Consider the following 72,089-nt stretch of genomic DNA (forward strand, 5'->3'; position numbering starts at 1 on the left):
GGAACAAGAGGACCAAATTTCCAAGTGTAAAACAAATAAGTCATGGGGATGTAATGTACAGCATGGGAAATATACTCAATAAGACTGTGATAGTGTGGTACAGTGTCAGATGGTTGTTGGACTTATAGTGATCACTTTTTTAGGTATATAAATGTTGAATAACTATACTGTACACCCGAAAGTAATATAACATTGTATGTTAGCTACATTTTAATAAAAATATTTTTTAAAAAGTTAGTGTGTGTGTGGGTGTACACCATACACCAAATATACCCTTCCATATATCCTGAAAGCCTTAAGCTTTAATCACATATGGTCAGAATTTTTATTATGTTTACATGTACTGTGAACATAAGTACCTTACAGATTTCAACCACTGCTTTGAAGATACCGTTCACATTTTCCTTTGTTTATTTGCGTACTATTCAGTCATCATCCTTCATTTTACTTAGCATCTCAAAGCACTGACTGAGATTTCATATAATATTTCCACAGTTGAATAATTCCAGGCAAATTTGCAGGTCATTTATATAAAAATAATGCTTTGTACCACAATATATTATTAATTTGCTGAAAAGTGGTCCCACTCCTGGACTCAAGTGCCCGGAATTGGATGAACCACAGTGGGTGGTTCATAACAAATTCTTGTGATTTCTCTGTTGGCCCATATTTATTGTTTTAAATAGATACTTCCAGTAGTGTGCTTAATTATCACCTCATTAGATTATTTAATCTAGAAACTAAAACCTTCTACCCAACCAAATATTAAGGCACGGTAAGAATATCCTCGGGCATACAAATTCTCAGAATTATTAATACACAGAAACCTGTATTGGAAAGATTTTGGATAAAGTGGGTAATCAAAAGGAGAGAAAAACCCAGGGGATGTTTTCATTCATTTACAAAATAACCTTGGTAATATTTGGTAAACACTGTAAAAGAGGAACGATAATCATAGTAACCCATAACTAGATGTCTAGGTAATATCAGCACAGTGAGGGTTGGGGGAGACATAGTGATGACCTTCTACTGAAGATCAAAATTCTCTTATGGGCAAGAAATAACAGACACCTTCTCAAAGCTGTGAATAATGTGTAAAATGATGACCAATGAACCTATTTTCCCCTGCAGACACCTCAATTTGTGTGTAGCCAGCACTGTGGTCCAGGATTCAGGAAAATTCCAGAGGAAGGAAAGTCTATCTGTTGTCTTGCAGTGTTTTTTGCTCAGAGAGAGAAATTTCCAATCAGACAGGTAGAAAATACACAACTACCCTATGATAACTCTACACCATAAATATTTCCAAATAAAAAGGAAACCAGGGGAATTGGCAACAGGGTCATAGTGCACCTTTGTTCTTGCTTCATGCATTCATGCATTCTTTCAGTAGATACATTTTATAATCACTACTGCCACCCCTACTCTCACTACTGTCAGAGTTTACTGAAATGTAAACTCTGGTCTGGCTGTGCTTATCCTATTAGGCTCCACAGTGGCACAAATTGCACCTTTCCTTACCATCTAGGACTGAGTGAGACAATCTCTTTCTGTGATATCACAGCAGACCATGCTAAAGTCTGCCATGAAATATAACACATGCAATTATCAAGGCAACTTGTGAGTATCTTGAAAGCTTGAGACCTATACTTTTCATACCCAGCTGATAAGCACAGAGCAAGTGCATATTGTTATAAAAATGTTTTATTACTTTATGTATCAGGTTCTGAACACTGTTCAAGATATCAAATGTGCATAATTAATTCCCAGACCCTTCCCTTTGGAATATTATAATACAGTAGGGGAGAGTAATGTGTTTAAAAAAAAAAGAAGAAGAAAAATGAAGACACAACATTCTAATAAAAGCCACAACCTAGAACCTCTAAAAAGTAGCTGTTACATGAGATATAATTCAAGGAATTATATATCAAAACAAAATGTGTTATTGTAAAATATAAACTGTAGAAGGATTAAATAATTCTTTTATTTTCTAAAATATAAAAAACATAATAATTTGAATTTTCCCATAGATACTATGCAATTCCAATTATCTTAACAGTAGGACTCATAGGGTTTCAATCACTTGACAGAGTAAATAGGTATTTGCAGCTATAAATAAGCTAATAAAAAAGTCACTTGCCCTTCTCATAAACTTATTGAAGGATGTGCATAGTAGTTTGTATAGTAGACAGAAACAGAACACAAGACTAATGATCCACAATACAACATACACATTTATGTGTGCCAAGCATGTATCTGGAAGAACAGAGATGAAAGTCAAGAGCAGTTGTTGATGATTCTACTGTGTTTCCCTGAAAATAAGACCTACCCAGACAATCAGCTCTAATGCATCTTTTGGAGCAAAAATTAATATAAGACCCGGTATATTATATTATATTATACCCGGTCTTATAGTAAAATAAGATCTTATATTAATTTTTGCTCCAAAAGATGCATTAGAGCTGATTGTCCAGCTAGGTCTCATTTTCAGGGAAACATGGTATGAAGAGGGAATGGGTATCTAGGGAAAAGAAACATGAATGAGAATTATTCTGATTATTTTAGAATTTTGTACTACTGCATGATTATTACGAAAAATAAGACCTTTAAGGGCGGAGTAGGCAAATTCCCAACTTATTTATTAATAAAATGTAATTGAAACACAGCATGCCCATTAATTACATATTGTCTATGACTGCCTTTGTACTTTAACAGCAGAGGTGAGTAGGTGCAGCAGAGAGCATATGGTCCGCAAAGCTGAAAATATTTACTATCTGTCACTCTACAAAAAGTAAAACCATGCTTTAAAGTGTAAATGAGTGGAAATTTTTAAAATATTCACCCTATGCTTCCATGATTAAAAATATCAATTTCTCCAAAAATGTAGAGCAGCAATACAAATCCATTCAGAATCCGAATTATTTCAGAGTGATCAGACCATTTTCAACATTTATATGGGGGAAAATGTACAAAAATAGTCACAAAAAGTAAAAAGTAGAATGAGGAAAGACTTGATCAACCAGGAATCAAGTTATACACTGTCATGCGGGGAGTCATGCGGGGTCTCTAGTCCTACTCCCCACATAAGAATGCAGGATATGGAGAGGCCAAAAAGGAACACCATTGGAGCCACAGACAGGGGAGTCATACCACTACAGTCTCGTTAGCGGCTGGGTTGGAGACTCAGGAAGCAGGAGCCACACGATCCGCAACACGCCGTCCACTTGTCTCTGCCAACCAACCTCACTTGCTAGCTGCAATCCGCTGTGCTAACTGCAATGCACTCTTGCTAGCTCAGCCACCATCTTCTCGCTGGCCTACATTTGCTGCTAGGGTAGCCACAGCAGTTATATTACTGGCCACTGGCTCACTGGTTACAGCTGACGGCTAACTAGCCATAGCTGATGGCCATCCAATCACAGTTGATGGCCATTTCTACCTGAGCCAGCACATTTCCACGTGTGGCTAAGAGCCTGGAAACTGCACTCCTGGCTCTGTCCCCATACTCCACCCCTACAGAGTCTCGCCTCACAATCTACAAGACAAGCATCTTCCGCGAGGGGCCCTGTGCGAGGAGCCTGGAGGTGAATGCAATATCCTGGATACAGCCAGGGTTTCTCAGGGCACCACCAGGCCTTCTGGGCATAGCCAGACTTCCTGGGCTTCTCAGGGTACCACTCGTCTCCTCGGGCACAGCCAGGGCTCTCAGGGCACTGCCACTCTCTCTGGGCACAGCCAGACTTCCTGCACTTAGCCAGGGCTCTCAGGGCACTGCCACTCTCTCTGGGCCTCTCAGGGTACTATGCTAGAACAACAGCGACTCACAGTCAAGGTGCTAGAAAAACAGCGACTCACAGTCAAAGTGCTTACATATTCTCGATGGCGGCCTGTCAAGACAAAGGAAGCAAACATCCACCGGTTCCACTACATAGTGGTACGTTCCCAAGCAAACAGTCAAGCGGTCCATTAAATTAGGGATAGAAGGCAATTCCCCATAATCCATAGTCATTCTCCAGGGCTGTGTGTTAGCCTCACAATGTGTGCCCTCTCCACAGGACGAGGGCTCCAAGTCCTCCCCAATATGGGGGTGAGGGCCTCAACAAGAACTTCCCAGCCCACAGGGCCGCAACGAAGTTCGCTTTCTCTGGCCTGTGCTGGTTGGGGAACCATCCACGTCTTCCCACCCCTCCACAGGTGCCCATCTCTCCGGGAGCTGCTCCTCCTGGTCATCCTGAGACTGAGCTTTCATACATATAAACTGCTCCATTACTTTTCGGAGAGTTTTGGTGGGCACCACACCCTGCTTGCTGTGCCATGTGTTGTGCAGGGTGTCATGTGGGGTCTCTAGTCCTGCTCCCCACATGAAAACGCAGAATATGGTGAGGCCAAAGAGGAACACCCATGGAGCCATAGATAGGGGAGTCAAACAACTATAGTCTCACTGGCGGCTGGGTTGGAGACACAGGAAGCAGGAGCCACACAATCTGCAACACACCGTCCACTTGTCTCTGCCAACCAACCTCACTTGCTAGCTGCAATCCACCATGCTAATTGCAATCTGCTCCTCCTAGCTCAGCCACCATCTTCTTGCTAGACCCCATTTGCTGCTAGTGTAGCCACAGCAGTTATATTAGTGGCCAATGGGTCACTGGTTACAGCTGACGGCTAACTAGCCACAGCTGATGGCCATCCAATCACAGTTGATGGCCATTTACTACCTGAGCCAGCACCTTTCCACGTGAGGCCGAGAGCCTGGAAACTGCACTCCTGGCTCTGTCCCCACATACACAAAAAAGAAACCAGTAGAAATTAGAGTAGTGATTAAAAAAAAAAAGATTTCCGGGCCGGCCTGGTGGCTCAGGCGGTTAGAGCTCCATGCTCCTAACTCCGAAAGCTGCCAGTTCGATTCCCACATGGGCCAGTGGGCTCTCAACCACAAGGTTGCCAGTTCAATTCCTCGAGTCCCGCAAGGGATGGTGGGCTCTGCCCCCTGCAACTAAGATTGAACACGGCACCTTGAGCTGAGCTGCCTCCCGGATGGCTCAGTTGTTGGTTGGAGCGCGGGCTCTCAACCACAAGGTTGCCAGTTCAATTCCTCAACTCCCGCAAGGGATGGTGGGCTGTGCCCCCTGCAACTAGCAACGGCAACTGGACCTGGAGCTGAGCTGCACCCTCCCCAACTAAGACTGAAAGAACAACTTGAAACTGAACAGAACCCTCCACAACTAAGATTGAAAGGACAACAACTTGACTTGGAGAAAAGTCCTGGAAGTGCACACTGTTCCCCAATAAAGTCCTGTTCCCCTTCCCCGATAAAATCTTTTTTTTAAAAAAAAGATTTCCCAGAAGGTCTAGGTGAAGTTTCTTCCTCAATGTGTGAATAAAAAAAATCTTTAACTTGGCCCCAAGGAAGTATTAGAAACTATAGAAATACAATACTTAGTATGAGGAGGACACTAGGGACACTAGAAAAAAAAAGTTGGGAAGAATCCATGCTCTTGGTGACGTCACTGAACCATAGGATGAACCAAACTAGACCCACCATATTCTGAAGATCCAGTTTGACTGCATTTTTGTCGTAACCTGTAGCTGAAAGCCTTCTTCCTGAGATAAGAATATAGAAACTTAATTAGGTGTGCCTTGCCTGAGTATTACATCAGTGACAGTCTGTATGCACAACGACAGCAAAGGTGACCATTTATTAAACAGGACAGAAATGAATAACCTGTGAAACTAAAATGCTGCATCTCTGCTCTTTCCCCAGACGCAGAGCAGTGTATCCAGTGCCCAGCTCGAGTATAGGGGCCGATAACCAGGCTCTCAACTACGTCCTGCTCATCTCTCTCCTCCTGTGCTTTCTCTGCTTCTTACTCTTCTTTGTCCGTCCCAACACCACCACCTGCATCCTCCGACAGATCACATTTGGGGCTGTGTTCACTGTTGCTGTTTCCACTGTTCTGGCCAAAACCATGCCTGTGATTCTGGCCTTCAAAGCCATGGAGCCAGGAAGAACAAGGCACCTGCTGGTGTCAGGGGCTTCTAACTGTGTCATTCCCATGGGATCCAAGTGATCATCTGTGGAGTCTGGCTAGGAACTTCTCCCCCTTTCATTGACATAGACACACATTCCGAGCCCAGAAACCTCATCATCGTGAGCAACAAGGGCTCGGTCACTGCCTTCTATTGTGTCCTGGGATACCTGGGCTCCTTGGCCCTGGGGAGCTCTTCCTTGGCTTTCCTGGCCCGGAACCTGCCGGACACCTTCAATGAAGCTAAGTTCCTGACGTCCAGCATGCTGGTGTTCTGCAGTGTCTGGGTCACCGTCTTCCCCGTCAATCAGAGCACCAAGGGCAAGGTCATGGTGGCAGTGGAGATCTTCTCCATCTTGACCTTTAGTGCTGGATTACTAGGCTGCTACCTTATTCTATGACTCAATAAGAACTGTTTGAAAGGTCTGAGGAATAGAACAGGTCCCAGGGAGAACAGATATTCTGAGATTTATCTCATAAGTCTCTATCACACTTTTAGGCTTTTACACAATTAACCACCTTGGTTGTTTATCAGATATTACAAAACAACTCAAATTGTTTGAGCTCTTTATTTATCAAGGGGTTTCCTCTCTCTTTTCATGTTCCTATGTACAACTACCTTCAATCATCAAGATTCACAAATAGGACTTCTAACTCTGATTAATGACTATCCTCAAAGTTTTTGCTATTGAATCTAGCCATTCCTTCCAGCATTAAACACATTCTCTATTTCTTTAGCCACCCTCTAACCTGGAAAACTCATTTTATAAGCTTAGAAATTTTCAGATCACTCTCCATTTTGCCTTCACTGTTTTCTTTCATCACCTGACAGTTACTACAAAGATTCATATTTGGGTAAAATATCTCAGTTATATATGCTGTCTTTTATGTTGTCTTCTGACTCCTTTCAAGTTTTTAAACTTTAGTTTTAATATATACTTGGAATTGTTTCCTGAAGGCAGAGTTAGTTGATTTTTTAAATCCAGTGTAAATCATTTATTAAATCATCATTTCCAACTTACTTAAAATGCTAACTTTATCACATGGTAAGCTTCCATAAATACAAAGAATTGTTCCTGGACCCTCTGTACTCCTCCCTCAATTTTTTGTTTTTGTTGGTTTTCTTCTCTCCAATAACAAACTTTAGAGAATATTTTGATAATTACTCTATATTCCATTATGGTTCTTTATTTTTCTTAAAAGTTCTTATTTCTCCTCATTAGACTTATATTCCATATAAATTTCTGAATCAATATTTCTATTTCTAAAAAATATATCACAGTTTTAATTTACTACTTTGAATAGTTTAATGAAAGTGTCCTCCCAACAATTTTATTCCCTTTCATAATGCATTATCATTTTTGTTTTATTTTCTCTATTGTATTTTTTTTTCAGTCATTGATTTCTATTCTTAATTTTAATATTTCCTTCTCTGCTTGCTTTGATTCTTTTGTTCTTCTTTTTCTAATTTGTTGAGGTGGAGATTTGATTATTGATTTGCAACCTTTCCTGTTTTCCAATGTATGCATTCAGTGTTATAAATTTCTCTTGGCACTGATATAGCTGAATCTCACAAATTGTGATATATTTAATTTCATTGTCATTCAGTTCTATGTATTTTTAAATTTCCTTTGAGAGGAAACAATGGATTATGTACATATATGTTGTTTAATTTCAAATTGATTGGACATTTTCCTGTTATCTTTGTAATTGACTAGATATTGATTCCATTGTCAGAAAACATAATCTGTATGATTTCAATTCCTTTAAATGTGTTGAGGTTTGTTTCATAAACCCAAATATGATCTATCTTTGTGGATGTTTCATAGGTGCTTGCTAAGAATGCATAGTCTGCTGTTGTTTGGTTTATTGTCCTATAAATGCCAGTCGAGTGGTTACAAATGTCAATTGGATACTGTTGCTTGATGGTATTATTCATTTCCTCTATACCTTTGCTGACTTTTTGTCTAGTAATACTCTCACAATTACTGAAGGGGGTGTTGAAGTCCTCAGTTACAATTTTGGATTTCTTTATTTGGTTATATCAGTTTTTGATTAATGTATATTGATGTTCTATTGTAATTACTATGTCTTCTTGATGAATTGATCCTTTTATCATTGTGCAATGACCCACTTCATTACTAGTAAATTTCTTTGACCTCACATCTACTTTAGTTGATATTAACATAGACACTTGTTTTTTTGTTTGTTTGGTGTAACTTTTTCCATCCTTTACTTTCAACTTACCTATGTCAATGTATTTGAAGTAAGTGTCTTATAGATAGCATATACTTAGGTCATGGTCTTTTATTTATTTTGACAAATTCACTTTTAATTGGTGGTGTATTTAATTTGTATGTATTTTAGCATTACTGAAGTGTAATTGATATACAAAAACTATGCTTTACATGTATCTTTATGGGTTTGGACATAGGCATACAACTGTGATAATCATCATCACAACCAAGGTGCTAAATAAATCCAACACTATCAAAAATTATCTTGCATCCTTTCCCGTGTGTGCATGTATTTTTGTAAATACACAGGTGATTTAAGTGTCAATAACAATTGGTTATTTATTTTTGGTTTATAACTCCTCTTTTATAACTACATGATTTAAAAAGATAAATGCCTAAACCAATAATTATAAAATTATGTTAATGAGCACACAATCTATAAAGATGTAATTTGTGACAAAGCAATATAAAATGTGTGGGGGGATGCAGCTATATTAGCAAAATTTTTGTATACTATTAAAAAAAAGTTGATATTACATCAAAATAGATTGTTATAAATTAAAATGTTAATTGTAATCCCCAGGACTACTAAACAAATAACTAAAAAACAAAAAGTAACAGACAAAAATAAACTGATATATACAGATAACAGAATGGTGGTAACCAGAGAGAAAAGAGGGTGGGAGGAGGGTGAAATGAGTAAAGGGGATCAGATCATGGTAACAGAAGGAAACTAGACTTCAGGTGGGGAGCATGCAATAGCGTACACAGATGTCAAAATATAATCTTGTATACCTGAAAAGTATGTTATTATAAATGTTATCCCAGTAAATTCTTTAAAAAGAAATGAGAAGGGAATCAAAATGGTCCACTAGAAAATATCTAACACAAAAATTAAATAATAATGGAGAAATTGAGGAATAAAAATTATATAGGATATGTAGAAAGCAAATAACAAAATGGCATAAGTAGGTCCTTCTTTATCAATAACTACCTTTTTTTTTAATAACTACCTTAAGTGTAAATGGATTAATCTGTCCAATTAAAAGACAGATTTTGGCAGAATGAATTTAAAAATCTAAGTATATGTTATATTTCAAAGACTCACTTTACATCTGAAGACACTAATAGGTTGAATGTCAACAGATTCAAAAAGATATTCTATGCAAACAGAAGCCAAAAGACAGAGAGTGTAGCTATATTAATTTCAGGCAAAATAGACTTTAATACAAAACTGTTACAAGACACAAAGAAAGACTTTACTTAATAATAAAAAGGACAATTTATCAAGAAAATATAACAAGTATAGATATATATATACCTAACAACAGAGCTCTAAAATATATAAATTCAAAATACAATTGAGAGGGGAAAGAGGTCTACAATAATGGTTGCATACTTCAACACCCCACTTTCAATAATGGGTAGAGCAACTAGTTATAAGATCAACAAGTCAACAGAGGACTTAATCCTATAAGCTAATTAGACCTAACAGACATATAAAACACTCCAGCCAACAACAGAATAGACCATTTGTGAGGCCACAAAAAACATCTGAATAAATTTAAAAACAATAAAATCATACAATGTATCTTCTCTGACAATAGAATCAAATTAAAAATGAGTAACAAGAGTGACATCAGAAACATGGTGGCATGAGGGGTCCCCTTGATCTCTCCTCTTGAAGTTACAACAAGTTCAACAGCTATAATTCAACAAAGGATTCCTTGCACAACATACAAACACATCTGAGAGATCTGTACTCCAAAACATCTGAAAGCAGGCTCACAGGAATGAACAGGGGAGGAAGGAAGAGAGAAGAGCACAGACAGGTGCCACAGATGCAGCTCGAACCTCACTGCCACGACACAATGCAGAGCTCACGGATAGGGGAGGATTTAGGCTGCAGGAGCACTCTCTGTGGCCAAGAGCATTCCTGCCTGAGTGATCAGCATATAATACAGCTGAAGCGATATGGGCAGAGACTCTGGGGCAGAGACTGAATACAGAAGTGCCACAGATGTGGTCTAGCAACCCTACCAGGCAAAACAAAGCCATGAAGCCTGGACGCCTTCCCCCACACTGCCAGAGCTCACCTTGCCTCCCTGCACCCTGCCAGAGCTAGCAGAGGGCCCCAGAAAAAAACTGTAGCAATGAATGTGAGGTTAAAAAAAGAATATCTACAGCCCTGAGAACTGTAGAGATAGTTCCTGAGCAGCAGACACACACTGTGGCTAATCCCAGTGACAAGGGTGGAGATACAGAGGCAAGGCATCTGTGCTCTGGCAGTAGCCATTACTGGGAGAACAAAACCACAAACACACCAGCAGCCTCTCCCAGCACAGCCCATCCCCACCTTTCATGGCTGATCCCAGAGAGGGCACCTGGAATAGCTCAGGCAGCGCAGCACTTGCAAAAGGCTGCAGGGGCAACACTGGGGTATCAGGAGCTAATAACTCCATCACCCACCATATTCTGCTCCGGGGGTGGTGCCCTGAGAGTAAGGCAACCTGGTCACAGAGAAGATGCCTACCCCCTTCACAAAGCATCTTCCACTGTGGGAAGCAGCAACAGGACAAGAGAAAATAAAATGCTACAGTGCCACCTACTGGAATACAAAAGAAAGACCTCTTCCTATTAACCTGATGCAGAATTCATTCCAATAAATGTTCCCATTAAATGCCTTGAACAACCAAGATAACAAGGCAGCTCAGAAAGAAAATTTAAAAATATCTCCAGAAAACAAATTTAAAGTCATGGAAATATGTGACTTAAATGACAGAGAATTCAAGATTGCCATTCTGAAAAAACTCAATGAGATGCAAGAAAACTGAAATAGGCAATTTAATGAACTCAGAAATAAAATCAATGAACAAAATGAATACTTTACCAAAGAGATTACGTTTTAAAAAAAGAACCAAATAGAAATTCTGTAGCTGAAGAACTCAATAAAAAAAGATGAAGAATGAAATAGCGAGCTTAGGAAATATAGCTGACCAAAGGGAGGAAAATATTAGTGATATCAAAGATAGAAATCTGAAAATGACACTGATGGAAGAAGAGAAAGACTTGAGAGTTAAAAGAAGTGAAAAACCGGGACCCGCCTCATGGTTCAGGCAGTTAGAGCTCCGTGCTCCTAACTCCAAAGGCTGCCGGTTCGATTCCCACATGGGCCAGTGGACTATCAACCACAAGGTTGCCAGTTCAATTTCCTCGAGTTCCGCAAGGGATGGTGGGCAGCACCCCCTGCAACTAAGATTGAACATGGCACCTTGAGCTGAGCTGGCACTGAGCTCCCACATGGCTCAGTTGGTTGGAGCGCATCCTCTCAACCACAAGGTTGCCGGTTGGACTCCTACAAGGGATGGTGGGCTGCGCCCCCTGCAACTAGCAACACAACTAGACCTGGAGCTGAGCTGCGCCCTCCACAAGTAAGACTGAAAGGACAACAACTTGAAGCTGAACGGTACCCTCCACAACTACGATAGAAGGACAACAACTTGACTTGGAGAAAAGTCCTGGAAGCACACACTGTTCCCCAATAAAGTCCTGTCAAAAAATAATAATAATAAATAATAATAATAATAATAGTAATGTGTAGAAAAGGGTATACCTTGAAATTCTTTAAAAAAAATTAAAAAACAAACTCTTCAAGAACTATCTGATTTCATCAGAAACAGCAATATAAAAATAATGGGCAGGGGTGGCCGGCTGGGCGGCAGTGGTTGGAGTGCGGTGCTCATAACACTAAGGTTGCTTCCCATGGGCCAGTGAGAAACAATGGCTTGAGCTTGGAGCTGAGCCACTAGTGGGCAGCCAGCCAGTTGACTCAGTGGTTAGAGCACAGTGCTCATAACACCAAGGTCACTGGTTCAATTCCCACATGGGCCAGTGAGCTGTGCCCTCCACAACTAAATTGAAGACAATGACTTGACATGGAGCTGATGGGTCCTGGAAAAACACACTTTTCCCCAATATTCCCCAATAAAAAAATAAGAAAAAAAAATAATGGGCATACCAGAAGGAGAAGGGAGAAATGGAGAGCCTATTCAAACAAATATTCAGTAAAACTTCCCAAACCTATGGAAAGAACTGGATCCTCAAATCCAAGAAGCAAACAGAACACCTAATTATCTCAATTCAAAAAGGCGTTCTCCAAGGTACATTATATGGAAACTGTCAAAAATTAATGACAAAGAAAGAATTCTTAAGGCAGCCAGAAAAAAGATGATGGCAACCTGTAAAGAAAAGCCTATTAGATTATCATCAGATTTTTCAGCAGAAACTCTATAAGGTAAAAGGGAGTGGAATGAAATATTCAAACTATTAGTAGAGAGAAATTACCAGTCAAGAAAAATATATCCAGCAAAGTTATTCTTTAGATACAAAGGAGTAATAAAAACCTTTCCAGATATACAGAAGCTGCGGGAAATTTCCACCACAGGCGTGCATTACAGGAAATACTGAAGGGGGTTATTCTACCTGAAACAAAAAGACAAAAGGGGTACAAAACAATGAGCAAAATGACAGACAGACGACAGAAACAAGACATTGCAACCTTTATTCAGAATAGAGCACTATACACTTAAATATAACATGAAGGTTAAAGGAGGTAAAAAACACTTTTAAAAGAGAATAATATTGCTATTGCAACTCAGAAATGAACTCCCAGCATAATTTGTGAAAACAAAATAATAAAGGGGGAGGGAGTAAAGGTCTGAATGTGCAAAAAAGAATGGAGATAAAATGCATACAGAAGAAAAAGGACTGCTATAATACAAGAAACATTCTTTTACATAAACTTGATGGTAACCACACAAGACAAACCAGAAATGTGGCACATAACATTTTAAAAAAGGAAAAAAAATCATAGAATACTACCAAACTAAAATAACAGAAAGGAACACAAAGGCAAAGAAATAATGGAGACACTGAAATACCAGAAAACAAAAGATAAAATGGCTATAGGAAATTCTCATATATCAATAATCACCCTAAATGTGAATGGACTGAACTCATCCATAAAGACACATAGCAGCAGATTGGATCAAAAAACAAAACCCAACCATTTGCTGCCTTCAAGAGACACATTTCAGCTGCAAGGACAAATATAGACTCAAAGTGAAAGGATGGAAAATGATACACCAAGCAAATGGCATACAGAGAAAAGTGGGTTTAGCCTTACTTATATTTGATGAAATAGATTTCAAGATAAAAAAGGTAACAAGAGACAAAGATGGACATTTCACAATGATAAAGAGAACAATACATCAAGAAAACAACACTTTTCAATATATATACTCCAAATTAAGGAGTACAAAATATGTAAAGCAACTACTAACAGAACTAAAAGGAGAAACTGACAAAAACACAATTATAATAGGGGACCTAAATACATTGACAGGTATGGATTGATCATCCAAACAGAAAATCAATAAGAAACTATCAGCCTTAATGACACAGTAGACCAAATGGACATAATCGACTTTTTAGAATCTTTCACCCCAGAACACAAGATTGTACATTCTTCTCTAGTGCACATGGAACAGTCTCAAGGAGAGACCATGTGTTGGAACACAAAACTAGCCTCAACAAATTTAAGAAGACTGAAATCATACCAAGTGTATTCTCCAACCACAATACTTTGAAATTGACCAACTGCAAAAAGAAAGTGGGAAAGTCCACAAACATGTGGATATTAAACAACATGCTATTAAAGCATGACTGGGTCAAAGAAGAAATGAAAGATCAAAAGATACATAGAAACAAACGAGAATGAAAATACAACATATCAGAAATTTTAGGATGCAGCCAAAGTGGTAATAAGAGAGAAGTTTATATCATTATAGGCTTATCTCAAGAAACAAAAAACAATCCCAAATAAATAACCTAATATTACATCTTAAAGAACTAGGAAAAGAACAAAAAAAAACCCAAAGTCAGTAAAAGAAAGGAAAAACAACAATTAGAGCATAATTAAATGAATAGAGAACAAAAAAGACAACTAAAAATTAATGCAACAAAGAGATAGTTCTTTGCAAAAAATAATAAAATTGAAAACGCCCTGGCTATATTCACTAAGGAAAAAAGAGAAAAGACACTAATAAACAAAATCAGTAATGAAAGAGAAGTTATGACAGATTTCACAGAAGTACAAAGTATCATACAAGAATACTATGAAAGACTGTATGCCAGCAAACTCAATAGCCTAAAAGAAATGGACAAGTTCTTAGAAATTTATAACCTTCCTAGACTGAATCACAAAGAACTAGAAAATCTAAATAGACAGATCAACAGTAAGGAAATTGAAACCATCATCAAAAACCTCCCGAAAAGCAAAAGTCCAGGACCAGATGGCTTCACTAGTTCTTTAAATTCTACCAAACATTCAAAGAGGATCTAACACCTATCCTCTTCAAATACTTCCAAAAAAATTGAAAAAGAGACAATACTTCCTAACTCATTTTATAAGACCAACATTACTCTGATACCAAAATCGAGTAAGAAAAACACAAAAATAGAAAACTACATACTAATACCTTGATGAATACAGATGCAAAAATCCTAAACAAAATACTAGCAAATCACATACAATACATTAAAAACATTACATATCATGACCAACGGACTTCATTCCAGGCACACAAGGATGATTCAATATACAGAAATCAATCAATGTGATACACATGTAAACAAAATAAAGAATAAAATTAATATGACTATATCAATATATGCAAAAAAAGCATTTGATCAGATACAACATCCATTTATCATTAAAACACTTAATAAAATAGGTATAAAAGGAAAGTATCTCAATATAATAAAGGCCATATAGGATAAACCCTCAGCTAATATACTTAATGGTGAAAAACTAAAAGCTTTTTCTCTAAGATCAAGAATAAGACAAGGATACCCCATCTCACCACATTTGTTCAACACGGTATTGGAAGTCCTCCCCAGAGCAATCAGGCAACAGAAAGAAATAAAAGGCATCCAAATTGGGAATGAAGAAGTTAAATCGTCACTCTTTGCAGATGACATGATGCTATATATAGAAAACCCTAAAGACTCCACCAAAACAATATTAGAAACAATAAACAAATACAGAATAGTTAGAGGATACAATATCAATTTACAAAAAAAAAAAAAAATCCATTGTATGTCTATATACTAACAATGAAATTTCAGAAAAAGAAATTTTTAAAAATTCCTTTTGCAATTGCAACAAAAAGAATAAAATGCATAGTAATAAACTTAACAAAGGATGTGAAGGGCCTATACACTGAAAACTACAAGACATTATTAAAAGAAATCGAAGAAGACACAAAGAAATGGAAAGATATTCCATGTTCATGGATTGGGAGGATCAACATAGTTAAAATGGCCATATTACCCAAAGCGATATACAGATTTAATGCAATTCCCATCAAAATCCCAATGGCATTTTAAAAGAAATAGAAAAAAAAATTATCAGATTCATATGCAATGACAAAATACCTCAAATAGCCAAAGTAATCCTGAGAAAGTAGAACAAGCCTGGAGGTATCACACTCCCTGACTTCAAATTATACTAAAAAGGAACAATAATCAAAACAGCATGGTATTTCCAGAAAAGCAGACACACAAACGAATGGGCTAGAATTGAGAACCCAGAAATAAATCCATATATATATGGGCAAATAATTTTCAAAAAAGGAGCCAAAAACCTACAATGGAGAAAAGAAAACCTCTTCAATAAGTGATGCTGGGAAAATTTGAAAAGCCACATGCAAAAGAATAAAACTACACTGCTATCTCTCACCACACAATAAAATTAATTCAAAATGGATCAAAGACTTAACTATAAGGCCTGAAACAATAAATTGCATAGTAGAAAACATAGGTAATAAACATATGGACATTGGTCTTAGAGAGGGTTTTATGAATCTGACATCAAAGACAGAGGATGTAAAAGCAAAAATAAATGAATGGGGCTATATCAAACTAAAAATTCTGCATAGCAAAGAAACCCACAAAACAAGGAGGCAACCAACTGAATGGGGAAGATATTTGCAAACAACATCTCCAATAAGGAGTTAATGTATAAAGAACTCATACAACTCAGCAACAACAGGGAAAAAAAACCCAAACAATCCAATTGAAAAATGGGCAGAGGACCTGAACAGACACTTCTCCCAAGAAGACATACAAACAGCCAACAAATATATAAAAAGATGTTCAACTTCACTAGTTATTAAGGAAATGCAAATCAAAACCACAATGAGACACCACCTCACACCTATTAGAATGGCTATTATCAACAAGGCAATTCATGTCAAGTGCTGCAGAGATTGTGAAGGAAAAGGAAACCTCATACACTGCTGGTGGGAATAATAATTGGTGCAGCCACCATGGAAAATGGTATGGAGTTTCCTCAAAAAATTAAGAATTACCTACAACCCAGCAATCCCTCTTCTGGGTTATCTACCCCCCAAATCTGAAAACATTTATCTATCAAGATATATGTACCCCTATGTTCATTGCAGCATTATTCACAGTGGCCAAGACAGAAAAATAACCAAAGTGTCCTTTGATAGATGGTTGAATAAAGAAGATGTGGTACATATACACAATGGGATATTACTCAGTCATAAGAAAAGATGAAATACTGCCATTTGGGACAACAAATGGATCTTTAGATTATCACGCTAAGTGAAATAAGTCAGACACAAACAGTTGAGAACCATATGATTTCATTCACAACTGAAAGCAACAAATAAACAAGACAAACAAACAAAAACTCATAGACACAGACAATAGTTTAGTGGTTATTAGAGAGTAAGTGGGGGAGAGGGGAGGATGAAGAGGGCAGAAGGGGTCAAATATATGGTGACGGAAGGAGACTTGACTTGGTGGTAAACACAATGCAATATATAGATGATGTATTATAGAGTTGTACACTTGAAACCTATATAATTTTATTAATTAATGTCACTCCAATAAATTTAATTTAAAGAACAAGTAACAGAAGGATACAGATTAAACAAAATTATTAAGATGACAATACTAACCAAAGCGATCTACAAATTCAATGCAATCACTACTAAAACTCCAAAGCTTTTTATGTTGTTGCAGAAATTGACAAGCTGATCCTAAAATTCATGTGAAATTGCCAGGGACCCAAAATAGACAAAACAGTTTTGAAAAAGAATAAGACTCACGCTTTCTGATATCAAAGTTTACTTCAAAGCAATAGTAATGGAGATGCTCTGGCACTCGCAAAAGGACAAACAGGTAGATCATTGTAATAGAACTGAGTATTTGCATGTAGAGGCTCCTACGAGCATGGCATGTAGTAATATGAAAAAGATCCAGAGGGTGTATCAATAGAACAATAACACATAAAGTGTAAAATATGCAGCATATTACCTATTCTGTAACTGTTATGGTCACCTGCCCAGGCAGGTGGACCCCCAGTGAGATGTGGTTCAGATGATACACGGATGACCACACACACAAACGCACATACACACACACACACGCCCCAAAATGAAAAGGGTTTATGTTACTTCCATAATGGAAGTGTCTGGGGAGGGCAGTGTAGACCCCTCAAGTAGGTGGGAAATGCCTTGGGAGAGCAAGGAAAGGAGCCTGGCCTGGGTTTTTTATTGAGATTAGGGGGTGGGCTAGGGTGAGGGTTCAGTACAGGGGCAAGGCCTTCTGTGCATTGAATCACTTGCCAGAACCAAAGGAAAGGGCACCCCGGCTTTCTTATCAGCATGTACAGACGTGGGGCACAGGGGGATGAAGGAGGGATGAAGCTGTCAGCAAATATCAAAAAAGGAGTCAGAGACTCTGGTCTTTGGTCTGTTGTGTGAGATGCTTAGAATCCAGGCTCCAATCCTCAAAAGAAAAAAGCCAAGGAACTTAAAATCAACAACTCTTCATTCAGAGAATTTAGGGCACAGGATAACATGATGTCTCCAAAATTAAAGAGACCAGAAAGTTGCCATTTAGAAATGTGCCCAGAATATTTGTTCTTAACAAGGCATGTCCTCAAAACAATTTATTTCACAACAGCGTAACTCAGTGCAATTTTTCCAGAGACTAACCCAACGAGAGGGAAATAACCAACTTAAGTCTCTTCTAGACTTTTCTACTCTAAAAGGTGAGACCACTGTGAAGATGGTATTTTTCCCCCTATATGGTGTCTGTTCCAACACCACTTCCCCACTTATTTGTTACCAAATAGGTGCCCTATTAATTCATTTCAATTCTAACATTAACTATCCAGAGTTCACATCAGATTCTACAGGATAAGAGCTCAGTGCCACACACTGCCCCTATTTCAGAGGCCAGCCACAAATGGGGTGCTTGTGCTACCAATATTTCTACTGAACTCTATAAATTCATAGATTCTCTTGACTCCTTAAGATTTGGTAACTTATTGAAACAATTCTGGGAACTCAGCAAAGTGCTGAACAAGTAGTGCCCTTTATCCACCGTTTTGCTTTCCATGGTTTCAATTACCTGTGGTCCATCAGTCCAAAGTATTAAATGGAAAATTCCAGGAACAAGCAACTCATAAATTTTAAATTGTGCATTGCTCTGAGAAGTATAATAAAATCTTGTTTGTCCTCCATCCAGCCTGGGATGTGAACCATCCCTTTGTCCAGCGTATCCATGCTGTACGAGGTCGGACAATTAAGTTTGCAAAAATCTTGCAACAATGTTGCTAACCTTTTTTTATATCAGAGGGATTATTCATTATGCATTTGTACCAACTGGACAAACATTTAACCAAGTTTACTATTTAGAAGTGCTGAAAAGGCTGTGTGAAAAAGTTAGACAACATGAACTTTTCACCAACAATTCATGACTCTTGCATCACGACAATGCACCAGCTCACACGGCACTGTCTGTGAGGGTTTTTAGCCAGTAAACAAATAGCTGTATTGGAACACCCTCCCTACTCACTTGATCTGGCCCCCAGATTTACCCAAAGATAAAGGTAATACTGAAAGGAAAACATTTTGATGACATTCAGCCCATCAAGGGTAATACGATGACAGCTCTGATAGCCATTCCAGAAAGCGTTCCAAAATTGCTTTGAAGAGTGGACTAGGCGCTGGCATCGGTGCATAGCTTCCCATGGGGAGTACTTCAAAGGTGACCATAGTGATATTCAGCAATGAGGTATGTAGCACTTTTTCTAGGATGAGTTCGTGAACTTGTCAGACCTGGTATATGCTACCCTCCCATTAGTCACTTAGTCATCTATCAAATTGACTATTGAGGTATAGCAGTGCTTCTGCTCAAGTAACTTATTTTACTTAATAATGGCCCCAAAGCACAAGAGTAGTGATTCTTGCAATTCAGATATGCCAAAAAAAAGCTGTAAAGCATTTAAGTGAAAAGGTGAAATTTTTTGACTTAAGAAAAAACCATATAGGGATTGGTATTATCCACGGTTTCATGCATCCACTTGGGGTTTGGGAATATATCCCCCATAGATAAGGCGGGACTACAGTAGTATTACTGCTTTACTATAAAGGATACAACTCAGGATCAGACAAAAGGCAGAGATGCGTAAGGGCAATGTGGGGTGGAGGTACGGCTGAGGGGAGTAGAGGTGGACGGGGGGGCTGCTGAGCTTACACACCCTCCAAGGACACATCACTCTCCCAGCATCTGGTTGCGTTCAACGCAGAAACCCTGTGAACCCTGTCTTTAAGGGCTTGGTGGAGGTTTCCTTACATGGGCACAATTTATGAAAGCATTGGACATTAGTGATGAAGTAACTCTCCAGCCCTTCTCCTCTCTCCAGAGGCTGGGAGCTGGTGCTGAAAGTTCTAAGCTTGTAATCAAGTCTTGGTGTTTCTGGTGTCCAAACCCATGCTGAAGCTATCTAGGAACTGGCCAGGTTTTGCTATTTTTTGTGAAGAGTTCATCAACTATTGCTTAAAGTTTATGCCTGCACTGTCTTCCCCATGGGTTCAGCCAATTCTTTCAGTTGGAGTGTGCTCTTGCTATATTCACTGTTCTTTTATTAACAAATCAGAAGCCTCTCATTGGGCCACCCAGCTAAGCCTGTAGTTAGCTGGTCACTATGAATGTGGAAAATCACTGGTGGTTATTGCATCCAGTCAGGATGTTCCATTCCACCAGAGCTACAATCGTGAAGAACAGAACTAAATGACAGAAGATGTTAAAGGATCTGCTTCATTGAAGGCAACAAGTAACAATTTGAGAAGGGCCTGTATCAGACCTGGAGGAACTTCTAATGACCTGGACTGAAGATCAGACGCAGAAGCCTGATCCCCCCTCAGCACCGTGACAATCGTGGCCAGGGCACCAAGTTTGTTTGCAATGTTGAAAGAAATGTAGGCTGGACTAGACTACAATGTTGAATTTACTGTTAGCTCTGGGTGGTTTAAATGGTTCAAGAATTATCCATTATATAATGTGAAGGTGAATGCTGAGTCTGTGAGTGCTGATGTGAAGGAAGCTGAAGAATTTTTGGAAACTGGATAAGCTAATTGTGGAATAAAATTACTTGCCAGAGCAAATATTCAGTATGGATGAAACCTCCTCCCTATTCTGGAAATGGATGCCTGAAAGGACTTCCATTCCTAAGGAGGCCATGTCAATGCCAGGTTTCAAGGTTTTTAAAGACAGGATATCGGTCTAACCTGGGGCAATGTTGCAGGCTACCAATTGAAACCCTTTGGAAGCTGGCAGTGAGAAGCCCAGGGCCTTCAAGCATATCAGTAGGCACACAGTGCCCGTGAACCCCAGGAATAAGAAGTCATGGATGACCCAGCTTCCTTCCCAAGATGCCCTCCTGAATTACTATGGCAGTAAAATGGAGAAGTTCTGTTTGGAGGATAACATACCTTTCAAGCATTATTGTTGACAATGCTCCTGGACACATTCCTTTTAATGGTGATCTTCTTCCCATTAGCAAAGTAGTGTTTCTCCCACCAAACACCACCTCCATGATCCATGCAATTGATTGAGAAGTTATAGCAGCTTGGACGGACTACTACCTGAGGACCTCTGCCCAGGTCATTGCTGCAACCGAGGAAGACACTGAGAAGACACTGATGCAATTCTGGGAGGATTACCGCACCTATGACTGCATCAAGAGCCTTGCTTGGGCTTGGAGTGATATCACCAAGGAGTGTATGGATGGCATCTGGAAGAAGACACTCAGGTTCGTGCACGACTTCAAAGGATTTGCCAATAATGAGGCAGCAAAAATGCACAAGGCTGTGGCTGAGATGGCAAACAACTTTAACGTGAGTGTAGATGAGGGGCTCCGAGAGGGGGTTCCTGAGGAACTGACTATGAGGGGTTGTTGTACTTAGAACAGGAACAGAGGCAAGAGAAAGGAAAACTACAGAAGACAAAGAACTCCCAGGAAAAATCAGTGAAGAGTTTAGCAGAAGCTTTTGCAGACCTCAACATGCTCCTTAAAGTCTGAAAACATGGACCCAAACAATGATTTTCATTAACAGAAATGTTGATGCTGCATTATCTGCTTACAAACAAATCTGATAAAAACAAAACAAAACAATACACCATGGGCATATTTCTGAACAGTGACACCTTCTCAAAAGCCTCAGGCAGGTCCTTCAGGTGTTCCAGAGGAAAGCAGTGTTATCAGAGGAGACGACAGCTCCATGCGTGTTAGTGCCACTGAAGACCTTCCAGGGAGATAGGATGTGGAGGCGGGGACAGTGATATTGGTGATTCTGACCCTGTGAAGGCCTGGGCTAAGATGTGTTTACTTTTTAACAAAATAGAAAAAAGCTTATAAAGATATAAAGAAAATATTTCTGTAGAACTATGCAATGTGTTTGTGTTTTAAGCTAAGTGTTATTACAAGAGTAAAAAGTTAAGAACATTAAAGTTTACGAAGTAAAAAGGTCAATTTTTATTTTTGAATTTTCAAAAATAACTTACTGAAAAAATATTTTTAAATTTAGTGGAGCCTAAGTGTCCAGCGTTTGTAGCCAAGAGTAGTGTACAGTATGTTCTCGGGCTTCACTCATTCACCAACTCACCCAGAGCACCTTCCAGTCCCGCAAGCTCCATTCACGGTAAGTGCCCAATAAGGTGTATCACGTACACAGATATTTACCAGTTATTATTGCCTACAGTATTCAGTACAGTAACATGTTTGTAGCCTAGGAGCAATAGGCTACACCATGTAGGTTCGGGGGTAGTAAGCTATACACAGGTGTGTAGTAGGCCATATCATCTAGGTTTGTGTAACCACACTGTTTGCACAAGGATGAAATCACCTACAATGTATTTCTCAGAACATATACCCATCATTAAGTGGTGCATGTGTGTAATACTTGTTAGCATTTGACTTAAAAAGCTAATAAAATATTTCTATGAAACAACAGAGGCATTCCTTTAACCAAAAAAATGCACATACTTTTAATCACACATCATCAAACATAAATGAAAACATTGAAGAAATGCATGCAGCTACAAGTAACAGGAAACACCCCCAGTTTTCCTGACATGAGGGTGATTTTTCTCGCATGGAAGGCCCAGGTCAAGGCAGCCAGTGTACAAATGCAGCAGAGAAACAAACTCCCATGCCATTCTTTCTGACGGCAGCATTGTAGAGGTGTTGGTGAATCAAGAAAACATACTCACCAGCACTGTTAACAGCATAGGTGTTTCCTGTAAAAATTAGACCTCATATCGATACAATCTAGAGAAGAGGGGAATCAGACAATACTCCCAAGCACAAAAGTCTGATTTAGCTTCCTGGTGGACACAAGACGGCTGACAGAAAAATCCACACTGATGGGTCTTTTATGTGGCAGTTCTGAAGACATCAGAGGAAATCTACACTTCTCAAAAATGGGTATTAAGCAGTTGCTGGTGGTTTTAAGGGCAGTTTTGACTGTAAGTGCAAAGACTCAGGACAATGGGCTAGAAGCTGATGTTTCAAAGCTCCTGTGTATCTGCTTCCCCACCCCCCATTGTGGCTCCTAAATCTGACTAATGTCTTCTTTGTTTTTGCCTTCCAAATCTCATGCAAGTGAGGCTATTAATGAATTCTAACATGGACCACAAAAGGCATGGATTCTGGAAAATCTAGTTCCTAACATTACCCACAGGGGACTATCTCCAGCTCTAGATTTTGTTACCCTGTCGCAGCTCCCTCTTCTTAAATCAATGTCTGTTCAGGAAATAACAGTCAGCAAAGAAAAAGCAAAGGCCCAAATATAAAAATAGTTAATTTACATGAAAATATGGTTTTTCATTAATTTGTCATACAAAGTATTACAATTGTTTACACATATGGAAAACGGAAAGAGGCACTTATACCTGTCATCTAAAAAAGGAGCTTTGTCAGTAAGAAAAGTAGTACATATATAATGAACTATGGCTGTCCAAGAACTGTCACAAGGCCAGTAGGAAAATACCACTCTGTTAAATTTCAATGGTTCCTTAACACAAAACAAATAAAACATTATAAAACAATTGCATTTTAGAAATGCCCTTCAAACAAGCTACAAAATAGAAAAAATATTAACTGTTTTAAGGAAAAAGCACTAACCTATCAATCTTAGGTACTATTGTTGAATTTAGGTACTTACAGAATTTTCTCACCTCAATATTCATTTCTGAAAGTAATCAGTAGAAATCCACATTCCAATTATGTACTTTAAAATAAAAACTTGATAAAAGCAATACATTTACAACTTTACTAACAACCACTTCATGCTGAAAGTTGTCTGGAACATTACAAATGGGTTAATTTCTATCAAGTTTTCTCATGTTCTTTATATTTCTCTTTGGTGGGAGTTCACACGTAAGGCTGTGAGCCAACTGAACTCTTTCCCACACAGTTTACATTCATGTTTTACCCAGTGAGTCCTTTCATGTCTTTGGCAGGAACTGGGATATTTAAAGTCTTTCCACGTTCTTTACATTATATGATGTCTCTCCAGTGTGCACTCTTGCATCTTCAAGTGGTTGTGTGACAAATAAAGGCTTTACCACAATGTTTGCATTCATAGAATTTCCTCCAGTGTTGAGTTTTGTGTATTTAAAAACCTAGATGAGAAATGAAAGCTCTACGACATTGCTTACATTCATAGGGTTTCTCTCCTGCAATTTCTTTCATGTCTTCAAAAACTAGTATCTGAAGTTTCTCCAAATCTTACATTCATAGGGCTTCCCTCATGTATGAATTCTTGTTTCTAAGCAATTGTAAGCTCTATAGGCTTTACCACCCTGCTTATATTCATAGGGTTTCTCTCATGACTTCTTTCATGTTTTTGGAGGGAAAAGTAAAACCTGAAGGCTTTACCACATTGTTTACATTCACAGTCTCTCTCCAGTGTGCAGTCTCATGTCTTTTTAACCTGTTTATGGAAGAAGGCTTTCCCACATTCCTGGCATTTATAGGGTTTTTCTCCAGTATGAGTTCTTTTATGATTGTGGAGGGAACCATAACATCTGAAGACTTTACCACATTGTTGACATTCATAGGGTTTCTCTCCAGTGTGTCGTCTCATGTGTACTTTTAAGGTTTGCTTATAGGAGAGGGCTTTCCCACAGTCTTTACATTCATAGGGTTTCTCTCCCGTGTGAGTCCTTTCATGTATCCGAAATGAACTGGGAGAAATAAACACTTTCCCACATTCCTTACATTTATACGGACCATCTCCAGTGTGACTGATCACGTATACTTGAAGACATGACAGATAACTAAAGGCTTTCCCACATTCTTTACATTCATAAAATTTCTCCCCAGTGTGAGTTCTTTCATGTTTTTGACGAGAACTGGGGCAACTGAACGCTTTACCACATTGCTTACGTTCATACTGTGTCTCTCCTGTGTGAGTTCTTTCATGTGTTTGAAAAGTATACTTATATCTATAGGCTTTACCACATTGTTTACATTCATAGGGTTTCTCTCCAGTGTGCAGTCTCATGTGTACTTTTAAGGTTTGCTTGCAGGAGAGGGCTTTCCCACATTCCTGGCATTCATAGGGTTTCTCTCCGATATGAGTTAATTTATTATTTCGGAGGGAATCATAACATCTATAGGCTTTGCCACATTGTTGACATTCATAGGGTTTCTCTCCGGTGTGTAGTCTCATGTGTATTTTTTAAGGCATAGTGACGAGAAAAGGCTCTCCCACATTCCTTGCATTCATAGGGTTTCTCTCCAGTGTGAGTTCTTTCATGTCTTTGAATAGAACTGGGAGAAATGAATGCTTTCTTACATTCCTTACATTTATAAGGTCCTTCTCCAGTGTGATTGATCATGTGTATGCGAAAGCTTGAGCGATCACCAAAGACTTTCCCACATTCCTTACATGCATAATGCTTCTCCCTAGTGTGAGTTCTTTCATGTTTTTTATGAGAACCAGGATGACGATAGGCTTTACCACATTGCTTACATTCATACCATTTCTCTCCTGTGTGAGTTCTTCCATGTGTTTCTAAGGAACTGCAATCTGTGTAGGCTTTTCCACATTCCTTACATTTAGTTTTTCTCTCCATTGTGATTTCTTTCATCAAAAAATTGGAGATAACTGAAAGCTTTATCACATTTCTTACATTTATATGGCTTCTCTTTGTATTTGTGATACTCGTATGGTTTGTGCCCAGGGATGTATCTATTAAGGAATGAATGATGCATGAAGATGCTTCCACATGCACTAGATTCGTGTACTTTTATTCCAGTGGTTTCTTTCAGATTCATATTGGAAATAAGGCTGAAGTGTTCTCCATACTGATTACCCTCTTTACTTTCATAGAGTCTCTCTACCCTATGACTTCTGTAAAAAAATGAGAAGTACAGTATTAATGATTTCATTAACAATTTCATATTAATTGTAGAGTATTTAAACTACCTTTTTATAATTTATATCAAAACTGTACATTTTCTGCTTTGAATTGTTTAAAGTTGAATATAAGGAATGCTTTGCAAGAGGACTTCATCCTTGCTATCATCAAAACAGTAATATTCATATGTAAAATTTATTGATACTATTTTGAAATGAGTGATTTTGAAAATACTATTTTGACATTAATCATCTAATGTCACACATAAGAAAGTATTTTTGGTAAAAATTTTCTAAGTATAACTAAATTTGAAACAAAGGTTATGGTTTTGTTTCCTTCTCTTAAAATTTAATAACAAAAGGATTCTTACATGAGCCACTACTTTTTATTATGAGTGTGACTTACTTTAGTTTTCTCCCTTTGTTTTTGTACTGATCATCAATGTCATGATCATCCGATTTTCCCCCTAAAATAAAGATTAAAAACAAAACAAAACAAAAAAACATTAGAGAGAAATGGATTAGATTCTAGGCAGAATTTTAGCCATTGTCATACCTAGTTTACTTACCAATGTTCTACCTTTCCACTATCTAATTCTTAGAAAAATGTTGATGAGCAAGAAACACTTGTCTTCTAATTGACGAAGTGTAGGTAACTTGTCATCCTTACCTACTGAGGCCAGGTTCCTAAAGGTTTCTCGCATCAGATCTCTGTAGAGTGTCTTCTGTGAAAAATCCAGTAAGACCCATTCCTCCAGGGTGAAGGTCACGGCCACATCCTCAAAGGCCACTGAGTCCTAAAACACCCAACATATGTGTACAGTAGGATGTGTAAGACTGACAATAGGGGATATCGATACTTTATTTTTATGAAGATCACGTATAATTCTGATGTGTCCAAACATTTATTCTGTAACTGATCATCCGAAATTTACTCCCTATTCCACACTTACTTCCTCATACATTAACAGCATCATGAACACATGGAAATTGCTTACACACTTTTACGGTGATCACATTAAATCTCCCAATGGCAGGGTCCACAGCATGTTGGAAAATGACTGAAATGTTATACAAATGAAACAACTATTTTAATAGCATCAATATTTTGTAAGAAAAACTCTCATCTACTTATTACCCACCATTGTCAGCCCTCGATGAGGCAGAGGGTCAAATCTACATGTACTAATCAGTAAAAACAGAGTGAAGAACTAAATGCTTTTTCCTCCATTCTGATCACCACACATAAGAGTTCAGGAAGGCTGTGGAAATCCAACTTTTAATAAGATCCAGCTGGCTATATTGTCCCTGAAGTACTCCAGGCCTTTGGAAGTAGTCAGATGCAGTAGGCAGAATTCTTGTAGGAAGTATAGCTTTTAACTTGTATAATATGTATCATGGACTGCTTTTCCTTTCTCTACTTTGATGGGCTAGAAAGTTAACTAAAACACACAGTTCAGACACTAGGAAGAAGGAGTGAAAACAGACCACAAAATCCCTATGCTCATATGCCTCAGGGCTGCTTAGAGCCAATTTTGGGCACACATAGTGACACATTTGCCAGAAGAGCTCTTTATGGCACAAAAACACTGTGCCCTGTGACATGGTGACCTTGAGGAACAGTTTAAAGTTTCTGATTGCAATTGCGTTCACTGAAAATCACAATGGTGAATTTGCCTATGAGTATAACATATGAAGGACTCAGCAGTGCTTTCCTCCAAAAGAACATAAAATCTCCATATTCATATTTGTAGGAGAAATTGTTTCCCCACCAGCCACCTGAGTCTGCATTCCCAATTTCTCAAATTCCCAAGCTCCTCTGTGGAATAATGGAGCATGATATCGTGACCTCTCAGCATATCAATCCCTTAACTGATGACACCGCACACGACTAATAGTGTATGAAGGGTCTATTACTCCCATAATTGAGGAAAGCAAGGCAGGCCTCTCCAGCAGTCATGAAATGGCTCAAGAAAGTATGGAAAGATGTGGGGACTTTTTGTAAAATTGAGATTAGGGGTGGGTTAGAGTGAGGGCTCACACACGAGAGCAGGATCTTACGAGGACTGAATCTTTCACCACCACCAAAGGAAGGGGCACCAAGGCACTCTCATTACTTTGTATAGATGTGGATGATAGAGGAATGAGGAGGGATGGAACGGTAAAGCTATTATCTATCAATCATCAATAACTGGGGCAGAGAATTCAGTTTCTGGTCTGGTATTTAAGAAACTTGGAAGCCATCATTCCCAACCTCATCAGGGAAAAAAAAGAGAGAGCAAGAAAACCTGAAAGAAACAACTCTTCTTAGACCCATAAGAACACTGAGGTCATAGGCAAATGACTCTCTTCAAAACTAGAAAACAAGAGTGATGTCATAGGAATGGTGGCAGCGAGGTGGACTTCTTGAGTTCTCCTCCGGAGCTTACCACAAATTGAACATCTATAACCCATCAAAGGACTCTCTGCTCCTCACACAGAACAGCTAAGAGACTAGTATGAGGGTTACTTGAAGGTGGACAAATTGGGAGAGCAGGGAAAGAGGGAAGGGAGAGGAGTGGAGACGGAGACACAGGGGGTCCCAGGACAGAACAGAGACCACAAAAGCCAGGAGGTGGGCTCTTTCCCTGCAACCCACAGCTGATCTCTCCCACCGAGAGAGCAGCATATCCAGCATTTGAGGCAGTAACCTCAGCTAAGACCTCCAGCTGGGCCCTGGGTCAGACAAAGGACGTAAACGCCATACCTGGGCCCCTCCCCCCACTCTCCCAATCCTACTCCTGCCCTTCCATGAGCAGTAATGTCAGATTACAGAGGAGCCATAGTGCTCAGGATCTGGGAAGACCCAGCAGCTCTGACCCAGGGAAGAGGCTCGTAAGAGTGTGATACTACTTGGCTGGGAGAGTGAAGACTCCTCCATCCCCAGCCCCCACCTTTCTGGTCTGCCTAGGGCAGGGCAATTACAACTGCTGAGACACTCCCAGGGATCAGCAGTAGGTGGCAGACGCAGCTCTGGGCTTTCAGCAGCTCAGATATCTCCCGCCCGCCACACACACACACACACACACACACACACACACGGAAGAAGTTCCCTAAGACTCAGGAGAACTGGGCACCAGGCTGATTGTGTCACTCTCAGTGCACATATATGCAGGCAAGTGCAGAAACTGCACTGACTTTGTACAAACTACCATACAGACCTCTTAGACCCACTCATCCAAATCTGCAGTCCCAAGGTCACTCTGGGCACCAGGTGACCGGCTCTGCCTGCACAATACGCAGAAGACTCTTTGGTACAGCAGAGGACAACCTGGAGATTACTTGGTAGGCTTAAGCCAAGACTAGCGCTGCTTTTTTTGTTTTATTTTGTTTTTATATCTTTGATATTTTTGCCTGTGTTGAGTGTGGGTTATCGGTTGTTTTTACATGTGAATGTATTTGGTTTCTTCTTTGTTGTTGTTGTTGTGCTTGGTGATTTGCTTTGTTGTGAAGTTGCCCTACACCACGGCCCAGCTCAAGAGGCATAAGATTCAACACACCCAGAGACCAACTCCAGACCAAACCAGAGTACTACCGCGTTTGACCTACAAGTGACACACCCAGAGGGAATTCGCTACAGGCACAAGAGCCCATAGAGGCCAAGTCTCATTTAAGCGGTCAACCCTCACACAGCAGAACATCCTGCTGTGGGCAGAGCCAAGTCTCACAACTAGTCAGCCTAGGAGTCAATCCCACTTACTCACAAGCTAAAAGCAATTAAAAATCAACTTTAACAGGACAATATACACAACACAAGAGTCACCTTTGGAGCACATGCAGAGGAGAAAAGGAAGTGGTGCAAGTCAAATATAAAGGACACATACCACATAAGATAACCCAGCAAAAACTAAGAACCCAAAGGGATCTACCTAATACATCAAAGCAAACACAGAGACTCAGACAGAATGGGGAAACAAAGAAACATGTCCCAAATAAAAGAACAGAAGAAACTTCCAGAATTGGAACCAAATGAAATAGAGGTAACCAACCTATCAGAGACAGAGTTCAGAACACTGATGATAAGAATGTTTAAAGAGCTTAGTGACGACATAAAGAAGGATAGAGAAATCATAGTGAACAACCAGTTAGAACTAAAGAATACAATAACTGAAATAAAGAACACACTTGAAGGAATTACCAGCAGGTTACATGAAGCAGAGGATAGAATCAGCGACTTAGAAGACAAGTTAGCAGAGATCACACAGAGAAAATGGTTTAAGAGACCTCTGGGATAACATCAAGCGCAACAGCATGTGCATCATAGGAATACCAGAAGGTGAAGAGAGGAGGCAAGGGATTGAGAACATATTTGAAGTAATAATTTCTGAAAACTTCCCTAACCTGGTGAAGGAAACCGACATACAAGCCCAGGAAGTGCAGAGAGTTCCAACCAGAATAAACCCAAACAGGTCCACACCAAGACATATTCTAATTAAAATGGCAAAGGTTAAAGACAAAGAGAGAATCCTAAAAGCAGCAAGAGAAAGACAGCAGGTTACATACAAGGGAACTCCCATAAGACTATCAAATGACTTTTCTACAGAAACATTGCAGGCCAGGAGGGAGTGGGAGGAGATACTCAAAGTGATGCAAAACAAAGGCCTACAACCTAGATTGCTTTATCCCGCAAGGCTATCATTTAAAATTGAAGGAGAGATACAGAGCTTCCCAGAAAAGAATAAGCTAAAGGAATTTATTAGCACCAAGCCAGCATTGCAGGAAATTTTAAAAGGGCTTCTGTAAACAGAAGAAATATGAAAACAATCTAACTACACATTTAAAAAATGGCAATAACTATGTACCTATCAATAATCACTTTAAATGTAAATGGATTAGATGCTGCAATCAAAAGACATAGGGTGGCTGAGTGGATAAGATAGCAAGACCCTTGTATATCCTGTATACAAGAGACTCACCTCAGATCAAAAGACACACACACAGGCTGAAAGTGAAGGGTTGGAGTAAGATATTTCATGCAAATGGAAATGAGAAAAAAGCTGGAGTTGTGATACTTATATCTGACAAAACAGACTTTAAAATGAAGAATATCTTAAATGACACAGATGGGCATTATATAATAATAAAGGGATTGATCCAACAGGAGGACATAACCCTAGTAAACATCTATGCACCCAACATAGGAGCACCTAAATATATAAAACAGATATTGGCTGACATAAAGACAGAGATCTACAGTAACATTATCATAATAGGGGCCTTCAACACACCTCTTACAACAAGGGACAGATCTTCCAAACAGAAAATCTATATGGAAACAATGGCCTTAAATGACACATTGGACCACTTGGATTTAATCGATATTTTCAGAGCATTTCACCCCAAAGCTGCGGAATACACGTTCTTCTCAAGCGCACATGGAACATTTTCCAAGATTGACCACATATTAGGCCACAAAACAAGTCTTGATAAGTTCAAGAAAATTGAAACCATACCAACTGTCTTCTCTGACCACAGTGCTATGAAATTAGAAATGAACTACAGGAAAAAAACTGGAAGACACACCAATTCATGGAGGCTGAATAACATGTTACTAAATAATGAATGGGTCAACTATGAGATCAAGGAAAAAATCAAAAGGTATCTCGAGACAAACGAAAATGAAAACACAACAACCCAAAATCTATGGGATGCAGCGAGAGCAGTCCTAAGAGGGAAATTCATAGCATTGCAGGCCTACCTAAAGAAACAAGAAAAATCACTAATCAACAGTTTATCTTCACACTTAAGGGATCTGGAAAAAGAACAGCAAAATAAGCCCAAAGGGAGTACAAAGAAGGAGATAATAAAGATCAGAGTGGAAATAAATGAAATAGAAACCAGAAAAACAATACAAAAGATCAATGAATCCAAGAGTTAGTTTTTAGAGAAGATAAACAAAATCGACAAACCTTTAGCCAGACTCTTCAAAAAAAAGAGAGAACCCAAATTAATACAACCAGAAATCAAAGAGAAGTGACAATGGACACCACAGAAATACAAAAAAATTTAAGAAATTACTATGAGCAACTATATGCCAACAAATTTGACAATCTGGAAGAAATGGACAATTTTCTAGAAGCATACAACCTTCCAAGGCTAACTCAAGAAGAAACAGAAAACCTGAATACACTGATTACCCCAAGGAAATTGAATCAGTAATCAACAATCTCCCAACAAACAAAATCCCTGGACCAGATGGCTTTACAGGGGAATTTTACAAAACATTCAAAAAAGAATTATCACCTATTCTCCTCAAGCTTTTCCAAAAAATCCAGAAGGAGGGAAGGTTCCCAAACACTTTTTATGAGGCCACTATCACCCTGATCACAAAATCAGAGAAAGACACTACAAAAAAGAAACAACAGGCCGATATCTCTAATGAACATAGATGCAAAAATCCTCAACAAAATATTAGCGAACAGAATTCAGCAATACATTAAAAAGATCATACACCATGACCAAGTGGGATTCATTCCTGGTATGTAAGGGTGGTTCAACATCCGCAAATCAATTAATGTGATACACCACATTAACAAAATGAAAAATAAAAATCACATGATCATATCAATAGATGCAGAAAAAGCATCTGACAAAATCCAGCAGCCATTTTTGATAAAAACCCTTATGAAAGTGGGAATAGAGGGATATCTCAACATAATAAAGGCCATATACGATAAACTAACATCAGCTAACATCATACTCAAAGGGGAAAAGCTAAAACCATTCCCGTTAAGATCAGGAACAAGGCAAGGTTGCCCACTTTCTCCACTTCTATTCAACATAGTGCTAGAAGTTCTAGCCACAGCAATCAGACAAGAAAAAGAAATAAAATGCATCAAAATTGGTAAGAAGGAAGTAAAATTGTCATTATATGCAGATGACATGATACTATATATAGAGAACCCTAAAGACTCCACCAAGAAACTATTAGAGCTGATAAATGAATTTAGTAAAGTAGCAGGATACAAAATTAATATTCTGAAATCAGTTGCATTTGTATATACCAACAATAAAACATCAGAAGGAGAAATTAAGAAAACAATCCCATTTACAATTGCTTCAAAGACTATAAAATACCTGGGAATAAATTTAACCAAAGAAGTAAAAGATCTGTACTCAGAAAATTATAAGACACTGAAGAGAGAAATTAAAGAAGATACAAATAGATGGAAACACACACCATGTTCATGGATAGGAAGAATTAATATAGTTAAAATGTCCATACTGCCCAAGGCAATATACATATTCAACGCAATTCCCATCAAACTACCAATGACATCTTTCACAGAAATAGAACATATAATCCTAAAATTTACATGGAACCATAAAAGACCCCAGATAGAAGAAATAAATCTTACCATTTGCCACAACATGGATGGACCTAGAGAACATTATGTTAAGTGAAATACGTCAGACAGAGAAAGACAAATACCATGTGATCTCACTTATATGTGGAATCTAAAGAAAAGAATAGATGAATGAACTAATCAGAAACAGTCTCAGAGACACAGAGGAAAAACTGAGGGTTGCTAGATGGGAGGAGGGGTGGGGATGGGGGAAGGTGAGGGGATTAGAAAGCAGTCAATAACCACAAGATTTCCACAGGGTTACGAAAGTTAATCTGGGGAATGTAATCAATAATGTTGTAAAGATTTTATAGGATATCTGATGGACACTTGTCTCGTTAGGGACACCACCTCAGGGAAGATGTAGATGCCTGATCACTGCACTGTACACCTGAAGCTGAACAATAATGAATGTCAACTACAATTTTATATACATATATATTATATATATATATATATATATATATATATATATATATATATATATATATTATATATATATTTACAAGAAGTGGAGTACAGCATTAGGAATAGATACAGTGGAAATGTAATGGCTGTGTGCAATGTCAAAGGGACAGTGGATGGGGGTAGGAGGGTTGACACTGTGTGAGGGGTATAAATGATAAATGATAAATGTCTAACTATTAAATTGTTTTGTGCACCTGAAACTAATAAAAAAAAAACTGGAAAAGAAAAAATAAAAATGACATTTTAAAATATGCCCCAAGTTTTCTGTTCTTAATAAGGCCTGTCTGAAAACAGTCTATTTCACCAGAGACTGATGCAAAGACAAAAAGAACAAGACAGAACACAATGTCCAAGGACTGTAGAGCAGTGACAGAAGGTTGAAATACACATGATAAGAATACCCAAAGGAAAAGAAAGAAAGAACTGAAGTCATAATCACTGAGATTCTCCAAAAATTAATCACAGATGGCAAATTGTAGAAGAAGCTCAGAGGACACCAAACATGAAAAAAAACAAAAATGCTCACCAAGTATATCATATTCAAACTAGAGAAAAATGAGAAACAAAGAGACTTTTAAAAAGGCAGAGGGCAAAGCACACCTTACAGAGAAAAAATGTTAGAATTAAATCATACTTCTTTTCCGAAACCATGCAAGCAAAGAGAGAGTGGAGTAAAATATTTAGTTTTAAAAAGGAAAAAAAAAAAAAAGGCACTCTTCTTGTTTTCAAAACCCAAAAGCTGGTCCTTAGAAAAAAATTAATTTAATAAAACTAATAACTGTTTAGTGTCAAGATAACAGAAAAGAGAGAAGACAAAAAATACTAATATCAGAATTAATAAGAGGGGGAAAGGAACATGAAAAAGGATTTGATAAAATCCAACATCCATTTATAATAACAAACCAGTAATAGAGGGGATCTATCTATTCTTGAGAAAAAACAGCTACATGACACCTGTAGCTAACATCATACTTCATGGTGAGAAACTAGATGCTTTTCTGGTAAGATTCGGAATAGGGCAAGGAGATTTCCTCTCACCGATAACATTCAACATTGTAGTGGAAGCCCTAGCCATGTAATAAGAAAAGAATAGAAAATAAATGGTACACAGAAGCAAGACATAAAACTATCTTTGTTCCATATGACATGACTATTTATGGAAAACATCTGAAAGAACCCACAACAGAGATAACGCCTGAAATTAATAGGAATATAGCAAAATTGAAGGACACACTAGTCAATTGTTTTCCCATAGAACCACACAAATATAGTGAACTGATAGTTGACAAAGGAGTAAAGGAAAATAAAGGCTTGTAAATAAATAGTGCTGAACATAATGGATATCCATATACAAACACGTACAGACCTTGATCTTTTTACAAAAATTAACTCAAAACAGATCATGGATCTAAATGTAAAAGTGAAAAACTCCTAGAAAATAACATACAAGAAAATATAGGTGACTTTGTATTTAATAATGAGTTTTTAGATAAGATACCAAAAAGAATCCATAAAGGAAAAATGTTTTACTTCATTAAAGTGAAAACATGCTCTGTAAAAGGGTTAAGGGAATTAAAAGGGAATAAACAGTCACAGCCTATGAGATTAAAACCTTTTGTAAAACACTTACTAATAAGTGACTACTATTCCAAACACCCAAAAACTCTTAAAGCTCAGCAGTAAGACAAATATTTAAATAAAAATGGGCAAAAGACCTGAACAGACAACTCACCAACAAAAAATACAGAGGGTAAATAAGCAATATGAAAACATGCTCACCACGTCACTGTGGTATTACAAATAAAACAGAGATAGATATCACTACATACTTATGATAGGTTGGCCAGTAAAGGAATACACAGAGTCAGGCAAGTAAAGAAAATTTTATTGTAAGAGGAAGCTGGACCATCTGAGCCAAAAGGACACTGCAGCCCCGAGCGACTGGGTGAGGGGGGTTATAAAGGGGTGGTGCTGACAGGATGGCATTTTTTAACAGAAAATGTTGATTGCCTGCAGGCCAGCAGCTGTGTTTTGTCTTTTCTGTTATCGCAAACATGGCTCTGTCTGCAGGTACAGGCCAACAGATATTTTGTTGTTTTCTTGCAGACATTATCTATTTATCTATATTTCTATATCTACATAGACATTATCTATATTTCTTGCAGAAATCTATTTCTTCCAGGCTTTATCTATAAATCAGGGTCTCTGAAACCTAACAACTTAATCAGATGCTGAAAATTCACAACACTTAGAACAGCAGATACAGTGGAGATGTGAAGCTACAGGTAATCCTCATTCATTGCTGGTGGGAATGCAATTGAGCATTAGAGACAGGAATTTTCTGTCAAGAAAGCCTACACGTGAACGTTTGTAGGGACTTTATTCATATTTGGCAAGATTTAGAATTAAGCTAGATGTCGTTCAAGAGCCGAGTAGATAATCAATTAGTGGTAAATATATACGATGAAATACTATTCAGAAATGAGGTATCAAAGCATAAAAACACACTGAGGAACCTTAAAAGTACTTTGCTAAGTGAAAGATGCTAATCTAACAGGACTTCCACTGTAACCTGATTCTAAGAATAGGACATTGTGGAAAAGAAAACTACGAGCCAATGAAAAGATCTCCGTAAAGGATTTGAGGATGGAAGAAGGGATGAAACAACAGGTGGGGAATAAGGTATTTTTAGGGAAGTGAAACTTCAAAACACAGAAGGAAGGGATACATGTCATTAAACATCCGCCCAAACCCACAGATCCTATAACACAAATGTCAACGCCAATGTTAACTGTGCACTTTAATGCAACAATATTGGCTCAGTAATTGTTAACAAATATACCACAGTCATGCAAGATGTGAAAAATAGTGCAAACTGTGTTGAAACACAGGGGTCAGGTGGGAATTTTGTACTCTCCAAATAATTTTTCAGTAAACCTAACATTGCTCTAAAAACAACTGAAATCTACAGAATACAATCTCATTACAATTCACCCCGATAACTGACTGATGGGTGAAACAGGCCATGTGTCATTCACCCGATCTGACCTTACGTCAATAAGCCAGCCTGGTGCTCTAGGAGCCTGAGAGCAGGAAGGAGGAGAAACGTCCATGGAACGCCGTGTTGGAGAGCGTGCCATCTATATTCTGAGAAGCGCTATGGTCACTGTCAGTGTCTGGAACTCCAAGTGGATGAGGCTTGTCCTGGTTTGAGTCCTGGTATGTAGACTTAGTAATGGATAGACAAGTGTCACCTACATTTATATTCTGGGGATCTGAGTCAAGAGATTCCCAGAGTTCTTTTACCACAAAGTGGCAACTCTTAGACCAAGAGCCTGTGAACATATGCAGGTGGGGACAATTGCGGGCCAGCAGCACAACAACTGCCTGATGCTGGGTGAGCTGTGGCCCTTGGGCTTGGTCCTTCATCAGAAACGTCCCAGTTCAGGGATGAAGAGCAGCAACTCTCCACGGAGCTCCATCATGAACGAATGTGCTCTGTCCTCCTGAAAGCCTGCGCTGCCCACGCTGTGCATTCAGTGAACCCCAGGGAACTCTGTCTGGGGAGTGATGACCTCCTCCAACACCACAGCATTTTTCAGTGGGCTAAACAGAGAAGGTGCCACCCTCCTACAGGTGGCATAAGCCAGAGGGCCAAGATTTGGCTCCATCTGTCACATGGATGTATGCGCAGGAGTCCTAACCTGGTGGGTGCCTTTCCCCAGGCCAAAGGCATAACAGTCATCTCAGCAGAGGGTCACATGCTCAGTGTTGATGAGAGCCTCTGTGTTCAGGAGGTCCCAGTACACGATGATAAAAGCACAAATGGCATATAGAGTGGGGCCTAGTGCAGGTTTTTGTATCAGAAGCCTATGGACAACTCAGGGCCATCATGGGTAACTCCAGGAGGCATGAGAGAAGGTCACTGAAGCCTCAATGGGAAGGAGACTCCAAAGTCACTAACAGGAGTGCCTGTTTTACGGCAATTTAAAAAGTCTAGAGCTTTCTCTCGTAAAGGTGCCCTCAAGATGCGCCAACTTGCCAGTAACAGCATCAATGAGCTCAAGTAAAATTTGCGACAAAGAACTATGTTGCCTCCCAACACCAAAATAATCTAGCAGGTGCTGCCGGTGCTGAGAGGGGCTGTTGAGGGTCAGGAAGGAGCAGCCCTCTGAAAGAACTTTCAGAAACTGAACCAAGGTATTACAACCACACATTATGTGGGGATCAATGGCCCATCCACTTCTTTGTGAGCTCCTTTTTTCACTATTTGTATGTTGTGAATGAATGTGAAACAAATGTCGTCCAAGGAGGACGTCATTAGTGTCATGTCATACCTGTGCTCCTGGAGGAAACTGAATGCAGTTCAGAACCTGCCTGCAGACACTCTGGGATGGCAAGGCTACTGAGGTTCCCTGAGGGGAATGAGGTAAAGGCATGTCATGTCACTTCAGAGGTGAAGGCCAACTGCAGCTGAGAGGCTGCTGACATAGGCACTGAGCAGACCAGACTTGGCCAAATCTATGAGAGCAGAATGTATATCAGTTGCTGAGAGGACGGAGGCAGTAATTTCCTTAATGTTGGGGACTGGGAATAGGGCTATATTTGCTGCAATCCACTGTAAGGTAACATTCATTCTTTCTAAGTTCAAGGACAGACCAAATAAGGCTGCTAAAAGAGACATTGGGAATAGTCACTTCTTCCTAAATAGGTTTCTTTTAGGAGTTCTCATTATTCAGGGTCCTGCTTAATTTACACTGGGCCATATTAATAATTATACTGGGGGTGGGGTAAGATCTGTGGAACCTGACCACACATCGCCAATAAACATGGGTACGAAAAATACTCATCTGCAATGGCTTCTTTTTACATAAAGAAATACTAACAGGATGATTAAGAAGGGATCAAAACTAGTCATTTTGTCAAGCCAATTTGGAAATAGTGAAGACTTAATTTAAATTTATGAATGAGTTCAGAGCTTTCCAGCTCACCAATAGATACTTTAGGACAATGGGTGATATGACAATGAGGAATTTAGGCAAGGTGAGAGTTCTGCTGGTGAAGGTGAAATAGACCTATTTATCCTCTGTGTTGTATTAAAAAATTCCCCTATGACGAGGTAAATTGCTTAAATTTAGTGGAATCCCCAGGTATATCTCTAAGTTGACACCTAATTTGATTAATTATATGAAGTTTTATGAATTAGTGCATGACAGATATTAGTATTAATTCCAACCTATGTTGCAGAGGATCAAAAGCCAAGCAGGGACCTTTGCTCTTGTTATGTAAATTCTTTTAGTATATTTTGGATTTGCAATTGGGTCAAATTATGAACCCTTGTTTTAGTACCTTTTGTCTCTTCTCTCCCTCCTGCTGTCCTTCCCATTTTACATATAAGGTCACTGGATATACTTTTGCTGGGAGAAGTTCCTGTCCACCTTGGTATTCATAAAATGTATTCCTCTAGACGGCCTCACATCACTGCCATGAGGGTAACAAGCCTCCTCCATGAACACTGGTTGCTTAATAATTGAGTTTAAATACACTGGGCTTAAAGAGGTTTAAACTAATCCCTTTGCTGTGAGGTTATGGGTGCTGTCCCCCATCACTCAGAGGGTCAGGATCTTTGTTGCAATAGAGACAGGAGCAGCAGTAGCAGTTAATTAAGGGTCCCAGTGAGCCCTCTGGTATGGGGGCGGGGTGTACTCAGCCCACTCTGAAAAAATTGCTCTTTAAGGAGTGAGCATCTGATGGGCTCACCTCATTCACAGGGTACAATCATCCTCATACTTCCCCTAAGATGCCCTCTTATGTTGGCAGGACCCCAGATTCAGTCACACCTTCACTCTGAACACACAGTTAAGTAGATTTCAACCCAAGACATTTACCCAGGACCACTGTAAGGAGGGCCCCATTCCCATACTCCTGCTCCCAAAGGACAAAAAATTACCCACTCAGAGACCTCTGCATACAGACCCCAGGCTGGGTGGGTCCACAATACAGCGCAGGGCAGCACAGCTCACAGGAGGGCTCCCCAGCGAGCAGCAGCTCCCAGTGCAGGAGCCTCCAGGCTTCTCATCAGCCTGACAGGTAAGAAACAGGAGGGGGAATGGGAGGGGTGGGGCTTAGTGTCAGGAGTGAAACATCAAATATGTGAAGCCTGAACATTCATTACAAGAACAAACATTGGTAAGAAAAACAGGCATTTGCAATGGCTTGTGTTTATATAAAGAAACACTAATAGGATGAGGAACAAGTGTTCAAACCTGGTTATTTGAGGGTGGACAGAGTAAGAGCACAGGAGTGGAGCAGAATATGTGGGCAGAGTCTTGTTAGGAATATTTTTAACCTTCTATTTACAATTTATTTAAAATAAGAGAAATTTATATACACCACATTTTCCTATGCTTAATGTTTTTAATTCACCTTTGCTCTTTAAAATTAATTTTAAATTTTCTAAATAGGAAACCGCTCCAAGATTTAATCCTTTAGACATTAACGAATATAAAACCAGACAATAAAATATTTACTCTTTCTAACTAAAATGACAAGGTATATAATAGTTTGTCCCTCCACTATACAGTATATCACACTGGAGATATTTTTAGAAATTAGTTGCTTATTAGTGCACTAGGGGTTTGCAAGGAAGCCCTGCAAAGGACTAGGAATTACAAAGATTTACATAAGCTTTGAGATGTTTTCCTCATATCAATAAAAGTAGAAGTTCAACTGCTTTTTCCTCACATCCATTCAAATAAATTAGGAATAATATAGCCTCTTAAATGTCAAAGTAGTCTAAGGAGAGGCACAAACAATCATGAACTAAAAATGGAAAAAGCACCCAAGAACTTAAATACACCCATCTCACATCTTCAGGTTTTCTTGCCTAATGAAAAAAATAGTATTTATTTTCACAATTTTCTTGCCTTATATCTTATCTCTCAATCAACTTACATATTAAAAGCCCAGGTGCTAATGGACACTAAAATCAAGGAGCTGAAATAGTCAACGGAGAAAGAAATCCAATGAAAAGAAACACTAATATTGTAATCAAAACAGATAAGCAGCCTGCTAACCCACAGTTAAGAAGAAAAACCCACATTCAGAAAATTAAACACATCCACAAACTTGGGGTCTAGACACCTCCGATTGAGACAGAACCCCTGGAATGGGTCAGTCCCTGGGGAAGGAGGGAGGGACACACAAGCAGCTCCAGTAATGGATTCTGGGAGCTCCACACACACCCCCTCCTGTAAGCATGGAAGCACTCCCTCCCCCAGGCTTCCATTCTCAGTGAGGAAACTCACAGCCTGATCCAGTTTAAGTTCTGACCCACATGAATTCCCCAATTCATAAACCTTTTGTCCACGAGACACAACACGCGATCTTCACAGACTTCCTCAAAGTTCATGAATTGTACTATGAGTGCACCTACACTGTGGATGCAAAACTCAAAAATAAGGTCTAAAAATGTCTAAGCCTAAGAAGCCACCTCAGAAAGGACATCACCCCCTCCCCAAAAAAACAAATGTACCTGCACCCCCAGCTCTCCAGGGCTGCAGCTTCTCTCAGGGTAAAGGCCCCTCCACGCTGAATGTGAGCAGGAAGGACACCTGCAGGGGAGGCTCCCCAGGAAGAACCACTGGGCCTTCAAGTACTTCCCTTTGCAGGTCAAGGGGCTTTAGCCTGAGTCACTGACCACAGGCCTGTGTGTCCCAGTGTAGTTGCTCTAGACAACTGGTATTTTAAATACCACAAAATCCGTGTTTGAACAATCCAGCAAAATCACTTAAATCCAGCCTTCAAGTGGAAAAAGAGGGAAAAAATTGTAAGGCACTTTGCTAGCTCAAGAAAACCTCAAGTATCTATTCCTTTCAGAAAAAAAGATTTCAGTCAAATTTATTTGCATGGCAAAAGGTTGGTTTTAAATAATTAATCATACTTGAACACTTCTGGTCTACAAGTCTAAGCCCTGGAATTTTATTTGAAAACACCCAAAAGTAAAGAACAGACCTCAGAAACTCACTATACACGCTGAGGGGAAGAAAATAGTGAAACCATGATTGTTAGCAAATGAGTGGGTAATACTGGAATTTTGTTTTTTCCTGAAATTCATCTTTTTCTTGCCTGTTTGGAAACACTGTTTTTGAAGCTCTATCAACCAAATACATTTTACCCTTACTGAAAAACGGAGACTTAAAAAAGTGAGTAAATCTTTTCAAGGTGACAAGCGCAAGGAGTGGCAGTGCTGACAGGAGAGATCACCCAGGAAAGTTTCCCAAGTGGAGCCTCCACCCAAAGGACTTCCCATAGGACATCTGTGCCCAGGGCAGGTCCTGTGGGAGAGGAAGGGGATTTTCATGCAAAGTAGTTCCAGGTGGGTATTTTCTGATTTCTCTCCTGTAAAATACACACAAATATAATCTTTAAAAATGAGCCACCCAGGTTCCTCAAAAAATTACGAATAGAATTGCCATATGACCCAGCAATCCCTCTCCTGGGTATCTACCCAAAAAATCTGAAAACATTTAGAGATAAAGACACGTGTGCTCCAATGTTCATTGCAGCTTTGTTTACGGTGGCCAAGACATGGAAACAACCAAAATGTCCTTCGATAGATGAATGGATAAAGAAGTTGTGGTATATATACACAATGGAATACTATTAGGCGGTAAGAAAAGATGATATAGGAACATTTGTGACAACATGGATGGATCTTGAGAGTGTAATGCTGAGCGAAATAAGTCAGACAGAAAAAGCAGAGAACCATGTGATTTCACTGATATGTGGTATATAAACCAAAAACAACAAAAGAACAAGACAAACAAATGAGAAACAGAAACTCATAGACACAGACAATAGTTTAGTGGTTACCAGAGGGTAAGGGGGTGGGGGTGGGGGTGGAGATGAAGGTAAGGGGGATCAAATATATGGTGATGGAAGGAGAACTGACTCTGGGTGATGAACACACAATGGGATTTATAGATGATGTAATACAGAATTGTACACCTGAAATCTATGTAATTTTACTAACAATTGTCACCCCAATAAATTTAATAAAACAAAACAAACAAAAAAAACAAAAAAAATGAGCCACCCATGGCTCGGGGCAAAAATGACAGTTAAAATATCAGGTCTGTTTGAAATGCACTCAGGACAAACAGTTGATAATGACGCTATGAATCACTGAAGGCAAGTTGGCTTTAAGAATTCAGGAGGGATCTGGAAATTTAGAAACTTATTGCCAGTCTGGAGGAGAGCTAAGCTGGGGGGATAGGGTGTCATGCAGGGTGTCATGTGGAGTCTCTGGTCCCGCTCCCCACATAAGACCGCAGGACATGGTGAAGCCAAAAAGGAACACCCACGGAGCCATAGATAGGGGAGTCATAACACTATAGTCACGCTGGTGGCTGGGTTGGAGACACAGGAAGCAGGAGCCACAGGATCCACAACCTGCTGTCCTCTTCTCTCTTTGCCAACCCACCCACCTTGCTAGCCGCAATCCTCAATCCACGCTTGCCAACCACCATCTTCTTGCTAGCCCCCATTTGCTGCTAGCGTAGCCACAGCAGTTATATTAGTGGCCAATGGCTCACGGGTTACAGCTGACAGCCAACTAGCCACAGCTGATGGCCATCCAATCACAGTTGATGGCTATTTACTACCTGAGTCAGTACCTTTCCATGTGAGGCCGAGAGCCTGGAAACTGCACTCCTGGCTCTGTCCCCACACAGGGTCAAGGATTTGAGAGTCTGTTCCCCCAAATTTGGAAAACTCAGGAGAAAACGGGTCTCATGAGAAAGGAGGGGCTGACGGCCCTACAGACCACAACTCCTCCTACGCACGAACCCCCAGTTACTGAGTCACGATTGTCCCCTGATGACCCTCCCAGTAGTCACTGCACAATCTGGGGAGACGCAGGGCTGTGGGCGCAGAGCTACCCGAAGTCGCTGGCGGGCAGCGACGGGTCAGGACGCCCGGGTGCCGGCAGCTGGCTCAGCCCCCACGCTGCGAGCAGGAGGGGACTGAGGTCCCCACGGAACCACCAGCGGACTCGGGTCCACAGACTCCGGATGTGACCACCGAGAGGCCGGTCCCGACACCGCCGGTTCCAGCCGTTTGGAACCAGCCCCTTATCCCCGCCTCCGCACCACCCCGCACACTCACCATCTCTAGGTTCCCTGAGTCTCCTTCAGTCCTTCCTGTGATCCCCAAGACCAGTGTAGATCACAGCGTAACAAAGGGTGCGACAAAGGCTGCCGCAGAGCCACCAGGGACCGTTAACAGCACACTACTCCCCAACTTAACCGAGGTATGAGTTAGAAGTGCACGGGGGAGCTTTGCGGTGCCCCACCCACCTCCAGGAGAAGCGTCCCTGATTGGACAGTGCACAAGACCCGCCTCCGTGTGCCTGAGTGACAGGGGGTGAGAGGAGTCTTGGCTCTTCGGAACCAGCCAGGGCTGGAAGGCAGGAACCTGACTCAGCCTGGCACATTTATTTGCGTTTAAACAGAACTATTTCCTGGCCGGGGGCTGCCTCTATTACCATGTTTCCCCGAAAATAAGACCTAGCCGGACGATCAGCTCTAATGTGTCTTTTGGAGCAAAATTTCATATAAGACCTGGTATATTATATTATATATTATACCTGGTCTTATAGTAAAATAAGACTGGGTATTATATTTATATTATATTATATTATATTATATTATATTATATTATATTATATTATATTATATTATATTATATTATATATTATAAGACCCGGTCTTATAGTAAAATAAGACCGGGTCTTATATTAATTTTTGCTCCAAAAGACGCATTAGAGCAGATTGTCCACCTAGGTCTTATTTTCGGGGAAACAGTATTTTTGCCCAGCTCTTTCTTACCACATGGGCACAGGTGTGCACAGGGAATTCCTGATTCAGTTTCCAAATGGAGCAAGTACAGAACTTGAGGGTGGCCCAGGCCACGCACACTGGAAAAAGGGGGTCTCCAGCAGCTGGTCACAGCTCCTTTGGAGATGTTCCCTCCTTCTGCAAAACAAACTCATAAGTTATCTCCTGCTTGACAAACAGCACATCAGCAACACAAAATTATACTGTGAAAACAGAAAGAGTTGAGCAAGAAAAGTGTTTAACTTGTGAACAAAAGCCTAACTAAGAATTAAATGAGGGCAGCCGGATAGCTAGGTTAGAGTGTGAGCTCTTAACAATGTTGTGGGGTTCGATTCCCACATAGACCAGTGAGCAGCACCCTCCACAACTAGATTGAAAACAGACTTGGAGCTGAGCCACGTGCCCCCCCCAACCCCCAACTAAATTGAAAGGAACGACTTGACATCCTGGAAAAACTACTGTTCCCCAATATTCCCCAATAATAATAATTTTTAATTAAATTATTTAATTCCAGGTGCCCCAAATACTAGGGGCATTAAAATTACAAGGGGTATGGCTACTTTCTCATTTATATATTTCTGAATTTCCTTTGACCATGTTTTTTAGTTTTCAAAGTGTTCATTTTGTCCTTTGGGTTTAGTTTGTTCTCTTTCTAGTTCTTTGAGGGGTGACTTTAGGTTGTTAATTCCCTATCTTCCTTAACATAGAAGTTTATTGCTATAAACCTCTCTTTTTCTACTCCTTGTACTGCATGCAAGTGCCCTTGTATATTTCTCCCCTTATGTGTTTGGGTTTCCCTAGAAACTCCTAAGTAGAGACTAGATCTAACAGCTCTCTGTTTTAATCAGCTGTTTTTATACTGGAGCCCTGGTGACATGGTGGTCAGGTATTTGGGTGGGAAAATGTTCTTACGTTATGATTAAACCTGTCGTGTTTTCTGGATGGAATCCCTGAACTATGAACTTCAGAAGAGGTTCTGAACATTGATTCCTCCTTTTTTTGTCAGAGGGGAAACCTAAAGAGTCTGGGAGTTGTCTGACAGCTCTTTCCACAATCAGATCAGGTTTTTGGCAAAATTGTTTTCTTTGATGGATGTTCTCTTACAGAGAGCAAAATGCTTTATGTGTGTATCAACATGTTTTTGCTAGTTTCCTGCCTAAAGCATGAGGCATTTTCTTTCCCAGTTTCATGGTGAGAACCTACTTGAATTCCTGTAGAAAAAAATTCATGAATTTTGTAGTGTTCCCTAAGACTGTACCCCCTAAAGCTTCTAACTATCCAGCTGGTCTAATCTGTATCTCCAGAAAATTAATCATTAACAGTTTATGGGTTTAGAAGTTTCTGGCTCCAGGTTTTTCCCCTCCAAGGAAAACGGTTATTCTCTATAGTCACCTGTCTCTCATTTTGGGAGTATTGCTTTGCCATGTGATCTGAAATGTCTCAAGGATCTAAGAAGAGGCGTTGTTTTTCAGGTTGTTCAGCTTTTTGTTTTTTCTGTTCTGAAGATGTGAATGATCACTCAGAGCTCTTTACATTCACTTCTGTTCTCTGTTTTTCCCATGTGAGACGATACTATGTTCACTTGACTCTACTTCTAGAGTCCACGTGGGTGGTTTCAAAGTTTTTCTTTTGTGACCAATGAATCTAGAAACATTATCATACTGGGATCTCTGCATTTGGATTTCTTTTCCTCATGATGTAAAAATTCCCTACCCTGAGTATTTGTTTGTCACCCAGTAGTGTAAGGCCTGACATTTGGGTATGTTTTTTTCTTTGTTGTAATACGAGTATCTGACTTAAGGTTTGATTGCCAAGGCATCCATTTCAAAGAGGCATCCACTTCAAACACAGTTATCTCAATAAACACACTGCCAGACACTGGACTAGCTCAGAGCCAGACTACCTCCCCTCACTGAGGCTCCTGGTTTTAGAAATCTTGTTTGATTTCAATAACTGAGCATTTGGACAACTTGTGTGTTTTATTCTTCCTATGCTTTAAAATCCTGTTCTTGTGTTTTAAATTCATCAATAAAGAGAGAGCTCACAAACACTAGACCCCCCACCCTCAACCCCAATAAAAGCAGAACCCCAGACCCATGAGCATTCGATCTCTCTCTCTCTCCCTCCTTCTCTCTCTCTCTCTCTCTGGCCCCAGGCATGTTGTGTAATTTCCAGGTATTATAAGTAATAAATCCCATCTTTTCTATGTTTCCTGATGGTTATTTTTGAAGGGCACCTTGCAATCAACAAGAACCACAAGGGCTGGTCCTGCCACAACATTGGCTATTAATAGGTTGAGCCCAACACAAAACCTACCCTGAAGACATTTTCCATAGTTCAACTCCTGTTACATCATTGTCTCTTTGGGAGTAGTATTAACACCCTGAATAAAATGGGATTGGATATCAAGACTAATGCTGCCACAGTCATCAATTGAATGAAAATGTTTATTACTCAAATGTACTTTCAAAGGAGAGTAGGGCAAGGATAAGCTGGTTCATATGGATTGTGCAAAGGTGGATGGGTTGGCCTTTAATGTGCATAGGTGTGGAGGCTGAGGGTTTTCAAGGTTTGACCCTCCTACCCATGGACACAAAAAGGGACAAGTGTGAACTTTCCTAACTTTTTTTACCCATTCTGGGCCAGGCCAGGTGAGCAGATATCTAAAGCTAATTAAGGGTCAAATTTCAAAAAGGAGGTCAATGTCTTATTCATGATGACTGAATGACACATTTCATTTAAGTGACTTTGAATCTGAATATTAATTGAGAAGTTATGTGAAAAGCACAAGCAACATATAATTATAACATATAACATAAATTCCATGTATGTGAGTGTTTGGGGCATTTCTTGATTGGGATTAATGATATTTTTGTTGAATGACCGCCATGTCATTACCAGGACTCCCACAACAATGTTGACCTTGAAAAATTATAAAGCCAGTTACTTCACCAGTAAAGTGGGTTTAATTGGGAATGGCAGAGAATTGCAGTTCAGGATGAGCACACAATAGCAAAATCTACAGGCAAGTCCATCAAACAAAGAAGAGGAATGTCACGTTATAGAGAGAAAAAGGAGGAAGTTGGGAAGGGTGCTTTGACTGGATCCATGGAAGGAAAGGAAAGTTCAGGGTGGTCATGGCTCCTGGATGGCTGAATTGTAACACGTTCCATTGGGTAGTTTTGTCGCTGGGCAAGGAGAAATCATATTTCTGCTGGAACGCAAGGTGTGTCCCGTCCTGTTGGAGTCTGTAACTAACTCTGCTTCCTGTTGGGGTAATTGATGTAGAGCAGTAGTGCTAGAAAATTGCCCCCTCTTGCCTCCTAACTCGATTTTAAATGAGGTTTCCTTAATTCAGTTTCACAACAATGAGCATATGAGGACAATTAGTACAAAAAAACACATTTATGTTTCATGGGTAAGACAGGTTTTGAAGAAGGGTGTGCAAAGGGAAATATTGATATTCAGGTACACAGACTACATGTAGTGTTAGGAGGAAGACCCAGGAGTGAGATATAAGACCGGTGGCTGGGGGGCATCATTATAATAAGCCAAAGACTGTACAGTGACCATTTTGACAGAAATGTCTAGTATAGAAAGGCCTGTACTTTTACGTGGCCCATAAGCCTGATGATCAGAACTAAGAAACTGGCCAGAATAACTGGGAATTATATCTAACTAATGCCTCAAAAAGCAGGAAGACCTATATATAAGGTAGCAAAATTTAAGCCAGTAAGACATCCTACGAAGGTTGTAGCCCAGGAAGTAAGAGAGGTACAAGGTCCACGGACTGTTTTTGAAGAGTCAAGAGTTTTTTTATTTTCAAAACTGAGTTGATGATATCAGTAATTTTGACATCGTCTTGGTGAGTCCCTGCATATTACTTTCAGCAGGCTCATTATGAAGGATGAGTAATTTGTCTATATATAAGTATCCGACACAGTCAGAGCACAGCAAGTATCCAGCAGAAGAGTGAAGAGTCCTGTTTTCCATCAGCTATAGCGCCCTCACAGTGGTCCAGAACATATGTCCGTCAATTATATTACAAGGGGCATTTTTTTCTTTTTGGACAACAGGTGCTTTGGTCAGTCACTAAGTTAGCATGGCAGAAAAGGGAAGTCCCTTGAATTTTGCCTAATCTTCAGGTTTAGAGGCCTCTTAATGGTTACGGATCATGAGTGTTCATGGGGCCAAGGTTAATACCCTCAGATCTCAGGTATGAGCGTGAGGTCAGAAATTCAAGTCCATTTATCTCCCTGAGCATTGAAATGAATGTCTGCAGATTGAAGTTAATATGTGCAGAATAAGAAGTGGCCTTTATGTGGACTTGAGTATTGGGGGGAAGTTATTCTGGATTTTCACACCAAAAGGGGTGACCTTGGATAAACAATTGTTGCTATGGGTGGGACCACACAGCTAGATCATTGTGAATGGTGAAAGGATCTGTAAAAATGTGCACATGGCCAGAGAATTTTCTAACACTAACTTGATTACATGGAAGATGAGTAATCAATCTGATGCTTGGGTCCAGTCTTTGATCAGCGATAGCCTGTTTGATCTAGGGACAGAACGCAGCATCTGTGCCATGGACTCAGTCAGGTGTGGGGATGACATACTGTCTACAAAGAATATGAACGCCCTGGTCACTCCTGTGCTCCCAAGTGACACCCGAAGAGGCCAAAGTGTCTAGAAATGAGATTTCTTCCAGAACAGATTGCATCAATGTGAAGGGCATACACTCCCCCCTGTAAGATGAACATGCCAGAGGGGACAACTATGCTCTATCCTGCAAGTACCCAAACCTTTTCAATGAGGAGCCTCTGGTTAGCAAACCTCAGGGTCCTGCATTTATGACCCAGGTAAAATGGGAAGTTGGCTGTGGGAGGTTCTCCCCTTACAAAAAGACTGTCAGTTACCAGGAGCACTTCTCTAATTGTGTGTCTGCAGCACCAGCTCAGTAAAATAGTTTCTGGTACAAGAAAGCCTTGGGTAGTTAAGTTCACCATGGGTGGTTTAGGGTGCATAATAGGGAGCTGCTAAAGCCTCTGTGGTGAAGAGGTGGAGGGTGGAGGGAGGAGACATGAGGGAGTGATCCCAAGGAGGATCCTGCAGTTGTGGAAAGGAGTGTCGTGTAGTCATACAACAGCCTAGCCGTCTGTCCCCTGTACCTTTCCTTAAGGAAAGAAGAGTCTGTGGGACTGTTTCTCTGGTACTGAGTTGTTACACCTTGTTTCTCTCTGTTTGGTCTCCAAAAAGAGGGTCTGCAGCCAATGATGAGTAAGTGGGGGGGGGAACAACTCAAGCCAGGCGGGACCCTACAGAGACCCCCGATGAGCTGCCTTATGAGATCTGGGAAGGGGCCTTGCCTCCCCTTTCCCCATGTTTGAGAAAAGCTGCTGCTGACTCTTGCTGCTCCCTCACCTAATTGTGAGAGAGGTGTTTAGAGCGATAAGATCAAGCTCTTTCTGCTCAGCTCATAGAATTGTTTCACCACAGGATTCATTTCCATATGTTCAAACTTCCAGCACATTTTATAGGAGGATGGAAAATAACGTAACAGCTTCAAGTTTTATTAAAGAACAAAGGAAATTCAATCTATTTCATGTTTTTTAGTGTTAATATTTTGGAGGTGTTTATTCAAATGGGCACCACAAGGTCCATGATCCAAAGGAACCAGAGCCGTTGAAAAACTGGTGGTCTCAGCTTTGAAACTATAGATGATAGTTTAAGAGAACATTCTGAGGAATGGGGCACCCTCGCATATTGTGTGGTGATGAGAGACCCCCAAACAAAACGTTCCAGGGGCTTTTGTTTTGTGACTTACTCTTGTATTGAAGAGGTGGATGCAGCAGTGTGTGCTCGACCACACAAGATTGATGGGTTTGCAGTGGAACAAGAGAGCTATATCTAGAGAGGATTCTGTAAAGCCCGGTGCCCACCTAACAGTGAAGAAAATTTTTGTTCGTGGTATTAAAGAAGATACAGAAGAATATAATTTAAGAGACTACTTTTAAAAGTATGGCAAGATTGAAACTATAGAAGTTATGGAAGACAGGCAGAGTGGGCAAAAAAGAGGATTTGCTTTTGTAACTTTTGATAATCATGATACAGTTGATAAAATTGTTGTTCAGAAATACCACACTATTAATGGCATAACTGGGGAGTGAAAATGGCCCTTTCTAAACAAGAAATGCAGTCTGCTGGATCACAAACAGTTTATGGAAGTGGATCTGGCAATTTTAAGGGTCACAGAAGAAACTTTCGAAGTAACTTTGGCCCCAGTGGAAACTTTGGTGGAAGAGGCTATAGTGGTGGAGGTGGCAGCAGAGGTAGTTATGCAGGAGGTGATGGTGGATGCAATGGACTTGGAGGTGATGGTGGGAACTATGGCGGAGATCCTGGCTATAGCAGTACAGGAGGCTATGGTGGTGGTGGACCAGGACACGGAAACCAAGGTTGTGGCTATGGTGGCAGTGAAGGCAGATATGATGGTTACAATGAAGTGGGGAATTTTGGTGGTAACTATGGTGGTGGTGGGAACTGTAATGATTTTGGAAATTATAGTGGACAACAACAATCAAGTTATGGACCCTTGAAGGAGTGCAGTTTTGATGGAGAAGCTTGGGAAGTCCCTATGGTGGTATGGATCTGGCAGTGGAAGGGTGGATATGGTAGCAGAAGTTTCTAAAAACTCAGCAGAAAAGGGCTACAATTCTTAGCAGGAGAGAGAGAAAGTGAGGAATTGTCAAGAAAGCTATAGGTTACTTTGAGATAGTCATCCCAAATGCATTAGAGGAACTGGAAAAATTGGCCACAGAAGGAACAATGATTCATATTCAGAAAAGTTACCGCAGCTTAAACAGGAAACCCTTCCGGTTCAGGACTGTCATGGGCAGAGTTTGCAAAAAGTGCAGCTATTGATTAATGCAATGTAGTGTCAATTAGATGTATATTCCTGAGGTCTTTTATCTGTTGTAGCTTTTTTTCTTTTCATTACATCATATATATTGCCTTGTAAATTGTGCTAGTGGTACCAGGAATAAAACCTTAAGGAATTTTTAACTTTCCAAAAGAAAATACAGTAGTACCTCAGTTTTCAAACATCTCCGTTGACAAATATTTTGGTTTATGAACGCCGTAAACCTGGAAGTAAATGCTTCGGTTTTTGAACATGACTCAGAAGTCGAACATGTCACATGGCTTCTGCTGAGTGCAAGATCCTGAGGCCTAGCTGTCAGCTGTTTTTGAATGTCTCAGAACTCGTGGATTACGTTTGAAAACCGAGGTACCACTGTATAACTCATCAAACGTGGGATGCAGCAAAAGCAATACCTAGAGGAAAATTTATGCCATCAAATAAATACACGAGAAAAAGAAACACCAATAATGTAAGCATCTATCTTAGGAAACAACAACAAAAAAGAACTCATTAAACTCAGAGTAAGCAGAATTAAAGAAATAATAAAAATAAGAAAATAAATAAATGTAAATCTGGAAAATCAATGGAGAAAAAACAAAATAGCTGTTTTTTCTTTGATAAGATTAATAAAATTGATAAACATCTAGTCAACATGACTAAGAAAAGAGGGAGACAGAAATTACAACATAAGGCCATCCTGGGTAACTCTATAGCGAAACCTCTATAGTGAATGGGTCTCTGAAGACACTATCAGGTGTACCTATTGCATAGCAATTTAAACAGTTTAGAGCCTTCCAAATATGGTAGGGGTGGCTGTTCAAAGTAGGCCGGTTTGCAAGTAGCAGCATAAATGGGCTCATGTCAAATTTATAAACAAAGAATATGTTGCCTTCTGAACACAAAAGGATCTACAGACAATGTTGTGGGTGCAGTGAGGGACTAGAACTATTCATGGTTTCGCAAAGTGAGTGTCCTTCTGTTCATTAAATAATTATTAAAAATGTAACCAAGGTCTCAGAGACTCATAATATGTCTGGGGTAATGACAGATTGATTTTTTGTGAGCCCCTTTATTTTCAACACATGTATGTCCTGAATATCAAATGAGAACATCATGAATGTCATGAACGTCCACAAAGGAGAATGTCATGAATGTCACCTCATACCTGTTCTCCTGGAGCAAGGTAAACACAGCTCAGCTCCTGCCTGCAGAGACTGTGTGTGGTGGTAATAGTGCTGAGGTTCCCTGAGGGGAACCAGGTAAAGGTGTGTCATGTCCCTTCAGAGGTGAAGCCAACTGTAGCTGAGAGGCTGTTGACAATAGGCACTGAGCAGACCAGACATATCTAAATCTATGAGAGCAGAATGTGTACTCTTTGCTGAGTGGACGGAGGCAGTAAGTTCCATAATGTTGAGGACTGGGAATATGAGCTGATTCGGTGCAACCACAACCTCAAGGTTTCACTAATCCAGTGTGAGGTGTTATTCATTCTTTCCAGATTTAGGAACTGGCCATATTTGGCTGTTCAAAGTATAACTGAGGACAATCACTTCTTCCTGAAACGTTTCTCATAAAAGTTGTCAATGCTTAAAGGCCCTGTTTAATTTACACCAAGTCATATTAACTAATCTAAGTAAGGAGTAGGGACCATAGAGTCACATTTTGTGAAGTCAAGAGGAAGTGGTGAATATTTAATTTAATTTAAATTCATGAATTATTGGTTCAGAGCTGTCCTGCTCACTACAGGATATTTTAGGACAATGGGTGCTATGAGTGTGAAAAAAGGCAAAGATTTCTGATGGTTAAGGTGAAGTATAAAATTTGGCCCCTATATTATATTCAGTAAATCCCCTAAGATCATGAGGGACCTTGCATAAATTACTGAGATCCCAGGTATAAATGTAATTTAACGTAGCATTGAGTAATCACATGAACATTTTTGAAATACTGCATTATATGAGTTGTAATATTAATTCAAAACGTATGTTTTAGAGGCTCAAAAGCCAAGGAGTGCCCTTTTATTTTTTGTTATGTATATTCTTTTAGTATATTTTGGATTTCCCATTGGGTCAAATTGTGGACCTTTTCCAATACCCTTTTTTCTCTTGTTCTTTCTCGTTTCCTTCCCTGATTTGTATTTTAGTTCATTGGGTAAACTTCCGGGAAGTGGGTATCTGCTCTACCCTGGTATTTATCTTCTTTTTTGACTCGAAAGGGCCCCAAATCAGCACCGTCTGGGTTACAGGCCTCCCCCACGGAAATGGCTGCTGTGTAAGATTTAAGGACCCTGGGCTTAAGTCCTGTTTGAACTAACCCCTTCGCTGTGCCTCAGTGAGGCCATGGGTGTTGTCCCCAATAGCCTGGAGGGTCAGGATCTGGGTTGCAGTAGAGGCAGGGGCAGCAGCAGCAGAGGCAGTGAAGGAACCTGGGGAGCCCTCTGGGATCAGCAGTGAACTCAGCCCTCCAGTTCTGGGATGCTTCCCTTCTCTTTCTCTCTGAAATATCTGCTCTTTAAGGAGTGAGCATCTGATGGGCTCACCTCATTCACAGGGTATAATCATTCTCATACCCTTCTTAGACCCACCCTAATGATGGGGTGATCCCAGCCTCAGTCACACCTTCCAGCTAAACACACTAGGGTTCCAGGCAAGACATCCACCCAGGAACACTTTCATAAGTATGCCGTTGCCATACTCCTGTGCCAATGGACAAGGAATTACCTAAACTGTCAACTCAGAGTCCTCTGTATACAGACCCCAGGCTGGATGGGTCCACGATACAGCGCAGGGCAGCACAGCGCACAGGAGGGCTCCCCAGCGAGCAGCCCCTCTCAGTGCAGGAGCCTCCAGACTTCTCATCAGCCTGACAGGTAAGAAGCACCAGGGGGAAAGGGAGGGGTGGGGCTTAAGGTTTTAGGAGTCAAACATCAAATATGTGGACCCCAACCACTCAATACAAGAACAAACATGGATAAGAAAAATAGGCATTTACACTGTATTGTTTTTATATAAAGAAACACTAGAAGGATGATCAAGAAGTGATCAAATCTGGTTACTGGAGGGTGGCTGGAGTAAGCAGAGGAGGGGAGCAGGACATGCCAGCACTGACCTTAAGTTAGCTTCCTCTTTTAAGCCTTTTAAAAAATAACTTTCCCATTCATTGTTTATGTAAAACAAGGTTAGAAATTTATATACACCATATTTTCCTATGATTAATCATCATTATTTATTAACTTTCCTTTTTAAAGTGAACTGAAATTCAACTTTTCTACATAGGAAACCACTCTAACATTTAATCCTTTAAACACTAAGTGCTACAAAACACCAGACCATAAAAAAATTTATACATTCCTTTCTAACTAAAAAAAACAGAGACATTATAATACATTTTCTAGCCATGATATTTCACACTGGTGATATTTTCAGGATTGACTAGCATAGCATAACGCACTAGGCCTTCATAATTAAGCCCTGAAATAAACTATGAATTCCAAAGACTTACATAAGCTTTGAGGTGTTTTTCCTCCTAGCAATGAAAATACATATGCCGTTGCTTTTCCCTCAGATCCATTAAAACAGGAATTCATTTGCCATACTGTGGAGAGACTGTTCCATGACGTGATCACTATGTGTCCCACAAGTTGGACCCTGACCAGAACTGAGGTTGCTTTCTGCAACCCCTCCACCCCTTAGAGGCTGGATCCTAATTGGTGTTCATTCTGACAAAAATCAACACCCTCCCTTGCCTCCTGCTATGTGCTGGTTCCTGGTACAGGTTGTTGTCCTGACCTGCCCAAGCATGTAATTTTCCATAGCTGATAGCATTCAGGTACTATTTTCTCACCTTCACCGTATATAATTCTTTGGTGCCTGCCAAGCAGCGTGGGAATCCATTATGCCTTGCAGCCACCCAAGACATGCTTCGCATGGTTAAAAAAAAAAATCTATCCATCACCAGCCTAGAGTGGCAGCCTCTTTCTTAGTTCTTTCCCTGCTGTCCATTTTCAGAAATAGATTTTCAGTTTTGGAGCTTCTCCCTGATTCTGTGTGTATTACACTTAGGAATAACATAGCCTAAAGCTCTCTAAAGACCTGGACATACTAAAACTTTTCCATCCAGTATATTTCACACTGTAGATATTTTCCTTTTTTTAACTTTTTTTAAATTTTATTAAATTTATTGGGGTGACATTGATTAATAAAATTATATACCATGTTTTCCCAAAAACAAGACCCAGCCAGACCATCAGCTCCAATGCGTCCCCCAGAGCAAAAACCAACATAAGACCTGGTCCCGTCTTACTACAAGACAGGGTCTCATATCATATCATATCATATATCATATCATATCACATGACATCATATCATATAATACCGGGTATAATATAACATAATACAACACCGGGTCTTATATAAGACCGTATTTTATTATTTATATTTATTATATTATAGTAAAATAAGACCAGGTCCCATATCAATTTTCACTCCAAAAGATGCAACAGAGCTGATGGTCCGGCCAGGTCCCACCCTCAGGGAAACACAGTAGGTTTCAAGTGTACAATTCTATGATACATCATCTGTATATTGCATTGTGTGCTCACCACCCAAAGCGACATCTTTTTTTTTTTTTAATTAAAGTTTATTGGGGAGACAATTGTTAGTAAAGTTACATAGATTTCAGGTGTACAATTCTGTATTACATATCTATAAATCACATTGTGCATTCACCACCCAGAGTCAGGTCTCCTTCTGTCACCATATATTTGATCCCCTTTACCCTCATCTACCACCCTCCTCCCCCTTACCCTCTGATAACCACTAAACTATTGTCTGTATCTATGAGTTTTTCTTTCTCATTTGTTTGTCTTGTTCTTCTGTTGTTTTGGGTTTATATACCACATATCAGTGAAATCATATGGTTCTCTGCTAGGTATTTTTAAGAATGAATAGCATATTAAATGTATTAGGGGTTTGAAATTTAGCCCTATACTAGAAAGTTCAAAAATTTACATAAGCTTTGATGTGTTTCCTCACATCAATGAAAATAAAAAATTCATTTTTTTTCCCCTCATATTCATTAAAACAGTTGATTTATCTTAGGAACAGTATAGCCTTTTACATACTTGTCAAAGTTCTCTAGGGACAGGCACATATGAAACCGACATAAAAATGGAAAATGCCTCTGAGAACTTAAAACCCCCATCTCACATTTTCATGTTTTCCTGTCTGAATGAAACCAAAATTCTATTTATTTCCACAATCACTCTTCCCTTATTCACATTGTTTCCCTCAATCAAGTTATATTTTAAAAGCCCAGGTGCTAATGGAAATGAGAATGAAATGACTGCAATATAGTCAATGGTTAAAGGAATCCAATGAAAATAAGCACCAACTATTGGACTCAAAACAGATAAGCAGACAGTTCAGAAGGAAACCCACATTCAGAAAGATGAACGTAATCACAAACTTGGGGTCTAGACATCCAAGTTGAGATAGAACCCCTAGAGTGGGTCAATCCATGGAAGAGAGGGGGGACACCTGAGCAGCCCCAGGAATGAACTCTGGGAGCTACACACACACACACACACACACACACACACACAAACCCCCTCCTGTAAGCATGGAAGCGCTCCCTCCCCCAGGCTTCCATTCTCACAGTGAGGAAACTCTCCATCTGATTCATTTTAAGGTTCTAACCCAAATGAAATTCCCAATTCATAAACCCTTTGTCCATGAGACAGAACACCTGATCTTCACAGACTTCTTAATGTGCACAAATCACACTCTGAGTGCACCAACACTGTGGATGCAAAACTAAAACAACACCTGAAAATGTCTAGGCCTAAGAAAGTACAACCTCAAAAGGGGTGTCAGCCCCATCCTTGTGCACATGCACCCTCAGCTCTCCAGGGTCCCGTAGGTTCTCTCCGTGTAAAGACCCTTCCACGGTGGGTGTGAGCAGGTAGGACACCTGCAGGGGAGGCTCCCCAGGAAGAACCACTGGGCTTTCAAGTACTTCCCTTTGCAGCTCAAGGGGCCTTAGCTTAGATACGCTGCCTTCAGGTCTCTTTTCTCACTGGAGGTGCTTTGGACCACCACTGGTATTTTAAATGATAAATACTCAAGTGTTTGAACAATACACAATATTCACATATACCCAGTGTTATGGGGAAAGGGAGGAAGAAAATTGTAAGGATGTTCTACTAGTTCAATAAGAAAATCCCTAATATCTATTCTTTTCAGAAAACTATGTCAGTTAATTATATTTTCAGGGAAAGTAACTGGTTTGTAAATAATTATTCATACTTGAACACTTCTGCTCTGCAAGTTGTAGGGAAGATGTTGAAGAAAATTTGCCTTTATTGGTTGATGTGAACTTTTGTCTATTAGCTTTTGAATGTTACTGCATGTGAGGTGATGGTTAGCTTGGGGTTAAAAGAATTCTGTGCTGTGATTAGGGGTTGATTAAATTTCCCCTTTGGTCTCACTTTCCCGAACAGGGGAGATATGAGATGATGTTGCTTTCTGTTTCGCCTGCATCAACAGATGAAGTGAAGAAGTAGCTAAGTTATTATATCAGGGTGATGTGACCGGCACATTGCCAGGCTTTGGAAGGCCTTGGGCCGATGGCTCCAAGCAGGAACAGTAGATGTTGCTTGTCCCGATGAACTAGCCCTTTAGTCGTATAAGCAATACTTTTTTATCATTGACTGCTGGACGATCGCAGAACTGGCCATTCCCAGAGGGGAAGGCAAGAACAAGAAGCTTGGCTCTAAGGTACATCTGAGAAAATATATGACAGTCCTTAGTGGGCTGTAATTTTCATCATTTAGTCATTTGTCTGGTGATTCTTCATCATTCTAACATTTTGAAAACTTCCAGCAACATACAGCTTACAACACCCCGAGACTCCCTGACTTCCAGCCCGCAGACTTGGTGAGGTCTGGTTGGTTCCCCACGGTTAGCCTTCTTGAAAACTTGTTAACATTTCATTTAGAAGCTTGTATGCAGCTTGCAGCTTGCAACATCAGAAGATGCCCCAACTTCTGGCAACGACAACAGCAGCAGCAATGGCAACCATAGCAGCATTCTTGGGAAGTAACAAGCAGCAGTGTGGAAGACACCTGAGTTTCTCTCAGCTACAGACCTGACAAGGTTTTAATTTACTGTTGTTCCTATGGTTTGGTGAGTTTTTGACATCTACTGTAATAGTTGCTATCCTATAGAGTTTATTACTGCTTTTGGATACTCCTTATAATGTTATTTATGTATTTAGCCATTTTGATCAATTGTAAACATATGCTGGGATCCCTTAAACCTGTATGTATGTATACTCCTTTGACATGACATTGTCATCAATGTATATAGTTTAGTCTTAACCATCTTTACTTTCTGCCATTAGCATATTCTATTAATGGCCTTTATCTTTTGCCATTGTATATTGCTAAATAAATTGATTAGATATTGCTAAATAAATTCATTAGTCCCACTCTAGCATGTGTTCCTCTCCTTTCTTTTCCCTGCTCATCATTACACAAGTCTAAACCTGAAATTGTATTTGAAAACACCCAAAATAAAAAACAGACCTCAGAAATTTACTATACATGCTCAGAGAAAGAAAGGGTGAAAGAATTCTACACAAATGGAATATAATCTCAGAATATTTTATTTTTTCTGAAATTCACCTCTGTCTTGCATCTTTGGGTTAGGCCAGGAGCAGAAACCACGGTAGGTCTGGAGAACCCCCCATCCCCACCCCCCAGAATGTACTGAATAGAAACTGTATTGACTAGAAACCATCTTATCTTAGAAGCCATCTTGTCTTGCTCCCTGCTTGCTTGTACCTGCTGGCCTGTATTTTTTTCACAGGAGCCCATGATCAACGGACCTGAACATTCCCCGACAACAGCATGGGAACCAGCATATGGAACAAGAGGACATGGCCACACCCCGAAACCCTCAGTTGTGATGAACGATGCAACAAAAAGCCCCTGAAACACTGAAGAACACCCTTGTTTACCTCCCCCTATAAAACTCCATACCCCTTTTGCTCAGGGAGGTTATGGTATTTTCTAACCTGACCTCCTGCAACTCAAACACACCAAATAAATTATAATAGATCAATTTTGCTCTCCTGCAACTCATTCTTCCAGGCATACCTAACACTTTGGAAATATTTTATACTGTTTCAGGTTGTGGTGATTAAATAAATTTTTATTCATTGAAGAACTGAGACTAAAATAAAGTGAATAAATGTTTAAAGGTGACAAACTCAGAGAGTAGCACTGCTGACGGGAGAGAACACCCAGCAAGGTTCCAAAGAGGAACCTCCCCCCAAAGGATTTCCCATAGGTGGTCTGTGCCCAGGGAAGGTCCTGGGGAAGAGGAACCGGGATTTCAAGCTGCTTGATTTCAAGGATTTAAAGTTTTCCAGGTGATTATTCTCAGCTCTCCTCTCATGTAAAATATCCACAGGAAAAAAAATAAATCTTTAAAAAGCCATCCATGGCTCTGTGGGGAAAATGATAAACATAGTTGATAATGCTGCTGTGAATCGCAGAGGGGAAGCTGGTGTTTGGGAATGCAAGAAGGGATCTGGAAATTTAGAGATTTATTGCCAATACCTGGAAAAGGTAGGCTGGGAGGACAGGGTCATGGATCAGAGACCTAGCTCTCCCAAACATTTGGAAAACTCAGGAGACAATGGGTGCTCCCTAGAGATAAAGGAGGTGACCCCAGACCACAGCTTCTCCAACATACCAGCAGATGAGTCACTATTGTCCCCTCATGACCCTCTCCGTGGTCAGCGCACCGTCTGGGGAAACGCGGGGCTGCCGGGGCAGAGCTGCCCAGATGGGTGTGGGGACCAGGGCCGAAGGCACCACGCGCAGTGACAAGACGCCCGGAGTCGGCTCTGCCAGCCCAGCACCCACGCTGCGTGTGGGAGGGGACTGAGCTCTGAGCACCGCCCCAGGTGGACCCGGATCCTCAGATTTCAAACTTGAACCCAGGAAGGCTGGGTCCCGCCCCCTCCCAGCACACTCACCGTTGTGTAGATTTCCTGGGTCTCCCGGAATCCAGCCTACGACTCTCACAACTGATACAGATCACAGTGGAACACAGGCTGGGACAGAACCACCAGGAATCACGAAAGGAAAGCAACACACGGGCCCCAGTACAGCCAGACCTACTAGGGAAGTCCTAGACTTCCCTGAGCATCGCCCCACTCACCTGCCCCGGCGGCGCCCAACAGGGCAGTTTCCAAGGCTGCGTCCTCTGTTCCTGAGTGACGGTAGGCAGGAGGACCCTGGCTCCAAGGAAACGTTTTCCTCAGGTGGGCGGGCACCGGACCTAGCCTGGAACACTTGTATTAACAGAATCTCTTCTAATCCTGGGGCGGCCTTTGGAGTTTTCCCGAACCGGAGGGCACAGGTGTGCACTGGGAATTCTTGATTCAGTTTCCGAATGGAGCAAGTACAGACAAGAAGGTGGCCCAGGATGGGCGACACTGGAATAAAGTTTTATGTCCTCTAGGTGTGAAGGGCCTGGCTGTAAGGCTGTTTAGTCCACTCATGGAACTGAGAACCATGTTTAGGAATGCAGACACTTAAATGTGATCTCACCATCTGCGACAGAGTCTGGCTCCATTTTAATCTTTGAACCTAGCAAGCACTGAGCATTCCACCCATCCCTGCCCCACCCGTACTTTTTGATCTCTAGTAAGAGAAAGAATTCCAGAGCACTTGGTTTTGGTGGGAATTTGGAAGCCCCCAGGCCCAGCCTGAGCAGGGCTCTTCTCAGTCTAATAACAGAGTGTGACAGAGGGGTGAAATTCAGGGAATCAATAACGCAATCAGACTTAGCTAGTTTGCAGTTCAACTCACCTCATAGCTCGCTGTCTAGCCACCTGTAATTAGACTGTTTGCAGTTTGATCCATCCTGATATTAATTTTTCTCTTTGTTTCTCCCTCACTGGTTAACTGAAGAACTCTGTTCCCTTTCTCAAGGCTACACATACCTTGTTAATTAACAACATCTGTCATGCAGGGTGTCATGCGGGGTCTCTGGTCCCGCTCCCCACACAAGAATGCAGGACATGGTGAGGCCAAAAAGGAACACCCACGGAGCCATAGATAGGGGAGTCATACCAGTATATTCTCACTGGCGGCTGGGTTGGAGACATAAGAAGCAGGAGTCACACAATCTGCAACCTGCTGTCCGCTTCTGTGAACCAACCAACCCCACTTGCTAGCTGCAATCCGCCCTGCTAACTGCAATCCACGCTTGCTCGCTCAGCCACCATCTTCTTGCTAGCCCCCCATTTTCTGCTAGCGTAGCCACAGCAGTTATATTAGTGGCCAATGGCTCACTGGTTATAGCTGACGGCCAACTAGCCACAGCTGATGACCATCCAATCACAGTTGATGGCCATTTACTACCTGAGCCAGCACCTTTCCACATGAGGCCGAGAGCCTGGAAACTGCATTCCTGGCTCTGATTCCACAACATCCTAACCTGGGAAAGAGCAATTTCTTAATTCTCAGGCACCGGGACACTGGACACTAGGATCCAATTTATAACTTCTTGCAGTTTATTTCTGGTGATGCATTGAAGTCCCAGGCCTCGATGGCCGAGTCCGAGTCCAGAGTCCAGAGTCAACATCATCTTCAAACAGACCAGACCCCAGGAAGGATGTCAGTCCTCAAACTTGCCTGACCGACTCCCTTTCCTACATAAGAAAAAGCTAACCTGAAGTTAGGTGCAGCTGTCCACTCTCAGACTCTGGACTCTGCCTCGGCAACCTCCCCCATCCCGCCAGTGTTTTTCTCCTTACTACCCGAGGCAGCCGTTATCTTTGGACACTGCCATGGGCATTCTCACACCCATGTCCATACTCGTAATCAAATAGCATACACTCTAAAACTTATAACTATGGCTATAATGACAAACATGAACCATGTCTATGTCTATGCCTTTATCTTCATGGGGAATCATTGCTGTTAACGCCAGGAATGCAGGACGTTCGGTATGGCTGTCTATACTTTACATCCACACCTGTGCAGATCCTCAAAGTGTCTAAGATATACTATTAGGTTGGTGCAAAAGTAACTGTGGTTGTTGCAATTATTTTTAACATTTTAAACCGCAATTGCTTTTGCACCAACCTAGAAGATGGTGGGGAGAAAATGGTCAATGATGACACTGAGGCTCCTACCCTCCACAGAGAAAAAATATAATCCACCCGTTTCCTATTACTATCTCACCTATCAGTTTCCTTTCCTTCAACATCTTTATTTTCTTCTTAGAAACCAAACCTTTCTCATTTAATCATCTCTACTTACTCACAAAAACAGAAGCACCTGAGTGCAAGAACTCCTTTCATGCCTGTAGACCCACAGCCTAGAGAGCCTAAATTGGGTAGGTTTCTTCTTGGCAGGTTGTATGTTACCAGGAATTTGTCCATTTCTTCTAGGTTATCCAATTGGTTTTCCTAAAAATGTTCATAATAGTGCATACTGATCCTTTTTTTTTTAGGCATTCATTGCAAATGTCCTCTTTCATTTCCGATTTTATGAACTTGAGTCTTCTCTCTTCTTCTGATAGTCAGCTAAAGGTTTGTCAATTTTATTACTTCAAAAGACCAACAGTTTTGATATTTTTCTATTGTATAATAATCCTATATCCTAACTTATCTCTGCTCTAATCTTTATTATTTCCCCACTTTAACTAACTTGTTTAGTTTGTTCTTTTGTTACAGTGTTTCCCCAAAACTAAGACCTAGCCAGACAATCAGCTCTAATGCGTCTTTTGGAGCAAAAATTAATATAAGGCCAGGTTTTATTTTACTATAAACCTGAAGGGTCTGCGAGTTGTCTGACAACTCTTTCCACAATAAGATCAGGTTTTGGAGAATTAGTTTTCTTGGAGCGATGGACTAAGTTACAGACAAGAGCATGATTTGAGTATATATCAAAATATCTCCCAACCCCATTTGCTGCTACGTGGAGCATGAGGTACTTTTTTCTAGTCTCCATAATGAGAACCCGTGTAAGCTCCTCTAGGAAAAATTAATGAATTTGGGGGTTATCCTAAGCCTGGACCCCCTAAAAATTTAAGTGCTCAAGCTAGTCCACACAATGTCTCCACTAATTAGTCATCAACAGTTTACTTGCATGTGTTCCCAGAGGTTGCTGGCTCCCCTTGTTTCTCCTCCAGGTCAGTGGTATTTCCCTATATTCGCCTGTCTCTGGTTCTGAACACTTTGCTTTACCATGTAATCTACGAAGAGATGTTGTTTTTCAGGTTTTCAGTGTTTTTCTTGTTGTGAAGGTGATAATGATCATGTAGAGCTCTTTACATATCAAAAAGGAAACCATCCATTTGCTTCTGTTGCTCTGCATTTTTCCTTGTGATCTAAACCATTTTCACTTATTGATTTTACTGCTAGGGATCATGTGGGTTTCAAAAGTTTTCCTGATGAGAACTGAATTCTTTCTCACAGACCTTCAATTCATCCCAAGAAAGATCCTGCAGTTGTGGAAAGAAGTGCTAAACATATAAAAACCAAGGTTCAGGAGAGCTTAGCATTCTCCCAACATATGAAAGCAAGTGCGTTATTCACTTCTATTAAATACATACGTGTGTTATATATATATATACATATATATACACATATATATGTATATATATAGATATAAAACATACACACATATAAGCACATATATGTGACATTAAGTGCACTTGTGAGTTTTCAGAAATGTGTAGAAATACTGCCATCAAAAGATGGAAAACATGCCATCTCCCCAAGAGAACACTCTTATGATGCCCATTTGAATAAACACCCTTCAAAATATTACTTAACACTAAAAAACATGAAAAAGATTGAATTTCCTTTGTTCTTTAATAAAACGTGAAGCTACTACCTGTATTTTCCAGGCTTCCAGAAAATGTGCTGGATGTCTGAAATACATAAATGAATCCTGTGAACAGCAAAATGGACAGTGGGGCTGTGTGGTTCATTGAAACAACAGGTTTCCAAACACTCATGTAAGAAAAAGACATTAAAAATTTCCCATCTCTCCTGTTACACACAATTAGGACATTACTTGAAATATCCTCCTTCTGCAGCTCACCTCAGTTATTCCTTGGATGATTTCCTTACAAATCCATACCTCTTTGTGGTGTTTCCACTGAGGAATAGCAGTGGACCTGGATATAGCCCTATGCATAAAGTAAACTCAGGATGGGCTAGAACGATGAAGGTTCTACCCAACTGGGAGGGATCCATGGTGTAATGGGGTATACACTGTGTCACTCAGTGTGTACAACAGAAATGTGAAAATGCTAAATACTGTAACATTTTATATATTTAAAGGTAAGTGATAAAGCCTCTCAAATGACGTTAAACACAGAAAGACACCACAAATATCCGTGGCCAAAATCAAGAGGAAGTCTCAAGTTCCATAAAATTGTATCAAACTCATGACGACATGTTATACACATAAAATTTACAATAATTGCATAACTGAAGATGGACCATGTCTATATCTCTACGGTGAATCTTTACTGTTAATCAATGAAACCAGGACATTCTATATTGTCACTCATTATTTATTTCCATAACCAAGCAGTTCCAGAAACAGTGTTAAAGACATATTACATGGTTGAAATACAAGTGCTCAATAATGACATCCTCACTCACTGGGGCTTCTATCTTCATAGAAAAGAAATACACACACCCAGCCTCCCTATTATGGCACATCATTTTACTTTCCTTCAAAGCCCTATTTCCATCCTATCAACCAAAGCTTTACCATCTGTTAACCATCTCTTTTCCCACAAAAATACAAGCACCAGGACTACAAGAACAAGTTTGTCTCATGTTGCTACATCCAAATACTACAGTGCCTTAATACTTCTGCTAAATTGGGTTCGATGACTCTAAAGTGTCTGGTAATGAGGGATGTTGAATTAGCATCAAGAGTGTAGTTTCTGAGCAAGAAATGCTTGATTGGACCAGTGGTCCTGTCTTTCTTACTTGCTAGGCTTGAGTTCTCCCACAATTTACCTAAACTTACAGTTGAGCCAGAAAGGTGATATTAAAAACATTATACAGTATACCAATAAATTATATATTTTAACTGAGGTACTTTATGTAAGTAATATAACGCACTGTAGGAAATACATCAGTACTAATGACATAAGCCATTTCAGAGGACAGGGAGCTGGCCTGCAATTTTTCTAAGGTCAAGTCTTGTTAAAGAAAAAGATGTCACACCTCCTTCATCAAAAGTACTCAGTGATCATGAGGAACCAAGACAAAAACATATTTTGTAACCATGTCTCACAAAATGGTAAAAAGTGTCAGTTTCAAGTCATAAAAGTAACCACTATCACCCCCTTTTTACTAATATGACTCACTGGAGAGTCATACGAATGAAGTTTAGCTGCACTACTACATTTTGTTTAACTTCTAGAGAACAAGGTTTATAATTAGCAACAACATAAGTTTATCTCCTCATAGCATTCCATATACAAAAATGTCGTGGTGCCTTGAACAGCAATCAAATCATCTAACACAGGCCAAATCCTATAAAACTCCTGAGCACCCTTTTATGTTACACCCCACCATCATGTGCATTTTGTGGTCATTCTTATTAGAATTCTACCCTCCTCTGTCTGACTACAATCATGATCCTACAGGTCACAGACAATAGGGTACTGAGAAAACCATGATTTTTGTATTAAGAGGGAATGACAATTAAACACGCCAAGTATTGTAACTATAAAAGAAAAATATGCCTGAAGAAAAATTGCCCAAACTTGAATGCACATAAAATTAAACCATAAAGGAAAATGATTAATGAAGAAAATTACAAAGTTTATTTGAAAATCCTTAACTATAATGGAACATTTTAAAATATTTTCTCAGGAAATGGAAAACACAGTATTTGTTAGCATACAAGAAATCAGAAAACAGTTAATATTTTTATGAAATACCTACAGAAGTGTTCATTTGACAAGAAAATACATGTACTTTTAATCACATACAATCTAACATGATTGAAAGCATACTGAGGGATTATATTCAGCAACAAGTAAAAGGAAAACATCCACAGTCTTCCTGACAGGTGTCCTTTTTCACTAGCACCATTGCAGGTGTCATGGTGAATCAGGAAAGCATACTAGCACTGTTAACAGCATAGTTTCCTATACAATTCATACATAATACGGATAAAATCTAGAGAAGAGGGAAATCAGACATAGGCATGAAAGTCTGAATCAGTTTCCTGGTGGACACAGAGGGCTGACAGAAAAGTCCTAATTCTGATGGATCTTTGATGTGAAATTGTGAAAACATCTGTGGAAACCTACACCTCTCAGAAAATAAGTATCAGACAGTTGGTGGTGGTTCTGAGAGTAGTCTTGATTGGAAGGCAAAGAATCCAAGTAATGGGCTGGAAGATGGTGTCACGAAAGCGCCTATGTACAAAAGTATGATAAAAAATAGGGAGAATGTTTAAATTTTTAGAAAAATTACAGTAAAAGAGACATTGCCATTAAGCCCCCTCAAAATACTCCCCCTTGCTTTGAACACATTTATCCCATTGTTCTTGCCACTTTCTGGAACATTTCTGGAAGTCCTCTTTCATGAGTGTCTGTAATTGCGCTGTCGTGACTACCTTGAAGTCCTGAATTGATTCAAAACATTTACCTTTAATGGTCATTTTGACTTTGGGAAGAGCCAGAAGTCTCACAGTGCCAGATCAATTGAATAAGGCAAATAACAAATTTGTAATGTTTTTATTTGACAGAATTTGCCATATCACAAGCAAAGTGGGAAATGGAGGCTTTCCACTGTGATCAAGAAATATGGTGACTGCTGCTACCAAGTGCCATCCAACGGGAAGGCAGGGATCTTCAATATGGGAAGCATTGCCTTGACCTTAGTAACAGTGTTTGATTAGTTTCAACTTGTTTGATGCAGTCGGTCAGGTGTGAGCTATGGTTGAGAGAAGGTGTGTTTTAAAGTGTGCCATAAATCATCATCCATCATGACAATGCTCCGTGTCCCATATCACGTCTATCAAATAAAAACATTATACGGCAATTTCTGTCAAATAAAAGCATTATGGTGTTTCCTGAACCATCTTATTGACCAGATCTTGCACCATGCAACTTCTGGCTCTTCCTCAAAGTCAGAATGATTCAGGACATCGAGGCAGCCACAACAGCACAACTAAAGACACTCACGAAAGAGGACTTCCAGAACTGCTTCAGAAAGTGGCAAGAACGATGGGATAAGTGTGTTCAAAACAAGGGGGAGAATTCTGAGAGGGATTAATGGCAATGTGTCTTTTACTGTGATAATTTTTTTTATTTAAACATTCACTGCATTGTTTGATCACAACTCGTATCTGTCAGTGTGAATGGGGCTTCAAAATCTGACTAAAGTCTTCTTTGTTTTTGCCTTCCAAATCTCGTGCAAATGAGGCCATTAATAAATACTAACAAGGACCCTAAAGGAGATGGATTCTGAAAATCAAGCTCCTACCATTACCCAATGGGCGGGAAAATCCCCAGCTCTAGATTTTGTTGCCCTATCACAGATCCCTCGTCTTCTTTCAAAGTCTACTCACAAAATATTAACCCAAAAGAAGGACAAAAAGCAAAAGGCCATATATGAAAATAATTCACACAACTATATTTTTTCCTAAAGTTTCCATACATAAAATTTATTTCAATTTTTTGGAAAAAGGTGCCTATATTCATCACCACAACAAAGGAGCTTTGTCAGAGGGATAGATAGAATATACATAATGAACTAAGGCTATAAAGAACGGCCACAAGCCACTAGGAAAACCCAGATACCTAACTGTCATTTTTCAATGGTCCCCTAAAACAGAACAACAAAAAAAACCATTATAAAAAATATTTAACCTAACTGCATATAAAAAGTACACTGCAATTTTCCCATGTATCTAACAGGCATCAGAATGGAGAGAAAGTATTATTAAATGCTTTAAGGAAAAAGCACTAGCTATTAATATTATGTACTATTATTGAAAAACAACTCTCACTATCTTGTGAATATTCATTTCTGAAAGTCATTAGTAGAAATCCACAGTCCAATGATGCATTGTAATAAAAGGTTCAATAAACACTATATTTACAACATCAATGAGAACTCTTTCATGTTGACAACTTTCTGGCACATTATATATGGATTAATATCTATCAAGCTTTCTCACATTACTTACATTTTATTTTATTTTTTTGGTGGGGGAATTTTCACTTGTAAGAATATGGACCAATTCAAGTCTTTCCCATGCTGTTTACACTCAAGAGTTTTTATGCAGTGAGTCCTTTTATGCTTTTGAAGGAAACTGGGATAACTGAAGCCTTTCCCACATTCTGCACATTAATAAGGTTTTTCTCCAGTGTACATTTTCACATTTTCAAAAGGTTGTGTGATAAATGAAGACTTTTCTACATTGCTTACATTCATCGGGTTCTCTCCAGTATGAGTTCTTTCATGTTTCCGAAGATAACGGAGACAAGTAAATGCTTTACTACATTTTTTACATACATATGGTTTCTCTCCAGTGTGATTTCTTACATGTGTTTGAAAACTTTGATAACATCTGAAGGCTTTTCCACATTCCTTACACTCAAAGGGTTTCTCTCCGGTATGAGTTTTTTCATGTGTCTGTAAGGAAGAGCTATCTCTGTAGGCTTTACCACATTCCTTACATTCAAAGGGTTTCTCTTCAGTGTGATTTTTTTCATGTTTTTGAAGATCACTGGGATACCTGAATGCTTTATTACATTTTTTACATTTATAGGGTTTCTTTCCAGTGTGATTTATTTCATGTTTTCGAAGATAATGGAGACAACTAAATGCTTTACTACATTTTTTACATACATATGGTTTCTCTCCAGTGTGATTACTTTCATGTGTTTGGAAACTTTGATAACATCTGTAGGCTTTCCCACACTCCTTACATTCATAAGGTTTCTCTCCAGTATGAATTCGTTGGTGTATTCGTAAGGAACTGAGGTATCTATAGGCTTTACCACATTCCTTACATTCATAAGATTTCTCTCCAGTATGTGTTCTTTTATGATATCGAAGAGAACTGGGATAACCAAATGTTTTGCTACATATTTTACATTCATAGGGTTTCTCTCCAGTGTGATTTCTTTCATGGATTTGAACACATTGATGAGAACTGAAAGCTTTACCACATTCCCTACACTCAAAGGGTTCTCTCCAGTATGAGTTCTTTCATGTTTCCGAAGATAACGGAGACAAGTAAATGCTTTACTACATTTTTTACATACATATGGTTTCTCTCCAGTGTGATTTCTTACATGTGTTTGAAAACTTTGATAACATCTGAAGGCTTTTCCACATTCCTTACACTCAAAGGGTTTCTCTCCGGTATGAGTTTTTTCATGTGTCTGTAAGGAAGAGCTATCTCTGTAGGCTTTACCACATTCCTTACATTCAAAGGGTTTCTCTTCAGTGTGATTTTTTTCATGTTTTTGAAGATCACTGGGATACCTGAATGCTTTATTACATTTTTTACATTTATAGGGTTTCTTTCCAGTGTGATTTATTTCATGTTTTCGAAGATAATGGAGACAACTAAATGCTTTACTACATTTTTTACATACATATGGTTTCTCTCCAGTGTGATTACTTTCATGTGTTTGGAAACTTTGATAACATCTGTAGGCTTTCCCACACTCCTTACATTCATAAGGTTTCTCTCCAGTATGAATTCGTTGGTGTATTCGTAAGGAACTGAGGTATCTATAGGCTTTACCACATTCCTTACATTCATAAGATTTCTCTCCAGTATGTGTTCTTTTATGATATCGAAGAGAACTGGGATAACCAAATGTTTTGCTACATATTTTACATTCATAGGGTTTCTCTCCAGTGTGATTTCTTTCATGGATTTGAACACATTGATGAGAACTGAAAGCTTTACCACATTCCCTACACTCAAAGGGTTTCTCTCCAGTATGAGTTTTTTCATGTGTTTGTAAGGAACTGTAATCTCTGTAGGCTTTACCACATTCCATACATTCAAAGGGTTTCTCTCCAGTGTGATTTCTTTCATGTTTTTGAAGATCACTGGGATACCTAAATGCTTTACTACATTTTTTACATTCATAGGGTTTCTTTCCAGTGTGATTTCTTTCATGTTTTCGAAGATAACGGAGACAACTAAATGTTTTGCCACATTCCTTACATATATATGGTTTCACTCCACCATGATTTCTTTCATGTCTTCGAAAACTTTGATAACATATGAAAGTTTTTCCACATTCCTTACATTCATAAGGCTTCTCTCCAATGAATTTACTTTCATGTCTTCGATAATTTTGATAATATCTGAAGGCTTTTCCACAGTCCTTACATTCATAGGGTTTCTCTCCAGTGTGAATTTTTTCATGACGTCGAAGAGAACTGAGACAACTGAAAGCTTTACTACATTGTTTACATTCATAGGGTTTTTCTCCAGTGTGGGATCTTTCATGTATTTGAAGTGAAGTTGAAGAACTAAAGGTTTTCCCACATTCCTTACATTTATAGGTTTTTTCTCCATTTTGATTTCTTTCATGTTTGTCAAAACACTGGAGATAGCTGAAGGCTCTGCCACATATGTCATAATTATATAACTTGTCTCCATAATTTTGATACTCATATGGCTTGTGTCCAATGTGATATCTGATGTGCATGTTATGGGATGAATGATGCACAAAGACTTTTCCACACATACTATGCTCCCATAGTTTTACTTCAGAAACAGTTTTCTTCTTTAGACTGAGATTTGGAATAAGGCTGAAATTTTCTCCACGTTGACTACTCTTTTCACCTTCACAGACTCTCTCTAACATTGGACTTCTGTAAAAATTGAGAAGCACATTACTAGTGAATTCTTCATTAATGATTTTATAATCATTAGAATATTTGAACTATATTTTCATGATTTATAGCAAAATTGTAGGTTTTCCCCTTGACTGAATGATTTGAAATTCAATATATGTACTGAATGTTTGGCAAGAAGACTTCAGTGTTGCTATTATCAAAAGTGTGATATGCATATATAGGGTTTATTAATGCCGTTTTCCATTTGAACTACTTTTCAAACACTGAACATCTATGTCACATACAAGACAGTAATTTTGTGAAATTTTTCTGAGAATAAATTTGAAGATGGAGTTGTTTTGGTTGCTTCTTTTTAAAATTTCACAGCATAATGAGTTTCTCACCTGAGACACTACTTTCTATTGTATGACTCACCTTCTTTTTCTCCCCTGGTTTTTGTAC

The 72,089-nt window shown here is 39.7% G+C and overlaps 2 protein-coding genes and 1 pseudogene across 2 annotated transcripts in view; 1 reads left to right on the forward strand and 2 right to left on the reverse strand.

Annotated features, from left to right (window-relative positions):
- Window positions 1-22,688: 22,688 nt before the first annotated feature.
- LOC109454376 (uncharacterized) lies at window positions 22,689-44,221 on the reverse strand. Its single transcript, XM_074338121.1, is given in 6 exon segments — window positions 22,689-25,392; window positions 25,394-25,778; window positions 25,780-26,067; window positions 26,480-26,540; window positions 26,744-26,870; window positions 44,094-44,221. Coding segments are annotated over 6 exon segments (1,629 nt in total). The 5' UTR covers window positions 44,097-44,221; the 3' UTR covers window positions 22,689-24,627.
- Window positions 44,222-49,283: 5,062 nt separating this feature from the next.
- LOC109454319 (heterogeneous nuclear ribonucleoprotein A1) lies at window positions 49,284-51,499 on the forward strand (annotated as a pseudogene).
- A 13,844-nt stretch (window positions 51,500-65,343) lies between these two features.
- The window catches only part of LOC109454375 (uncharacterized), an 8,890-nt gene continuing 2,144 nt past the window's right edge, over window positions 65,344-72,089 (reverse strand). The window contains 3 exon segments of the mRNA XM_074338122.1: window positions 65,344-70,006; window positions 70,009-71,663; window positions 72,063-72,089. The exon segment at window positions 72,063-72,089 is cut by the window's right edge and continues 34 nt beyond it. Of these exon segments, the coding sequence (XP_074194223.1) occupies window positions 69,165-70,006; window positions 70,009-71,663; window positions 72,063-72,089 (2,524 nt within the window). The 3' untranslated portion in view covers window positions 65,344-69,164.

The sequence above is a fragment of the Rhinolophus sinicus genome, linkage group LG07, assembly GCF_036562045.2.
Source record: "Rhinolophus sinicus isolate RSC01 linkage group LG07, ASM3656204v1, whole genome shotgun sequence".
NCBI lineage: Eukaryota > Metazoa > Chordata > Mammalia > Chiroptera > Rhinolophidae > Rhinolophus > Rhinolophus sinicus.